The sequence below is a fragment of the Mustelus asterias genome, chromosome 16 (genome assembly GCF_964213995.1).
Source record: "Mustelus asterias chromosome 16, sMusAst1.hap1.1, whole genome shotgun sequence".
NCBI classification, from domain to species: Eukaryota; Metazoa; Chordata; class Chondrichthyes; order Carcharhiniformes; family Triakidae; genus Mustelus; species Mustelus asterias.
This window is the reverse complement of record NC_135816.1, coordinates 42,108,204-42,180,292: the sequence shown is the minus strand read 5'-3', so window position 1 is coordinate 42,180,292 and position 72,089 is coordinate 42,108,204. Positions and strand designations below refer to the sequence as shown.

General features: G+C 42.8%; 1 protein-coding gene across 2 annotated transcripts; it reads left to right on the top strand.

The window, feature by feature from the left end:
* The first annotated feature begins 25,794 nt into the window (after positions 1-25,794).
* On the top strand, positions 25,795-62,105 carry LOC144505129 (CXXC-type zinc finger protein 5-like). 2 transcript variants are annotated; one of them, XM_078231018.1, is made up of 4 exons: positions 25,816-26,166; positions 42,400-42,466; positions 49,459-50,420; positions 59,270-62,105. In XM_078231018.1, exons 3-4 carry the CDS (start codon positions 49,638-49,640, stop codon positions 59,312-59,314), a joined length of 828 nt encoding a protein of 275 aa, XP_078087144.1. In that variant the 5' UTR covers positions 25,816-26,166; positions 42,400-42,466; positions 49,459-49,637; the 3' UTR covers positions 59,315-62,105. The 2 variants fall into 2 exon arrangements, with proteins under 2 accessions (XP_078087145.1, XP_078087144.1); XM_078231019.1 differs by lacking the exon at positions 42,400-42,466 and having other exon boundaries at positions 25,795-26,166.
* Positions 62,106-72,089: the final 9,984 nt, after the last annotated feature.

Sequence of the window (72,089 nt, the reverse complement as noted above, 5' to 3'; positions counted from 1 at the left end):
CAGTTTCAAGTCCGCCCAGCACTTAGAATCAAAATGGTAAAATAGGGCTTAAAGAGTCATTCTTAAAGCAAAAAAGGAGGGAATGGAAACATTGTGGAGGAAGATATTTTTCCCAGCACTTGCGTAATTCGCAATTAGATTTTCAGGGAGGTAGATTGGATAGCCTCTGGGAAAAGGCACAGGGATCACAACACATGATTGTCAGTTGTCCCTTCCTTCCGATAGACACAGCACATTAATTTTGTGCTGTCCACTGTTTTGAATGATTTCAATGTTCTACAAACATTGACCACATAGTTTGTTGCCTGGATTCATCAGCAGGAGGCCAATATTGTGAGTGTCTAGCCCCACTTAAAACTAGCCTGCACATCTTAAAGAGAAGATGCACTAGTTGGAGCTGGAGCTGCTGCTGGCTGTCATGCAGGAAGTTAATCTGACCTGGGAAACATTGGAGGCCTACAGTGAGCCAGGAGGCTCTCCACACTGCTCAAAATTAAGCAGAAGATAATCAAGGTTGTCAATGACAGGAATCAAACCCTAAGGAGCTGGATGCAGTGCCGCAAGAAACTCAATGATCTCAGTGAACACATGCCATATACTTACCAACTGCAGCTGCCATAATACCGAAATTACATCCTATCTGACTATGACAAAGGTAAACTTTCCCTCCTTCTCCTTCTCAATCCATCTGCAAACTTTTACACAGTTGATCAAATGTTTCTTCAACACATCTCTACTGTTACCCAGCTGGATGGGGCTGATCTCACCTGGTAATTCGATTTGATTTGATTTATTATTGTCACATACATTAACATACAGTGAAAAATATTGTCTCTTGCGCGCTATACAGACAAAGCGTACCGTTCATAGAGAAGGAAATGAGAGAGTGCAGAATGTAGTGTTACAGTCATAGCTTAGGTGTTGAGAAAGATCAATTTAATGCAAGGTAAGTCCATTCAAAAGTCTGACAGCAGCAGGGAAGGAGCTGTTCGTGAATCGGTTGGTACTCAGACTTTTGTATCTTTTTCCCGACGGAAGATGGTGGAAGAGAGCATGTCCTGGGTGCATGGGGTCCTTAATTATGATGGCTGCTTTGCTGAGGCAGCGTAATTCATTCTTATTTATCTAATCAGAGGCAGAGAACCATTTACAATGGCTTCTCTTCTGTTCCCACAATGTTACTTCTGGTGATTCCCAAGGATTTATCCATGGCCACCTCCTATTTCTCATCTCCATGCTGCCCCTCAATGATATCATCCGAAAGCACAGCATTAGTTTTAATATGTACACTGATGACAAGCAGCTCTACCTCACCACCACCTCTCTTGATTAGTCCTCTGTTGTTAAAATGTCAGGCTGCTTATCTGACATCCAGTTCTGGATGAGCAGAAACTTCCTCCAATTAAATACTGGGAAGAATGAAGCCATCATTTTCAGTCCATGCTCCAAAATCCATTCCCTCCCGATTCCTTCCCCATCCGGCAACGGTCTTAGATTAAACCCATCTGTTTGCAACTTTGCTCTATCACATTTGACCCCATGATAACCTTCTGACCTCATACAAGCGCATAATTTCTGTGTATTTTCACCCCTGCAACATTGCTTGACTTCACCCTATCTCAGCTCATCTGCTGTCAAAACTCTCCTTCATGCCTTCTTTACCTCTGGACTTAATTATTCCAATGCGCTCACAGCTGATATTCCACATGCTATCCTCTGTAAAGCTGAGGTCATCCAGTGCTGCAAGAAATGTGCAAAGTGGAATCACTTTACAAAATGCTGCAGATCAAAATCACAGCTGCTCTCCTTTGAGAAGAGCCACACTGCAGCCGATCAGTCCTCCAAGGTTAAGAGCATCAGCAAAGTGAATAAACTGGAGCTCAGCCAGAGCAACCAAACCACTGAACCTCAAACAATATTCTATTGTGAGAAAAGGGTGAGATCTTCACCACCCTGAACCTGATTTGCAACAATGCAAAACTGAAGATAGAGACAGGCATTGGAGCAAAGTGCAATGTATTGCCCAGACGAATGCTACAGGAACTAAACCCATGTGCATCATCGGACTCCAATACTCAGGTGGACCTTATGGCCTATGACGAACAAACCACCCACACTGAAGATGTGGTCACTCTCCATTGTTCATTGTGCACAACCAAGGCAGGTGTGCCTTGTTTGCGAGCAGATATCCACTCCATCTGATGAAGGAGCAGCGCTCCGAAAGCTAATGGCATTTGCTACCAAATAAACCTGTTGGACTTTAACTTGGTGTTGTTAAAACTCTTACTGCACTCTCCATTGCACAGGGGGCAGTTTAAGTTTCATGTAGTCCACCAGAATGTAAGGCCTTCAGAACAGCATCACACTGGAGCTCATGCAACACAGTCCAGAGGTACATTCTTGAAAAACACCAGGCCCCAGAAATGATACAGTATAACGGCCTCTTCAACTGCGACGTCTTTGGTAAGCTACCAGTAATATACCACATGAGACTAGATGACTCGGTACCACCAACAGTTTGTGCTCCGGGTGGCATGGTGGCACAGTGGTTAGCACTACTGCCTCACAGCACCAGGGACCCAGGTTCAATTCCAGCCTCGGGTGGTTGTCTGTGTGAAGTTTGCGCATTCTCCGCGTGTCTGCATGGGTTTCCTCCAGGTGCTCCGGTTTCCTCCCACACGCCAAAGATGTGCGGGTTGGGTTGATTGGCTATGCCAAAGTGGCCCCTAATGTCAGGGAACTAAGGTTAGGGTGATAGGGCCTGGGTGGAATTGTGATCGGTGCAGACTCAATGGGCCAAATGGCCTCCTTCTGCTCTGTGGGAATTCTATGATTCTAAGAGAATCAGTAGCCATAAAACAGAAAGTAGTCAATGAGCTGCATTGGATGACGACATTGGGTATCAAAACTCCCATAGATGAGGCAACATTATGAGATTCAGCAATGGTGGCTGCAGTAAAGAAAGATGGCATGGTCGGGATATGCATTGACCCAGTTCACTTAAACAAGGCACTGCTCAGACCTCATCACCCTATGAAGACATTGGAACAGGTGATAGCAGACATGCTTAATGCCAAGGTTTCAGCATCCTGGAAGCAAATTGCAAGTTCTGGCAGATTCAGCTGGATGAAGAATCTTCGAAACTTACAACATTTATGTTGCCAGTAGGCAGATATCATTTTCCTTGTCTACCCTATGGAATCTCCACTGGCAGTGAGGTCTTCCGACGGTGCATGGAGCAACTCTTTGCTGGCCAACCCTGTGAAATCATTATCAATGACATCCTGGTCTGGGGTCATACTGAGCAGAAACATGATGCACATTCTTCGTCTTGTCTTCGACAGAATCAGGACCATACAGCTAACCCTGCTTATTGCAGATTCAGGGTCAACCAGGTTCCCTATGTGGGTCACTTACTTACAGCTGATGGCGTGAGGCCAGATCCAGATAAGACATCGGCTGTACCACAGATGGCCATCCTTGTGGACAAACAAGCTTTTTAATGTTTCCTTGGTATGACAAATTATCTTTCTATGTTCATCCCTTGCTACAGTTCAGTCACTGAACCTCTTCGTCAGCACCTCCATGTTGAATGGTGTTGGCAGAAGCACCACACAGCAGTTTTCAATTAACTCAAACAGACACATTTTAGCTCCACTTTGACTTTTGAGAACCCATATTCATATCAGAACAGACTTGGTGCAGTCTAATAGCCTTTGCCTCAAGGGCCCTTCCTAAAACTGAGACTCGTTACGCTCTGATAGAAAAGGAGCTCCTTGCTCTAGTTTTCACCTGTCAGAAATTTCATGACTTCATACATGGTTGTCCCGCAACTGTTGAAACTGATCATCAGCCACCCATAACTATCCTAACAAAAGGCTCTCCACCTTACATCTGCATGACTGCAGTGCATGATGCTAAGGCTACAATGCTACAACCTATAAACTGGTAGGGAGCTGTACTTGGCTGATGCCCTTTCTAGGACTTTCCTATCCACTACCAGACAAATTGTGAGGAAAGCATAGACATCATGACAATGGAGGTGCTGTCCTTTCATACAATCCAGAAACTCAAAGATGCCTTACATGCGAACATCACATGAAGCCAACTGCACAACATCTTCATGAGGGGCTGGCCAGAGTCTTCAAGGGAACTTCCCCACAAGCTCTGAACATTCTTCACCATCAGAAATGAACTATCCACAAAGGATGGACTGATACTACGTGGCTGGCGATTCATCATTTTGACTTCTCTTCAGAGGCACTATACACAGGAATTTCACCAGGGGCACTCTGGTTTGGAAGCAGCCAGATACAGGGCCAAGGAATCACCGTACTGGCCCTCCATGTACACGGACATGAAAAGGGAATTCTCCAGATGTGCACCATGCAATGCACTCAAGCCACATGAAGGAAAAGAATTGCTGCACCTATATGAGGTCCAGGATCGCTCAGTCATTCACAGTGGCTCACATTTTCAAATGGAATGATAAGAACAATATTTGGTCTTAGTTGACTCATATTCCAGGTAATTTGAACTCAACTACCAGCCGAACATGACGATTAATACAGACATCATCAAGATCAAGAGACGTTTTGCGACACTTGGCATCTCTCAGAGCCTCACAACAGACAACACTTGCCAATTCATCTCCACACAATTTAAAACTTTGCACACACGGGACTTTGAACATATAACAAGCAGGCCCTGTACCCACAGTCCAATGGCCTGGCGGAATGGGCGGTACGATCAGCTAAGCACCTTTTAGAGAAATGTGCCCAGGGATCACGCAGATTACTATGCTGCACTCTTCAGCCTACACAACAAGCCCTCGACCCATAGGCATACTGAGGAGTGCTGTACGTTGTCCATACTGAGGACACCAGCCCAAGAGCATCTAGAGTACAGCCAACTGGCACAGTCACGTGCACAGGGCGTATGGCTAAACCAAACACAAGGTTCCACGATTACATAATGAACTAGTCTACAGCTGGCCTTTGTCTTTCTTTTTTACACACAAAATAGGGAGGGGGAGGAGACGGGATGGGCTATGCACTAGCTGCTACAGATTAATTTGTGTTCCACACTCTGTAAATAGTTAATGTATTGTTAGCCTATTCAATCTGTATGCTATAAAATGGTTTTGCACACAGTTACTGTTTCCACACACTTTTACATCGCAATACCACCGGGTTGTCTCAACTTAAAGGGGGAAGATGCAGACTGGGTGGTCACATGATGATGTGGTTACTTAAGAGGTCACATGATGCAAGCATGTGAGTTCTCCCAGAGTGCGGGCAGCATACAAGGATGTAAGAGCTGCTCAGTCTAGTGAATCAATTATTGTTTGTTATAAGTCCTTGGTCTCCAGTCTTTGGGAACTGAACACGCCTACAATATACATGCCTCACATGTCTGCGTTGGTCGTGCGCTGAAGTCACCAACCATGTCATCAGCCCTTTGTCACCCAGTAGCTACGCTTTGATTTGTCACCTTGGCTCATATAAAGCTGGTATTATGAACTGACACTGTGGTACAGTGTTTAGCACTGCTGCCTCACAGTGCCTGGAAACTGGATTCAATTCCGGTCTTGGGTGACAGTCTGTGTGGAGTTTGCACATTCTCCTGTGTTTGCATGGGGTTCCTCCTGGTGCTCCAGTTTCCTCACACAACCAAAGATGTGTGGGTTAGGTTGATTGTGCACGGCAAATTGCCCCTTAGTGTCAGGGGGATTAGCAGGGTAAATACGTGGGGTTACAGGGATAGGGCCTGAGTGGGTTTGTTGTCGGTGCAGACTCGATGGGCCGAATGGCCTTCTTCTGCGCTGTAGGGATCCTATGATTCTATGACACAGAGTAAAGGCATCTGTAAAGGTGTCTGTGGCTAGGGTACCAGGCATTAACCTTCATGATTCTCTGTATTTGATCATAGGCCAGGATGCTGAGGATCAGAAATCTCTCTCTGTTCTGGTACATGACAGGGTTGTCATGTGTCTACCACAAAGTGATGCACTTGCAGTCATCGGTACCTTGCACCATGGGGAAGCCTGCAATCCTAGCAAAGTCAGTTATTCACTCTGCCTGCTTTTGACTGACAACAGAGAATGCAATGCAGTTAGCTTTCATTGAATAAAGAACCTCAGTGACTTCCTTTATATAAGTGTGGACATCAAATATGGGGGGGAATAGTGCAAATATATTTCAGCTCCAGCCTGGGAGGATCTAGATGCACAAAGGTACATCACCATGATCACCTTTGCAAGGGTTGCCATACATCCAAGTTGCAAATGTGGTTGCTGCAGGTAGCAAATTTCAGTGAGGGTGTCCTTCCTGAAGGGGACACATCTCACACATTATTCCTCACTGGAAATAAGGTAGGAGAATTGCTCCCTCAACACCATTGCCAAATATGGCCTCCTGCTTAGAGCTCTTCTCCCTCTCCTCTATCTCCCTCTTTCAGCAATTTGAGCTCTCTTCCTCCCTCTCCCTCTTTGGTGCCAGAGTGTGGTGACTTCTTGTGAGCTGTTCCCAGCATACTCTCTAATTCTATATTTTACTCTTATTCTATGCTTTCAAAACTGTACTCTTTAACACTTTCAAATTCTCTAACAATGCCCTGCTGCCGTCAGACTTTTGAATGAACCTACCACATATTAAGCTGATCTTTCTCTATACCCTCGCTATGACTGTAACACTATATTCTGCACTCTCTCTATCTCTCTACATCTCCATCCCACACCAGGATGGCCTGAGAGCTCTTCGCTTCTTTCTTGAAAAGAGGCCTGAACAATTCCCATCCACCACCACTCTCCTCTGCCTGGCTGAACTCATTCTATCTCTCAACAATTTCTCCTTTAACTCATCCCACTTTCTCCAAATCAAAGGAGTAGCAATGGATACCTGCATGGGTCCTAGCTATGCTTCTTATGGGGTATGTGGAACATTCCTTGTTCCAGGCCAACCTGGGTCCCCTCCCACAACTCTTTTACCGGTACATCGATGATTATTTTAGTGCTGCTTCATGCTCTTGTCCAGACTCAAAAAATTCATCAACTTCACTTCCAGTTTCCACCCCTCCATCGCCTTCACCTGTTCCATTTCAGACACTTTCCTTCCCTTCTTTGACTTTTCTGTCTCCATTTCCGGCAATAGACTATCTACCAATACCCATTACAAGCCCACTGACTCCCACAGCTATCTGGACTGCAGCTCTTCGCACCCTACATCCTGTAAGGACTCCATCTCTTTCTCTCAGCTCCTTCACCTCCATCACATTTGTTCCGATGATGCTACTTTCCAAAGTGCTGATTCTAATATGTGCTCCTTTTTCCTCAACTGTAGATTCCCATCTCCCTCACCCTTCTCCTCCCTCCCAAAACAAGGATAGAGTCCCCCTTGTTCTCACATTTCACCCCACCAGCCTCCGCATGCAAAGCATAATCCTCCCCCATTTTTGCCAACTCCAGCGTGATGCCACCACAAAACACTTCTTCCCTTCACTCCCTCTGTCAGCATTCCGCAGAGACCGTTCCCACCGGGATAACCTTGTCCACTCCTCCACTATACCCAACACCTCTCCCGTTACTCAATCCCATGCAATCGCAGAAGGTGTAACACATGCCCCTTTACTATGCTCACCATCCAAGGTCCAAAACATTCATTCCGGGTTAAGCAGCGTTTCACTTGCACCTCTTTCAATTTGATCTATTGCATTCGTTGCTCCCAATGTGGTCTCCTCTATATCGGAGAGACCAAGCGTAGACTGGGTGATCGCTTTGCTGAGCACCTTCGGTCTGTGCGCAATCAGGACCCTGACCTTCCTGTTGCTTGCCGTTTTAACACACAATCCTGCTCCCATGCCCACACGTCTGTCCTTGGCCTGCTGCAATGTTCCAGTGAAGCTTAACGCAAACTGGAGGAACAGCATCTCATCTTCCAGCTAGGCACTTTACAGCCTTCCGGTCTCAACGTCGAATTCAACAACTTCAGATGATTAGCTCTACCTCACCTCGACCCCTTTGTTTTCATTTTATTTAATTTTTTACGTCTCTCTACCTTTTATTTCTTTATTGCCTTTCTTCATTTTGCTTTCCCCTCCCCCCATCCTTTCACCCTACTTTATCCCCGCTTTCCTTACCTTTTTTCCCCCTTTGCTTCCCCTTTCTCCCTTTTTCTAAATTTTACCTCTCTCCCACCCATTCCCGCCCTCCCCTTACATCTTCATCTGTCATATCTTACCCTCCGATTTCAGCTTTTCTGCCGTTTGGCCATTGACACCCTTTATTCTCTTTATGGACTGCCATTAGCAACCTTTTCCCCTGGCTATGACTCATCTTTCATTCCCTCATCCTGCAGTATAAATATCTCCCACTTACTATGCATTTTAGCTTAGACAAAGGGTCATCTGGACTGGAAACATCAGCTCTTTTAAGATTTTCCAGCATTTTCCCTTTTGGTTTCAGATTCCAGCATCCGCAGTAATTGGCTTTTATACTATATTCTGCACCCTCTCCTTTCCTTCTCCCTGATGTAGAATCATAGAATCATAGAAACCCTACAGTGCAGAAAGAGGCCATTCGGCCCATCTAGTCTGCACCGACCACAATCCCACCCTGGCCCTACCCTCATATCCCTAGATATTTACCCGCTAATCCCTCTAACCTACACATCACAGGACTCTAAGGGGCAATTTTTAGCATGGCCAATCAACCTAACCCGCACATCTTTGGACTGTGGGAAGAAACTGCGGGAGCACCCGGAGGAAACCCACGCAGACACGAGGAGAATGTGCAAACTCCACACAGACAGTGACCCAAGCCGGGAATCGAACCCAGGTCCCTGGAGCTGTGAAGCAGCAGTGCTAACCACTGTGCTACCGTACTCTATGAACGGTATGTTTTGTCTGTATAGCGCACAAGAAACAAGACTTTTCACTGTATCCCAATACATGTGACAATAATAAGTCAACTCAAATCTGCTTTGCATGGGATCTGTGCATTTGCCAAGGGGAATGTTAACCAATGCATCTATGCCTAGAAGCAACTGGTTTGCCCATTAGCTTTGAAGTCAGCCAACATTCTTTCAGCATCTACCATACCACTTCTGTGATTTGAAATAATGATAGAAAGCAGTAAACACTGTGAGACCATAGCAACAGCCGGAAGAAATCGACCAGCAGCTCACTGGTAAATAGTTGATGATAAATGTTCTCCCTTAACTGTGTGTATGTGCACAGCCATGCAGCAATCGGCAACACGCTGCGCACAGCAAATAGGCCGTGTGCAAAGTTCCCTTTAAGATGCGTAATCATGCAACAACTTTCAAGGAACAGCCTGACGCAATAAACAGGTCGCACACAACAAAGAAAGGTTAAAGAGGACGGGGCTGATGATCCCTTTGAATAACACTAGTGGAGTTCTTTTCTGTAACTGTAGATGTGTTCAGCTGTGTGAGATTAAATGAGGGTGTTAGCTGGAGCATTGAGCTTCAAAATGGCACCACTGGTGTCAAATCAGCGTTTCATTGATCTGGCTATTCTCTATGCTTCTGGCAGACATTTACTGTGCACACACTAACACCTGCACTAATACAGTTCTGCTGTAGTTCATTCCAAAGAATGCGTGTGCCACAGACAGCATTTTGGAATTCCAAGGGCAGTTATAGCACCTGAAAAATGGGTGCTAAGGAGTCAAATTTCTCACCCTCACACATTTTGAGATTATGTGGATCAAGTGGCTTATTAGTCACTTCAGATGCAAGATAAGATAATTATTGCAGGGTATTCCTAATTGACTGCTACTTTTGCTTTGACACTAAGGAAATCACATTTATCACAGTCAGTTAAATACTCCCATTCAAGGTTTACTGTTTCATTAAAATGGCCAATGCACCTGATTTTAAGTTAATTTTGTTGAATAGAAGAACGTAAGTCCTCATGCCACTGTTCATCTGTCCATGTTCATTTTATTCATTTTTAAGTTTTTCAAACGTTAGTCCTTAGCTGGCCGAAGTGGTATTTCAGATCCCTGACGATTAACTTTTTATTATCATAATCGCTCAGAGCAAAATATTCAACAACCCATCACTATGGCACAGCTGATTTCATTCCAACCATCCAGACCAGAGTATTTTCAGCCATGGTGTTGGTGGTAATGCTCTCGGCTGAGTGAGCTGGTTGTGAGCTCAAGTTGTGATTGGCGCCTGATTGTACTACTGAGGGACTGCTGCACTGTTGGAGTTGCCGCCTATCGGGTGAAATATTAAACTGAGGCCCCATTTGCCCTCTAGAGTGGCTGTAAAAGATATTTTGAAGAAGAGCAGGGGAGCTATCTCTCGTCTTTTGGCCAATAATTTTCTCTCAATCAACATCACAAAACAGATTATCTGGGCATTATCTTATTATTGTGGGAGCTTGCTGTGTGCTATTAGATTTCTACATTACACCAGTGACTGCACAACATAATAACTTCATTGACTGTAAAGCTCTGGGACAGCCTCAGGTCATGTGAGGTGCTATATAAACGCAAAACTTTTTCCTTTATGTTAGATTGCTGCCAGCAGCTTCTTTAATCCATTCTTGGCTCCGCCTCCTCGTTATTTACATCTTAACCATTTATAACATCACCTCGAACTATATCATGAAACTTAATGATGTTCCCTTTCCAACTTGATCATCAGTCTCGATGCTATTGTTATTTCTCCAATTACTTATCCACGCTGATTCCAGATGAGCCAGTGCAGTAAAAATCAAAATGATTCTCTTCAATTCTCCGAAACAGATATATCACTCCAGTCTCAAATTCATCAGCTTGCCCAGCTGTCATGACAGGCAGAGCCAAAAGGTGCAGAACCCTGGTGTACTGTTGCACCCCAAGGGAATGCTGCATCATCTTTCCTCCTCATTTCAATCACACACTTGCCTATTGCTGCTACCCTCACAACAGACATGACTAGAATCCTGTATCTGCCTCGTAGCTCCTGCAAAGAATGTCACTCCTTTGCTGATTGCTTTCAGATTCCACAGTGGAAAACTTCCGTGCACGTTACCATCTCCCTCACTGACTCACAATTTTCCATCCCTCCCTCTCACATCTGTAAATCTCTGAAAAGAACCGTACGCTTCCTCATTTAAAATTCTTTCTGCAGGACAAGATGGGACACAGCTGACAGAAGGCCAGAACCGGGGTAGGGCCAGCCTTCATTAATGTCCTCACCCAGATAGAAGAGAAGTCGTGCTGATCCTATCTGTTGGCATCAGAAGGAGCAGCTGGCAGTCGCTTCCAACAGCTGTCTGCCTATTACTCTTTAACAATTCTGTTTCCTCAAGCAATCACACGTAGACAGGCAGCATGGCAACCTGGTGGAGTGATTTCACCCCATTATTACCTGATGGATACAATGCAATTTGGCTCCTGGCCTCTCAAACAACATTTGAAAAAAATTCAACGTATGACTGGTACCTTTTCTTTAGAAAAGGAAGTTTTAAAGAGATGTAACAGTGGTAGGCAACATCCACTTCTACCTGACCAATATCTCGGTGTGGGGTTGTGGGGCAGGGGAACTTTTTTACTCAAACTAAAATGTTCTCACACTAAAGGCCAACATACCACTTGCCTTCCTAATTGCTTTTTACACCTGCATGTTAGCTTTCAATGCCTTATAAACAAGGACACCCAGGTCCCTTTGGACATCAGCAGTTCTGAATCTCACACCATTTAAGAAATACTCTGATTTTTTTGTTTTTCCTACCACAGTGGTTAACTTCACATTTTCAACATTATAGTCCATCTGCCACCATGTTCTTCCCTACTCCCTCTGAAATCTCTTTCCATCCTCCTCACAATTCACATTCCCACCTAGTTTTGTGTCATCCCCATATCCAAGTCATTGATATATATTGTGAATAGATGGGGCCTGAGTATTGATCCTTGTGGTACCCCACTAGTTACAGCCTGCCAACCAGAGAATGACCTGTTTATTCCTGCTGTCTGTTTTCTATCCGTTAACTAATTCTCAATCCATGTCAGTATATTACCTCCAATCCTAGTGCACTAATTTTGCTTCCTATCTTCTGTGTGGGTCCTAATTGAAAACCTTCTGAAAATCCAAATGCAGCACATCAACTGGTTTTGCTTTATGCATTCTGCTAGTTATGTCCTCAAAAAAATCCCAACAGGTTTCTCAAACATGATTTCCCTTTCATAAATGCATATTGATTCTGTCCGATCCTATCATTATTTTCCAAGTGTCCCCAGTTATCACACCCTTTATAATAGATTCTAGTATTTTCCCAATATTGATATCAGGTTAACAGGACTGTAGTTTCCCATTTCCTCTCTCCCTCCTTTTTTCAGTGGCAGGGTTACATTTTCTATCTTCCAATCTATAGGAACCTTTCCAAACTCTATAGAATTTTGGAAGATGACCACCGATGCCTCCAATATTTCTGCCGCAACCTCTTTCAACACTCTGGGATGTAGGTCATCAGGTCAAAGGGGATTTATCTACTTTCAGTCCCATTCATTTCTCCAGTGCTACTTCTTACGAATAGTAATTTCTTTCAGTTCCTTATTCTGCTTGTCCCTTGGTTCTCTTATTTCTGAGAGGTTTTCTGTATCTTCCTCCAGGAAACAGATACAAAATGCTTAGTTTCTCTGCCATTTAATGTCTAGGAGTGCCTCGTATCGGATTAGCAGATGTTTTCTCCAGTTAAATATTAGAGGACTAAAGCCTCTGCTACAAAACTGAGTTTTGCTAGTGTTGTTGGAACAGCTTTAATCTAACTCGGCAAGGGTATGGGAACTAAGAAGAAATATTAGAAAGGAATACCAGGATGCACAAAGTACTGGGAGGGATAGAAAGGACTAGTGCACAGAATTGTAAGTTAATAAGTGAAACCAGAGTAAGGGAGAAAGTAATTACATCTAAATCAGTGTCACTGTGCATGTATATGAATGCACAATTGTAGTAAATAGATTGGGGAGTTACAGGCGCAGATTGTATTTTGGAAATATGATGCTGTGGTGATAACAGAAACCTGGCTCAAAGATGGGCAAAACTGAGTGTTAAATATTCCTGGTTACAAAGTGTTCAGAAAAGATAGAAAAAGAAAGGGGAAGAGGTGCGGTATTGGTTAGGGAAAGCACTGCAGTACTGGAGAAAGAGGATGGCCCACAGGATTCAAAGACAGAATCAATTTGGCTAGAGCTGAGGAACAGAAAGAAAGGATGCAATTACATTGCTTGGTGTAGTCTATAGACTGCCAACTAGTGGGAAGGATGTAGAAAAACAAATCTGCAGGGAAATGACAGAGTGATGCAAACATTATAGAGTAGTTTTAATAAGGGGCTTTAATTTCCGGAATGTAGACTGGTCAGCGATAGTACAAAGGGCAGAGAGGTGCAAAAGTTCCTAGATTGGACTCAGGAAATTTTTTTACAAGAGTATTTGTCCAGTCTAACGAGAAGGATGTATTGTTGGACCTGGTTCTTGGAAATGAGGTGGGCCAAGTAGACCAAGTGCCAGTGGGGGTAATTTAGGAGATAGTGATCATTGTATCATAAGATTTAGGATAATTGAAAAGGACAGCAGGCAATCCAGAGTAAAAAACTTAACTAGGGGAGAACTGACTTCAATGGGGCACGAATGGAGCTGGGCCAGTTAGATTAGAGCTAAAGATTGGAGGGAAAAACTGTAGTTGAACACTGGCTACCTTCAAAACAGAAATGGTTTGGACACAGTCAAGCCTTAAAATGGAAAGAGAGGACTATGAATCCAGAGCTCCATGGATGAAAAAGGAGATAGAAATTAAGATAAGGAAGAAAAAGTTTGTTTATGACAAGTGTCAGGTAGAAAATACAGTTGAGAAACAAGCTGAATTCAAAAGGTTCAGAGGGGAGTTCATAGAGTCATAGACGTTTACAGCATGGAAACGGGCTTGTTCCAGACACCCACCACTCTCTGTGTGAAATAATAACCCCTCTGGACCTTTTTGTATCTCTCCCCTCTCACATTAAACCTATGCCCTCTCGTTTTAGACTCTGCTACCTTTGGGGAAAGATGTTGACTACCTAACTGATCTATGTCCCTCATTATTTTATAGACATCGATATGATCATCCCTAAGTCTCTTGCACTCCTGACAAAAAAGTCTCAGTCTATCAAGCCTCTCCATCCCAGAGTGCTTTACAGTCAACCACTGTAAAGTCAGGGGCAATTTTTCCACACAGAGGGTGGGGAGTGTCTGGAACAAGCTGCCAGAGGTAGTAGTGGAGGCAGGTACAATTTTGTCTTTTAAAAAGCATTTAGATAGTTACATGGATAAGATGGGTATAGGGGGTATGGGCCAAATGCAGGCAATTGGGACTAGCTTTGGGGTTTTAAACAAAAAGGGCAGTATGGATAAGTTGGGCCGAAGGGCCTGTTTCCATGCTGTAAACTTTTATGACTCTATGACCAGATTTTATGCATCCAAGGATATTGAAGAAAGTGAGAATGGAAATTGCGGGGGCGCTGGCTGTAATATTCCAGTCTTCTCTAGACTCAGGGAAGGTGTCAGGGGACAGGAGAAATGCAAATGTTACGTCCATGTTTAAAAAAGACTGTATGCATAGTCCAGCAATTACAGATCAGTGCATTTAACATCAGTGATGGGAAAGCTTCAAGAAACAATTATTTGTAATTTGATTTTGGATCAATTTCTAAAGGGAAAATCATGTTTAACTAACTTTCTGGAGATTTTTGAGCAGGTCACAGAAAGGGTCAATGCGGCTGTTGATATTGTGTACATGGATCTTCAGAAGGCATTCGATGTAATGATACACAGCAGACTTGTGAGAGAAGTTATAGCTCATAGAATAAAAGGGACAGTAGCAATATGGATACAAACTTGTGTGAATAATAGGAAGCAGAGAATAATGGTCTGTGGATATTTTTTGGGCTGGTGTGGAGTCCCCCATGGGTCAGTATTGGAGCCCTTGCTTTTCTTGATATATATTAATGATCTAGATCTTGGTGTACAGGGGATAATTTCAAAGCTTGTAGATGACACAAATCTAGGAAGTATTGTAAACTGTGAAGAAGACAGTGTAGAACTTCAAAAGGACATGGACAAGTTGGCGGAGTGGGCAGACAGGTAGTAGATGAAGATCAATGCAATGAAATGTGAGCTGATTTGATAGGAAGAACATGGACATACAATATAAAAGAAGGGCTAAAATTCTTAAAGGGCTACAGGACAGAGGGACATGGATGTGTATGTGCATAGATCCTTGACGGTGTCAGGAAGAGGTGGTGAGAGTAGTTAATAAAGCATATAGTATGCTGGGCTTTACAAGACATGAATTAGACCTCAGCTGGAATAGAACAATGAACAAAGAAAATTACAGCACAGGAACAGGCCCTTCGGCCCTCCAAGCCTGTACCGACCATGCTGCCTGACTGAACTAAAACCCCCTACCCTTCCCAGGACCATATCCCTCTATTCCCATCTTATTCATGTATTTGTCAAGACATGACAAAGTCTTAAAAGTCACTATCGCATCTGCTTCCATTACCTCCCGTGGCACCCAGGCACCCACCATCCTCTGTGTAAAAAACTTGCTTCGTACATCTCCTTTAAACTTTGCCTCTCGCACCTTAAACCTATGTCCCCTAGGCATTCACTCTTCTGCCCTGGGAAAAAGCTTCTGACTATCCACTCTGTCCATGCCCCTCATAATCTTGTGTATTGTTAAACAGTTCTGGGTGCCACACTATAGGAAGAATTTGAATGTTTTGCAGAGAGCGCAGAAGAAGTTTACAAGAATGGTTCCAGAGATGAGAAACTTCAGTTATAGCAATAGATTGGAAAGGTTAGGACTGTTCTCCTCGGGGAGAAGGCTAAGAGGAGATTTGATAGAGATGTTCAAAATCATGAGGGGGCTGGACACAGTAGATAGGGAGAAACTGTTCCGGCTCGTAAAAGGATCAAGAATGAGAGGACATAGATTTAAAGTGATTTGCAGAAGAAGCAAATGTGATGTGAGGAAAAATAAATCACAATGAATGGTTCGGGTCTGGAAAGCACTGCCTGGAAGTGTGGTGGAGGCAGGTTCAATTGATGAATTCAAAAGGGCATTACATGATTACTTGAATAGAAACAATGAGTAGGGAATTGGGCAAAAGGCAGAGGAATGGCCATGATGCTCTTTTGCCCAGCTGGTGTAGACATAATGGACCAAATGGCCTCCTTCTGCACTGTAACAATTCTGTGATTCCACCCCTCTTCCCAGCAACTGTCTGAGGCTGAACCAATTATGTTCACAAACTCAGCATTTTATTCAAGCCTGGGCTGAACTTCTGACCACATATTCTAACTTCCAAGATTTCTAACTTCTACCTGTCTGACTTAGCTTTTCTGCTGCTGAAATCTTCTCCTATGTCTTTATTACCTCTAAACTCAACTATTCAAATGCTCTGATGAAGTGTCATCCAGACTTGAAACGATAGCTCTGTTCTCTCTCCACAGATGCTGTCAGACCCACTGAGATCTTACATCTTTTTTTCTCAGATTCTAGCATTCGCAGTAATTTGCTTTATTCAATTTCTCTTACGACCAGCCTCTCAACTTGCAGCTCCCATAAATTTGCGAAACTCTACTGCATTTATCTAAGTAACAGCAAATCCTGTTCATCCATGAACATTGTAGTCAGTGACCAAATTAGCATTCAGCTGAGCAATGCCTTAAATATAAAATTCTCATCCTCAAGCTTGAGACCATTCAGGGCAAAGCATCTGCTGGAGTTTAGAAGAGTAAGAGGTGTCTTGACGGAAACACGTAAGATCCTGAGGGGTCTTGACAGCATGGATGTGGAAAGAACATTTCCTCTTGTGGGAGAATCAAGAACGAGAGGTCACGTTTAAAAATTTAAAACAGAAATGAGACAAAATTATTTCTCTCAGAGGGTCGAGAGTCTTTGGAACCCTCTTCCTGAAAAGGCGGTGGAAACAAAGTCTGAACATTTTTAAGGCAGAGGTGGATAGATTCTCGGTAAGCAAGAGGGTGATGGGGTATCAGGATTAGGTGGGATGCAGATTTGAGATTGCAATCAGATCACAATGATCTTATTATATGGTGGAGCAAGTTCAAGGGGCCAAATGATCTACTGCTCCTTGTCCATATGTTTCATATGTCCAGAGTTTTACCAAAGTAACCATTCATTACATATCTCGACAATGAATACCAGCAACCAATCTGATCAGAGATACTTTTGCATCAAAGCATGATTCTATTCTCATCTAACGTTCGCACATATACATTTCCTTATCACTTCCTATCATGATCTGATTTTTCCCTTCTTAATCCAGGTTCACTCAGGTCAATTGTAATGCTCCAGCTATTAGCCTGACTGAGATGAGGGGATGAAAAATGAGACTTCCTATTATGTACTGCCACCCCTGACATTATCATCAGCCTTGTTAGTCATTGGGGAAACTCAATACTGATTCAACTCATTGTAAGAGAGAAGGAACCCTTGGAATAAACTGTTCAGGTGATATGCCAATTGTTCCTCAAGTCATCTTGCATTGCCAAATGGAAGTTTATCAATGAACAGAACTTACACATGTCCTAACTAATCCATGATGTGGAGATGCCAGCGTTGGACTGGGGTAAACACAGTAAAAAGGTCTCACAACACCAGGTTAAAGTCCAACAGGTTTATTTGGTAGCACAAGCCACTAGCCGTCGGAGCGCTGCTCCTTTGTCAGGTGAATGGGAGTTCTGTTCACAAACAGGGCATATAAAGACACAAACTCAATTTACAAAATAATGGTTGGAATGCAAGTCTTTACAGGTAATCAAGTCTTAAAGGTACAGACAATGTGAGTGGAGAGAGAGTTAAGCACAGGTTAAAGAGATGTGTATTGTCTCCAGCCAGGACAGTTAGTGAGATTTTGCAAGCCCAGGCAAGTCGTGGGGGTTACAGATAGTGTGACATGAACCTAAGATCCCGGTTGAGGCCGTCCTCATGTGTGCAGAACTTGGCTATCAGTTTCTGCTCCTTGACTCTGCGTTGTCGTGTGTTGTGGAGGCCGCCTTGGAGAACGCTTACCCGAAGATCAGAGACTGAATGCCCGTGACCGCTGAAGTGTTCCCCAACAGGAAAAGAACACTTTTGCCTGGTGATTGTCGAGTGGTGTTCATTCATCCGTTGTCGTAACGTCTGCATGGTCCCCCCAATGTACCATGCCTCGGGATATCCTTTCCTGCAGGGTATCAGGAAAGGATGCTGCAGGAAAGGATGTCCCGAGGCATGGTACATTGCGGGGACCATGCAGACGCTACGACAACGGATGAATGAACACCGCTCGACTATCACCAGGCAAGAGTGTTCTTTTCCTGTTGGGGAGCACTTCAGTAGTCACGGGCATCCGGCCTCTGATCTTTGGGTAAGCGTTCTCCAAGGCGGCCTTCACGACACATGACAATGCAGAGTGGCTGAGCAGAGACTGATAGCCAAGTTCCGCACACATGAGGATGGCCTCAACCGGGATCTTGGGTTCATGTCACACTATCTGTAACCCCCACGACTTGCCTGGGCTTGCAAAATCTCACTAACTGTCCTGGCTGGAGACAATACACATCTCTTTAACCTGTGCTTAATCCTCTCTCCACTCACATTGTCTGTACCTTTAAGACTTGATTACCTGTAAAGACTCGCATTCCAACCATTATTTTGTAAATTGAGTTTGTGTCTATATATGCCCTGTTTGTGAACAGAACTCCCATTCACCTGATGAAGGAGCAGCGCTCCGAAAGCAAGTGGCTTGTGCTACCAAATAAACCTGTTGGACTTTAACCTGGTGTTGTGAGACTTCTTACTAACTAATCCATGCAAAGGAGAATCTGTTTGCCAGCAGTGTGAGCAAAGAGGACCAAGTTACATTGCTATCGCGCATCAGTCACTAATCAGTATGCATACATAAGCATACATGTAGAATTCTGTTTATCAGCCTCTGACTGAATCTGAAAAATCAGCGGGTGGTTCATGAAATCTGGCAAGCATTCTGCCTGAATAGCGTACCTGAAAGCCACATAAACACATTTGCATAAAAGGGAGAAAGTGTATTGCTGATCTAGGCAATACACACATAATCTTATACCAACAGATGCATCATTCTGTTTGCAGACAGCCATAACCAGTACCAGTGAATGTGCACAGTAGGTAATGTATCGAAGCCAAAAGCCCGTGTCTCCTTGTGAGGAAGATTCCTGGCAATTCAGGCACTAGGAATGGGGACAAAGAGATTGGAACCCTCCTTCAGAACTGAGGTTATTATCCTCCTTTCATTTTCATTCTTTATTTATTTATTCACTTATTAACATTCTAATATAAACTGTAATATCACAGCTTAACAGAAAGAATGTTCTGCTATATCAAGTTCTGTTTGAAAGGATGGTTTACTACAAGCATTCTGAAATACATTATCTGTTCCCCCTCGTGCTATAAAGGAGGGATGATTCAAATGGACAGCACATTGAAGTACTACATTGCACCCCTGATTGGCTTCAGTTGGGGAAGGGGAAATTGTTGATGTGTTGCAGGTGGTAAAGTACAACTGAGAGGAGAAAGGACAAGTGGAATTCTTCTGTCCAGAGATTTAGCTTAAGGGCTTCAGCAGCTGTTGACCCGAGGGTTTTTGAGGTCAGACTTGCTCACAGGTTGGTAGGTCAGATCAGCAATTCAGAGTTTTCAATAAGCTTGGGAATGACAATGGAAGATGACAGCCCCTCCTCCCTCTCCTCCTTCCCATGCCACCTTACACCCCATCTTCTGTCCCTCCTCCCTGTCCCAGTTGCTTCTCTTTCCCTGGTGACTTCATGGCAGGACCCCCTTACAGCACGACTTAACAATCATTTTGAACACTGGTCAACCTGTACTGTGACATATCCCCAGTTCATTCCAAGAATCTAAACCTTTACTTTCAGGATACCAATGGCTTGCCTCATTAATTAAAGTCATTGTCATAGAACCATTATAGCACAGGAGACCATCCAGCCCACTGAGACCCTGCCTGCTTTGTACAGGGCAACCAATCAGTCCCATTCCTCTATCTATTCCATAGCCCTGCAAGTTTATTTCCCTCTGCCAGTCATGTTCAAATGGTCATTAATGTCTTATTTGCACAAACTCTTTCTGGCTATCAAATTAAAAAGCAGCTGGGAGTACTATATATGTAATGCCATATTTCTCTGAGATTGATTGACCCCCTTCTTCCAACCACCCCCTCCCCCACCCCCCACCCCTCATTTGCGATAGAGCTCTTGCCTTGCCTTGAGTTTCAGGAAGCCTGAAGAATTAATGGATGCTATGTTAAACTTCAAACTGAGTTGAAATATCACTGTCATTAAATGGTTATGTTATCAGGCAACCCACCTCTTCTAAGGCAATCATATGCAAGCAACCCAATAGCTCAAGTTAAACATGCAGGTTGGCTGATTCGATCTGGTTTCCCAATGTACTCTCAATTTTATCAAATTTAACCATCCATAAAGGATCTGTACCTGAATGAAGCAATTGTGTGGTGCTGCAGCTTAGAAGATTTTGCAGAGATTTTCCACTGCTGCTTTAAAGGATATAATGGCCTAAAGGTTTGGTACGGTTGTTATCTTCTCAGCTGCTGATGGTCATCCCTGTCCTGGAATTGGTTTACAGAATGGACTGCAGTGTTATGTATGGTTCAGTATCAGTTTTAAGCAAGCATTGTCTTGTCATAGAGTCATTCAGCACAAAAAACGACCCTTTGACCCACCATGTCTATCTCCTCCACCACCCTCTCAGGCAACACGTTCCATATTTCCACCACCCTCTGGGTCATAGAATCATAGAATTTCTACAGTGCATAAGAGGCCATTTGGCTCATTGAGTATGCACGAACTCTCTGACAGAGTATCTTACCTGGGCCCTCTGCCACCACCCCCCCCCCACCCCCCGCACCCACCGCCCCCCCCTATCCCTGTAACCCTAAACCAGTGGTTCCCAAAGGGTGTGGTGTGCCACACTGGTGCGGCGAGAGAGGATGGCAAGTGTGGCAGGAAGATTCAAGGACAATCAAAGAAACATTTAAACATAGATAGATATTTTTCCAAAGTGAGAGCAAGAGCATCAAGTGATGCTGAGGACGATGTCCCATGATCATATTATAAAGTAGTTGTGTTCTATGTTATGAATCAAGCACTGCTAGTTGTTTTTTTTTGTTTTTGAATGTATTTCTTATCAATAAAAAATTCGGTGTGGCGCAAGCAAATTTTTATTCCGAAAGTGCGGCCCAGTGAAAAAAGTTTGGGAACCACTGCCCTAAACATTTACCATGGCTAATCGCTAATCCAACTAACCTACTCATCTTGGGACACTAAGGGCAACTTTGCATGACCAATCCATCTAACCTGCATACGTTTGGACTGTGGGAGAAAATTGGAGCACCCGTAAGAAAAGAGCCCATACAGACTTATGGGGAATGTGCAAACTCCATACAGTCACCCAAGATTGGTTCCAGGAGTTGTGAGCTAGCAGTGCTAACCACTGTGCCACCATGCCACCCCTAAAAATGTTTTCCTCCGATCCCCTCTAAACCACTTACTCTTCACCTTAAATCTATGCCCTCTGGTCCTGCAATGGGGAATAGATTCTTACAATCTACCCTATCTATGCCTCTCATAATTTTGTATACCTCTATCAGATCCCCCCTCAGTCTCCACTGCTTCAGGGTAAACAAACCCAGCCTATCCAGTCTCTCTTCATAACTGAAACTTTCCATCACAGGCAATATCCTGGTGAATTTCTTCTGCACCATCTTCAGTGCCACATCCTTCCAATTGTGTTGCATCAAGAACTGCACACAATACTCCATCTCTGGCCTAACCTATGTTTTATTAAATTGTACCAAGACCTCTCTGCTCCTGCATTCCATGCCCCAGCTCATGAAAGCAAGCATTTTGTATGCCTTCTTCACCACCCTATCTACTTGTGCTGTCACCTTCAGAGATCTGTGGACTCATATTCAAGGTCCCTTTGTTCCTCAATATTCCTTGTGTATATCATTCATTGTGTATATCCTACCCTTATTAGACCTCTGGAAATGCATCACCTCACACTTATGTGGATTAAGTTCTGCCATTGCTCAGCCCAATTTACCAGCTGATCAATATCAGTCTGTAGCCTAAGACTATCCTCTTCATTATCAACAACACCACCAATTTTCATGTCATCTGCAAACTTATTAATTTTACCTTCTACATTCAGATCCACGTCATTATTGTATATAACAAACATTAAGGGTCCCAGCACCGATTCCTGTGGTGCAACACTGGTCATAGGCTTCCAATCACAAAAGCAGCCCTCCACCATCATCCTTTGCCTCCTATTAACAAGCCAATTTTGGATCCAATTTGACAACTTGGATCCTATGGGCTCTAACGTTTTGGACCAGCCTTCCATGTGGGACCTTGTCAAAGCCCTTACTGAAGTCCATGTAAATCACATCAGCTATGCTACCTTCATCAATCTATTTTGTTACCTTTTCAAAAAACTCAATTAAATTAGTTAGACAGGATCACCCACCAACAAGTAACTCTGATCAATCCCTGCCTTTCTAAATGTTAATTAATCCTGTCCCCTCAGAATTCCTTCTAATAATTTCTCTTCCACTGACATTAGACTAACTGGCCCATAATTACCTGGTTTATCTCTGCTGCCTTTCTCGAATAAAGGTACCACATTAACTATCCTCCAGTCATCTGGCACTTCATCTGCTAGTGCTACCAGTGCTGCCAAATAAACCTTTTGGACTTTAACCTGATGTTGTGAGATTTCTTACTGTACTTCATCTGTGGCCAGCATAAAGAACCTGTACATATAATGAGCAGTTAATTTTGTTGAGGCCTGAAGAATAGGTATATTGTGCTGGTTTACAGCACCTCAAAGCACTTCAAATACTCAGCGATCTACTCCCTTGCCTCCCATAGCAGCCTGAGATGCATCTCATCAGGCCCAGGGGATTTATGCACCTTTATGCTCACTAAAGCATCTAATACCTCCTCCTTATTAATCTTAACATGCTGTTGAACTTCACCATCCCAAATGAAATCTCTAGCTACAACGTCTTTCTCCTCAGGGAATACAGATTTTTAAAAATATTCATTTAAGACCTCACCCATGCCCTCTGGCTCCATGCACAGATTGCCCCTAATGGACCCCACTCTGCCTGGTCATCCTCTTGCTCATAACATACTTATAAAATACTTTGGAGTTTTCCTTAATCTTATCTGTCATTTGTCATTGCAAATATCTTCGAACATACACGGGTATAATTCTTTAGCCCAGTACACATGTGAGTTCTTTCCAAGAATCTGAATCTTTACTTCAGGATGTCAATTGTCTGCTCCGTCAAGACACTGGGGGGCATAAAGGTGAGTCTGAAGTGAAAACACACCTGTCTGACATGTCACATCTACCCATCCGTCCAGCTTTTCCTCTGACGTCTGCAAATATGGGAGGATTCCCAGAAGGGTACCCATTTTGAATAGCATACAATGACATACCCCATGGAAAATGGGCAGAACTGGCAGATGGTATTCCACTAGAGGAAACTGTAAGCTTGTTTATGTGGTGGAAATAGCTGAGCAGCAAAAAAGCAGGAAAGTAATATCAAGTACAAAACAAATCTACTTCTAGAACAAAGACTCAACATAAAGGAATGGTCTTTTCTTGCAGTGGTCTTTGCTTGCTGAGTATTTGAAGTGCTTTCAGGTGCTGTGAACCAGCACAATATACCTATTCTTCAGGCCTCAACAAAATTAACTGCTCATTATGTGTACAGGTTCTTTGTGCTGGAAGCATTTTCCAGTGCATTGTATCTCATACAAAGAACAAAGAAAAGTACAGCAGAGGAACAGGCCCTTCGGCCCTCCAAGCCTGTGCCGATCATGATGCCCTAACTAACCAAATAGAAAACCTTCTGCCCTTACTCAATCCATATCCCTCTAATCCCCCCATTCATGTACCCATCCAGATGCCTCTTAAATGTGCCTGTTTCCACCACCTCCTCTGGGCAGCACATTCCAGGCATCCACCACTCTCTTCCCCAACACATCTCCCTTAAACTTTCCCCCTCTCACCTTGAACCTGTTTCCCGCTCTCACCTTGAACCTGTACGACACATGGCAAACTTTAGGACCCCATCATTCAGAGTGTGCAGCACTAAACAGTGCCACCGGCACTGAACATCAGCTCCATATTTATTCCAATTGCAGCATTAGTAAGTTGCTGCTTTAAAAACTCTTAATTTGTAATACAATGGCTTGAATATTTGGCTATTTGTCTGTCTGTAACCTAGGACCACGGAATCACTGAATCCCTACAGTGCAGAAAGAGGCCATTTAGCCCATTCAGTCTGCACCGACTCTCCGCCCTATCCTCATAACTCTGCCTGTGGCTAATCCACCTAACCTACACATCTTGGCGCACTAAGGGGCAATTTAGCACGGCCAGTGCCTCTAACCTGCACATCTTTGGACTACGGGAGGAGACTGGAGCATCTGAAGGAAACCCATGCAGACATGTGGAGGACGTGCAAACTCCACACAGTCATCCAAGGCCGGAATCAAACTCCCTGTGCCACTTGCTCCCTAATATATATTCCTCAGATTCTCAAGTGAGAAAAGTTAAAGGTTATTTATTAGTAGGCTTGCATTCACACTGCAATTAAGCTACTGTGAAAATCCCCGAGTCGCCACACTCTGACACCTGTTTGGGTACACTAAAGGAGAATTTAGCATGGCCAATCTACCTAACTGCACATCTTTGGACTGTGGAAGGAAACTGGAACACCCGGAGGAAACCCACACAGACATGGGGAGAACGTGCAAAGTCCACAGACAATGACCCAAGCCAGTAATTGAACCCAGGTTCCTGATACTGTGAGGCAGCAGTGCTAACCACTGTGCCACCATGCCACCCACTTACAATTAGCCCCCTCCTCATCTCTACCAAGTATTCAATTTTTCAAATGGCTACAAAGGGAATTCAAAGAACCACCACAATTTTTCTTCTCTCAACTCAAAATCCTGGGAACAAACCCATGGAGCATGGATAGCAATCTTAACTCAATGATAAAAGCCCTCTTGCAGATCAAACCATCCAATAGTAATATTCAAGAAGCCTCATTCTGCCTGGTTAGATATTACATTTGACTGCCGCCTTGGAACAATCATTATCCAGAAAACAGTGGCTATCAAGAACGTCATGGGAAAATCATTGCTGACCCTGCCGAACTCCCCAACAAAATATGACAATAGTTTTTATTAACAAGAAAGTAATGTAAAGATGTTGAGGAAAGTGTTATTTTTTTCAAGTGAAATGGAAATGAGTAAAAGTTTAGTTAATGGCTATGAGTTTTCATATTGACAAGAATGTCCAGGCACTGCTGAATCAATTTTTCCCACATTTGTTAACAGGGCGAGACTGAAATATGCACTTAATTCACCTCTTTACACGTGATTGGAAATCTGAATTGGGCTGCTCATTCAGATTTTGTCACCAAGGCCAACAACTCCCCCTCCCACCCACCCCCAAACCCAGTATAACTGGGGTGGTGCTGGAGGTTTTATTTCAAAATGCACCGTGTGCACATTGTGTGAAACCGGAGGTCGGCTGGGAAAATATGGAGACTGCCTGAAGTGAGAATGTAGAGCGGGTCTGTGTGTGGAGGCGGGGAGGGAGGGAGGAGCGGGGGGGGGGGGGGGGGGGGGCGGTGGTGGAGAGAAGGGTTTCGACAGTCCGACTGTGAAACGAAAGATTAAGGCAGTCAGTGCGTGCGGTGGTAGTGGCTGTGTGTTGATGTGTTGTTTGCTCGTTGCAGAAGCTCAGCCCGATCGATGCTCATTGATTGTCCCTGACGACCTGCTCCACTTTCCAACCAATGTCAGCGTGTCTCCGGCTAGCCAGGATGGGGGAAAAATGAAATTAAGGAAAATCTCTGCCGCCCTGGCGGTGTCGTTTCCACACACTTCACTTGGCAGCCAGCCAAATCCGAGGAGAAGCACATCGAAAAGATGGAGTGGTAATCTGTGTTAGGGATCAGAAGCGTTCCAAATGCTCCCCGGAACACGAGCGCCCACGCATTTGAAGGTGTTTCACCTATTACTGCCCTTGCTGTTTCAGTGCAGATGTTGCGAATGTTTGTTAGTGGGTTTGGATTAAAATTAAAAACGAAAGCGATTTGCAACATTCCTGGCCAAACTTCTGTCCGCGATTACTAAACATTCACACATTCCTGCAGAGGGAATTTCGCGTTTGAAGGCGCGGGTGGAAGGAAAAGTGGGGGAACAAAAGTGATTGCAGTTGATTGCATTTTTGTTTTGGTCGGGAAGGTTTGAGTCTTCGGTTCAGGGAAGATCCACTTCGCTTTTTGCGGCGCGCTCCAAAAATCTATGAAATGTATTTGCATGTACTTCCAGAGCGATCTGGGATGTAGAGGAAGGCTTGCAGGAATCGGAAGGTTGTAGCCCCCCCCCCCCCCCCCTCACTTTGTGTTATTGAGTGAGTTTTTGCAACACTGTTACCTTGTGGCAGAGTTCTGCACGGGATTGTTACCGCTGCTTTTTTTTTGGTTGAAGTGTGAATTGTGATCTGTGTCTCTGGGCTTGTTTGATCTTCAGCGCTGCAGCTGTTAGACACTGGCTGGACTGGCACATCCCTCCCTCTGTTGGATCTGCCTTTGGTAGGTGCTGTTGGGGGGGGTGGTGTTTGAGGGGGGGGTGGGTGTAGAAAGGGCCTGTGTGTTTGCAAATATGCAGATGTTATCACTGCTGAAATCTTAGTGTGCTGTGGCGGTTCAGAGGCAAAAATCAAAATTGGCATTTTTTTTGATTTGGATGGCCGGTGGTTAAGGAAAGTAGTTGGTTTTGAGCGGATGGTGAATGTTACCCTGGTTGCTGTTAACATACGGGTTTCAGCTCATTGGTGGAAATTAAGGGGAAAAAAGAAATGAAACAAAAGTATTTGGTGTGAAACAGTGCAGGCAAATAGTCCATGCTCCAAGCCTTTGCAACTTGTGTAGTTTGTAATTGGCAAAGGCGTGTTTACAGACAACATGTAAACATCTGCTTTTTTTCACTTGAGTCTCTTTCTTCATTTTTCTCCCTTACAGTTTATCGAGGGCAAATGTTTGCCAGTTCCATCTACTTCTGCTAAACCAGTTTTTCTATCTTTCAAAGGATGTACCTTGTATTTATTAATCGAGAAGTTGCGTGTTGTTATTATCAATGGAAAGAGAAACACGCTGGTGTGTGATCGTTTTGGGTTTTTTTTTCTCAGCCGCAACCACCCTTGCTTTTCTGAAACTAATATGTGTTCGTTGTTGGAATGCTGTTGTAGTTCAGTTCAACAGGATAAACAAATTAGCCGGTAGTTTGCTAAACCGGAATAGGGCGCTGGATCAAAGCAGCGTTTTCCCGAGTGCTCGTACAAAAAACGCTAATACCACCTTTTAATGGACAGCCTTTTGTGTGGATCAAGAAGTACTCCAAAGGTATAGCGGACGATTATGTGAAGTTAAATTGTAAGAAAGACTTAGAAATAGAAATGGAATGGATATTTATGCTACACCGCCGCGTATTTTTTTGTTTAAAATGTTATACCTCATTCCTGAGATAAAAATAGGCAGAATTTCTGACTGGCCCCAGTGGCCCTGGGTTCCTGAATCATATCACTATGCAATGGAGCAGTTGATAGGTGGGGACAGTTGGCAAATGCTGATATTTGCCAGGCAATGAGGTGGATATCGGAGCAGTTGTTCGGTGGGGACAGTGGGTAAAAGGTTCTGCCAGATTATGAATTGGTAACAAAATATAGTTGTGGAATTAATTTATATTATTTTAGTTTATAAAACAAAAACTGCAAAAGTCAAAATTGAGATCCTGTGTGATTATGGTAATAGAACATATTTTGATGTGTTACCTGGTTTTAAAAGGTTACCTGTGATCTAGTTGGGACATTGGATGCAACTAATTTAAGCAGTTCATACTTATGATGGAAATGTGCCAAAACATTATTGTTAGTTATTACATGGTTAACATCAAATAAAGGAACATTTTTTAAAGTACTGAATTTTGACAACCTTTAATGGGTGAAAAGTTGCTATGTCATATAGTGCACTGAGCAAACAGACTAGAAAGGTATGATTGGAATGTTGGTCTCCTTGGTTGTTATCAACTAGCCTGGGAGTAGGAGTACTATTATCCTCTGCTCTTTGGCTGGAAGGAGATTAAAAACAGAGTTCCCATACTTCATCAATATAAAGATATGACTTACAAAGGACATGTATGTGAATGTCAGGTGAGGGAGAACGGGACCAGACTTGGTTATGTTATCCTTTTCCCTTCGCAGTGGTGGGGTGGCCTATCAACAGTTGAAGAATGTCTATTTGAGTGTGGTTTCAGAGGGCAGCAGGAGCCCATGTGCTCCTACCTCAACAGGAGGACTCATTGGCAGAACCACTGCCTTCGGGATGGAAGAAAATTGGAGACAAATTGTAATGAATCTCGTTGTGTTCCAATAAAGGAGATTGCAATTCAGATTCTTACTTGTTTGTGAATGTATTTACTTTGGCTCATTGGTTTGGCTTGTAAAGGAAAGGAGCATAAGGTAAAGATCGGTAACACGGGGAGACAACCTTTACTCTGGCAAGGCCTGCTTTGGTGGATCAGCTATATGATATACGCATCATCAAACTGTCTTGTTGATTTGAACGGAAAAAAGAATTAGAAAGGACTTATAACGGGAAGTCTGATCCATCACTGCCAATTTCACTGCCACTACCATCACTGAAAATGATTCCCATTGTCTTTAGGCAACCATACTTTCAAGTAATGGCAAAAAAAACTGAAACACACATTTTTGCCATGATGAGTGAATATGTTATGTTCCTTTCAACAATAGCAAAACTTAAAAACAAATATTCTATGCATCCACATTTAATCTTTGGAAACCCAAGTTACACTAGCTGTTGTAGCCCTATGCTTGTTGAATGCTTACATGATAGTATGACCTGTGGAACCTGCTTTAGAAATGTAACGTTTTAAGAAACAGCAATGTTCCAAGTAATGGCTAGTTGGAATGAGTAAACCTGTCTTATCATTAGCTTTCTGGGTTGAAGGTGTTAGGACCAGTCAATTGGAAAAAATATTGTGATGTAATCGTGACTTTTTATATTGGCAAATGGATGGTCAATGTGTATAATTGATTCATCTATTAAAATTACATTCTGTTCATAAATGTAATTAATTAGCCAAACTATGGATTTGCTGCATTTTGCAGTAGTCTCTTAATTTTACATTGATTTTACACCCTGTCTGTACTTATACTCTTTGGTTGCCGTGATTGCACAGAGATCTCTTCCAGTGGCTGTGATTCAGCTTGTACTGACCTCCACTACTGATTAGCTCTGTCTGCAGCAGAGAGAATGAAAGGAGAGCTCTTACCTCTCATGTTTTTTGCAGGACTCAGGGCTTATGAGTCTAGTGCTTCAGTGCTAATGCTGGATGAGGTTTCTTCCTATTTCTAAAGATCTCCAGGCTTTATGTGACAAGAGGTACTTTATTACCACTTAACATTCGTGTCTCTACTTTTGTGGGTCCGTTTCAGATTGGTATTTTTAGGGAAATAAGGAATCAGAAAAGCTGTTTGGGCAGAGATATCAAGTAGGTTACATTGTTGTGGGCAAATATTTGCATTGTGAAGCATATTTGAGAAATACATGATCAGGAACCTGAATGAAAGAACATCTTCACTGGAATAGATGATATAGTATACTTTTCTGACAGTTCTTCTGTATTGCTGGATGTAATAGCTCCTCCCTGACTGTGGAATGAAACCCAATACAGTGTCAAAAGAAGCAGCTCAGATTGGCTTTTTTTTTTCTCCTTGACCTTATTTGAACTGGTATTCATTCATCAATCACAGAAGACCACCATTTTTCACTCCGAAATGTACATAGAGCTTGAAATTCATTTTGATATTTCTTTTGTTAAAGCACCTCTTTTATTCTAAATTGAGAAAATTATTAACTGGTCATGATGCTCAAATTCGTGTTTTTTGTAAAATCAAAGAAAATTCTTATTGGTGCAAAATATTTTAAAATCATTGACTCTTGATTTCATTAAAACCTATCTATAAATTATGATATCTGTCCTAAAGTGTTTGAAGGTGGGGAGACAGTTTTTCCATTTAATTAACCCAGGAGCTATCAACCCTGTGGCAATGATCCTATATTTCCTCATTTATGGCAAATAAATGTTGCCCACTTTTAAAAATTCTTTCCCATTGACAGCCATTTACTTGTCAACATTTTTTGCATTTAAATTAGTATTTTTCAACAATGTTGAGAAATGTATCAATATCCCAAGCACTACAGATAAAGTTTTGCTCTTAAAACTGACTGTTTTTGTGTTGTTCATGGAACTTGGCTAAGATACTGATATAAAGCAGGAAGAAGTTGGAAATCCTAGGCTGTTATTTGAAAGCTTAGACTTGCGTAATATTGATTTGAGAGGTTTGTGATTGCAATGTAAATATAGTCTTTCTGCAGGTATTAGTTTGTTTTATAGTCAAACTGGTGTATGTGTCAGATGTTTTTAGTAATTAGTACCTGTTAATTGATATGTAATTTAAAATGTCATGAATATAAAAGGTATTATTACAGAAACAAACATGTTGCAATAGCAAAACATGACCCGAAGGGTAATTGGGCATTGCAACATTGCGACACTTTTAAATTGGTAAAAATAAATATAAGTGCAATCTGCAAGCAAGGAAGCATTATTGATAAATATATAAATCAATTGTTCTTTTAACATGAAGAAGTACATGTGGATATGTAACTCAAAGCTACAGTTTTGCTTAACCAAGCCAGTGGCGTTTGAGATATTGATGCTGAAGCTGTTCTCCATAGGTTTAAAATACAAAACATACTATATTATTGCTATTTGTCATCACAGGCGACATGGTGGCACAGTAGTTAATACTGCTGCTTCACAGCGCCAGGGACCCGGGTTGAATTCCGGCCTCGGGTGTGGAGTTTGCACATTCTGCCCGAGACTGCGTGGGCTTCCTCCAGGTGCTCCGGTTTCTTCCCACAGTCCAAAGATGGGCTGGTTATGAGAATTAACTATGGTTAATGTGTGGGGTTATGGGGATCGGGTGGGGGAAAGGGTAGACTCGAAGGGCCAAATGGCCTCTTCTGCACTGTAGGGATTCTGTGATTCTATGACCTCTGCAGTCATTATCAGTTAACACAGAAAACGCTGGAATACTCAGCAGGTGTGGCAACATTTGTGGAGAGAGAAAGGGAATTAACATTTCAGCTCAAGGATCTTTCTTCAGAGTTTGGTTCTTCAGGTTCTAAAGGCAGGTCCTTAACCTGAAACGTGAACTATGTTCATCCCTCCACAGACCTGCTGAGTATTCCAGCATTTTCAGTTTTCATTTCAGATTTCCAGTGTTCACAGTAACTTCCTTATGTTATAAGTTTACACAGGTCTATTTTAGTTCTAGATTTTATGCATTGAACATGCAAACTAAAGTTTGCTTATTGCTTCAGCTGAATCTCTTCAAGCAATAGAATATTGGGAAGAAGTAGGAGAAAGCTGCATCCAAGCAAAGGGCGGTGCTGGTTAAATAGTTTTCTTCAGTCGCAGTGATTTCTGTCCTTGAGTCAAGACGTGAGAGACTAACTCAAGAAATTTGTTCATCAGTTTTTTTTCCAGAACGGCCCTGTGGGCCATTGACTATTGTATCTCTATATCATGTCTCATAAGATCACTTTTTTAATGTGTTTAATGTTTTGTCTCGAGTCCAAAAAGAATAAAGTTATGTACGTGATTCTATGGTTGCCAAAGGTCTTCTGCAAAATACACTTAGTTTTGAGCTGTTTGTTCTAATTGAAATAATTAAATATTACACAATAATCCTGTTCCAAATGTTTATTGAAATGTAATTACATGTCATGGTAATTAATTATGATATCTGTTCATTCAATATTAAATTATTGTTTGAAATGGTATTTGAAATGGGCAGCGGACAAATTTTCCCCTCTCCAATGACCTCTGCCAGGTCCGACAAGTGTGTGTCCAATGCCTGATCTAAGAGTTTTTTTTTCAATTCGTAAGCCTAGATTGTAGTTGTTGACAGGGAATATTTTATTGTGGAGCTATCACACCCATCCTGAATCTGCTCCCAACCAATGCTCAGATTCACACATTCAATAAGAGAGAGACAAGCTCGCAACTAAGAGCAGGAAACAAAAGCTGAACATTTGATTTGATTTATTATTGTCACATGTATTAGTACACAGCGAAAAGTATTGTTTCTTGTGCGCCATACAGACAAAGCATACCGTTCACAGAGAAGGAAAGGAGAGAGTGCAGAATGTATGTGACAGTCATAGCTAGGGTGTAGAGAAAGATCAACTTAATACAAGATAGATCTATTCAAAAGTCTGATGGCAGCAGGGAAGAAGCTGTTCTTGAGTCGGTTGGTATGTGACCTCAGACTTTTGTATCTTTTTCCCGACAGAAGAAAGTGGAAGAGGGTATGTCCGGGGTGCGTCGGGTCCTTAATTATGCTGGCTGCTTTGCTGAGGCAGCAGGAAGTGTAGACAGAATCAATGGATGGGATGCTGGTTTGCGTGATGGATTGGGCTACATTCATGACCTTTTATGGTTTCTTGTGGTCTTGGGCAGAGCAGGAGCCATACCAAACTGTGATACAACCAGAAAGAATGCTTTCTATGGTGCATCTGTAAACGTTGGTGAGAGTCATAGCTGACATGCCAAATTTCCTTAGTCTTCTGAAAAGTAGAGGCGTTGGTGGGCTTTCTTAACTATAGCGTCGGCATGAGGGGACCAGGACAGGTTGTTGGTGATCTGGAAACCTAAAAACTTGGTCACCTAAAAACTTGAAGCTTTCGACCATTTGTACTTCGTCCCCGATGATGTAGACAGGGGCACGTTCTCCACTACGCTTCCTGAAGTCGATGACAATCTCCTTTGTTTCGTTGACATTGAGAACATGCTGGAGAAACTCAGCAGGTCTGAAAGGAGCATCAACATTTCAAGTCTGGATGACCCTGTGCCTGGGCTGGTGCCAGTCCTGACAAAAATATATCCATAGAGCTATCTTAGATGGAGTTCCAGGATGTTGACCCAGTGACAGTGAAGGAACGGCAATAGAGTTCCAAGTCAGGATGGCATTTGGTTTGGAGTGAGACTTGCTGGTGGTGGTGTTACCATGCATCTGCTGCCATTGTCCATCAGGTGTAGAGGTTACGGGTTTGTAAGATACTGTCAAAGGGACATTGGTGCGTTGCTGCAGTGCATCTTGTAGCTGGTGCACATTGCTACTATGTGTTGATGTTGCAGGGAATGATGTCAGAGGTGGTGGATGGGATACCAGTCCAGTAGGCTGCTTTGTCCTCGGTGGTGTTGAGCTTGAATGTGGTTGGAGCTACACTCACTGCCCCTAACCAAACTGTTCCAGTACAGCCACAGCACTCATTCTCTATGCAGCAATGTGGAAAACTGCCCAGGTATGTCCTGTTCAACGTCAATCATCTCAGCTCCAGGACTTCACTGCAGGAGTTCCTGAGGGTAGTGTCCTTGGCTCAACCATCTTCAGCTGCTTCATCAATGACCTTCCACCCATCATAAGGTCAGAAGTGGGAATGTTCACTGGTGATTGCACAATGTTCAGCACTGTTTGGGACTCCTCAGATACTGAAGCAGTCTGTTCTTATATGCAGTAAGACTTGGGTAGCCATGCAGGGCTTAAAAGTGGCAAGTAACCTAATACTAGGAGAGTATTCTATCTCACTCCTGACTTGTGCGTTGTAAATGGTGGACAGATTCTGGGATTCAGGAGTTGAGTTGCTCGTTGGAGACTTCCACCTCTGGCCTGCTATCGTAGCCAAAGTGTTTATATGGCTGGTCCAGTTCAGTTTCTCGTTGATAGTGGGGGATTGAGTGATGGAAGTGATATAGAATGTCCGGGGGAGATGGCTGGATTCTCTCTTGGAGATAATCATTGCCTGGCACTTGTGTGGCATAAATGTTACTTGCCACTTTTCAGCCCTGCATGTTACCCAAGTGTTGCTGCATATAGGAACAGATTGCTTCAGTATCTGAGGAGTCCTGAACAGTGCTGAATATTGTGCAATCATCAGCAAACATTCCCACTTCTGACCTTATGATAGATGGAAGGTCATTGATGAAGCAGCTGAAGATAGTTGGGCCAAGGACACTACCCTGAGGAACTCCTGCAGTGATGTCCTGGAGCTGAGATGATTGATGTTGAACAGGACATACCTGGGCAGTTTTCCACATTGCTGCATAGAGAATAAGTGCTGAGGCTCTCCTGGAACAGTTTGGTTAGGGGCACAGCTAGTTCTGTTGCTGGAATGTTGTTGAATCCTGTTGCCTTTGCAGTATCCAGACATTCCTTGCTATCACTTGGAGCGAATTGGATTGTCTGTTAATGCTGGGGATTTCCAGAGGAGGCCAAAATGGATCAGCCAGTCAGCATTTCTAGCAAAAGGTTCTGGCAAATGCTTCAGTCTTATCTTTTGCACTGATGTACTGAGCCTGATCATTGAGGTTGGGGATATTTTTGGAGCCTCCTCCTGCAGTTAGTTGTTTAATTGTCCACCACCATTCATGACTGGATGTGGTAGGACCTCAGTGCCTCGATCCGATCTGTTGGGATCACTTAGCTCTGTCTATCGCATGTTCATTTCAGCTGTTTGACACAGAAGTAGTCCTGCGTTGTAGCTTCACCAGGTTGAGACCTCAATTTTAGGTATGTATGGTGCTGGTCCTGATGCCCATCTGAACTTTTCATTGAAGCAGAGTTGATCCCCAGCTTGCTGGTAACAATAGAGTGGAGGATATGCCGGACCATGAGGGTATAGATTGAGGTTGAGTGAAATTCTGCTGCTACCGATGGCGCACAGTGTCTCATGGTTGCCTAGTTTTGAATTGCTAGATCTGTTCAAAATCAATTCCATTTAGCATGGTTGTAGTGCCACTAAACCCATTGGATGGTTTCCTCAATGTCAAGGCAGGACTTCATCTCCACAAGAACTGTGCTGTGGTGACTCCTTCCAATACCGTCATGGACAGATACATCTGTGACAGGTAAATTGGTGAGAATAAGATCAAATAGGTTTTATCTCTTGTTGGTTCCCTCATTATATGCCGCATACCCACAGTCTAGTAGCTATGTCTTTAGGACATGGCCAGATCAGTCAGTAGTTTTTTTTTCATTCACTTATTGGATGTGGGCATCATTGGCTAGACCAGCATTTATTGCCCATCCCTAGTTGCCCTTGAGAAAGTGATGATGAGCTACCGTCTTGAAGTGCTGCATTCCATGTGTGCAAGTACACCCTCATGCTGTTAAGGAAGGGGTTCCATGATTTTGACCCTTCGCCAATGAAGGAATGGTGATATATTTCCAAGATGTGGAGATGCCGGCGTTGGACTGGGGTAAACACAGTAAGACGTTTAACAACACCAGGTTAAAGTCCAACAGGTTTATTTGGTAGCAAAAGCCACACAAGCTTTCGAAGCTCTTAGCCCCTTCTTCAGGTGAGTGGGAATTCTGTTCACAAACAGAGCTTATAAAGACACAGACTCAAATTACATGAATAATGGTTGGAATGTGAATACTTACAACTAATCAAGTCTTTAAGAAACGAAACAATGTGAGTGGAGAGAGCATCAAGACAGGCTAAAAAGATGTGTATTGTCTCCAGACAAGACAGCCAGTGAAACTCTGCAGGTCCACGCAACTGTGGGAGTTACAAATAGTGTGACATGAACCCAATATCCCGGTTGAGGCCGTCCTCATGTGTGCGGAACTTGGCTATCAGTTTCTGCACAGCGACTCTGCGCTGTCGTGTGTCGCGAAGGCCGCCTTGGAGAACGCTTACCCGAATATCAGAGGCCGAATGCCCGTGACCGCTGAAGTGCTCCCCAACAGGAAGAGAACAGTCTTACCTGGTGATTGTCGAGCGGTGTTCATTCATCCGTTGTCGCAGCGTCTGCATAGTTTCCCCAATGTACCATGCCTCGGGACATCCTTTCTTGCAGCGTATCAGGTAGACAACGTTGGCCGAATTGCAAGAGTATGCACCGTGTACCTGGTGGATGGTGTTCTCACGTGAGATGATGGCATCTGTGTCGATGGTCCGGCACATCTTGCAGAGGTTGCTGTGGCAGGGTTGTGTGGTGTCATGGTCACTGTTCTCCTGAAGGCTGGGTAGTTTGCTGCGGACAATGGTCTGTTTGAGGTTGTGCGGTTGTTTGAAGGCAAGAAGTGGGGGTGTGGGGATGGCCTTGGCGAGATGCTCGTCTTCATCAATGACATGTTGAAGGCTCCGGAGGAGATGCCGTAGCTTCTCCGCTCCGGGGAAGTACTGGACAACGAAGGGTACTCTGTCCACTGTGTCCCGTGTTTGTCTTCTGAGGAGGTTGGTGCGGTTTTTCGCTGTGGCGCGTTGGAACTGTTGATCAATGAGTCTAGCGCCATATCCTGTTCTTATGAGGGCATCTTTCAGCGTCTGGAGGTGTCTGTTGCAATCCTCCTCATCCGAGCAGATCCTGTGTATACGGAGGGCTTGTCCGTAGGGGATGGCTTCTTTAACGTGTTTAGGGTGGAAGTTGGAGAAGTGGAGCATCGTGAGGTTATCCGTGGGCTTGCGGTACAGTGAGGTGCTGAGGTGACCGTCCTTAATGGAGATGCGTGTGTCCAAGAATGCAACCGATTCCGGAGAGTAGTCTATGGTGAGCCTGATGGTGGGATGGAACTTGTTGATGTCATCATAGAGTTGTTTCAGTGATTGTTCACCATGAGTCCAAAGGAAGAAAATGTCATCGATGTATCTAGTGTATAGCATCGGTTGAAGGTCCCGTGCGGTGAAGAAGTCTTATTCGAACCTGTGCATGAAGATGTTGGCATATTGAGGTGCGAATTTGGTCCCCATGGCTGTTCCGTGTGTCTGGATGAAGAACTGGTTGTTGAAGGTGAAGATATTGTGGTCCAGGATGAAGCGGATGAGATGTAAAATTGCATCTGGAAACTGGCAGTTGTTGGCGCTGAGCACTGAGGCCGTTGCAGCAATGCCATCGTCATGGGGGATGCTGGTGTAGAGTGCCGAGACCTCCTCAGAAGACAAACACGGGACACAGTGGACAGAGTACCCTTCGTTGTCCAGTACTTCCCCGGAGCGGAGAAGCTACGGCATCTCCTCCGGAGCCTTCAACATGTCATTGATGAAGACGAACATCTCGCCAAGGCCATCCCCACACCCCCACTTCTTGCCTTCAAACAACCGCACAACCTCAAACAGACCATTGTCCGCAGCAAACTACCCAGCCTTCAGGAGAACAGTGACCAAGACACCACACAACCCTGCCACAGCAACCTCTGCAAGACGTGCCGGATCATCGACACAGATGCCATCATCTCACGTGAGAACACCATCCACCAGGTACACGGTACATACTCTTGCAATTCGGCCAACGTTGTCTACCTGATACGCTGCAAGAAAGGATGTCCCGAGGCATGGTACATTGGGGAAACTATGCAGACGCTGCGACAACGGATGAATGAACACCGCTCGACGATCACCAGGCAAGACTGTTCTCTTCCTGTTGGGGAGCACTTCAGCGGTCACGGGCATTCGGCCTCTGAGATTCGGGTAAGCGTTCTCCAAGGCGGCCTTCGCGACACACGACAGTGCAGAGTCGCTGTGCAGAAACTGATAGCCAAGTTCCGCACACACGAGGACGGCCTCAACCGGGATATTGGGTTCATGTCACACTATTTGTAACTCCCATAGTTGCGTGGACCTGCAGAGTTTCACTGGCTGTCTTGTCTGGAGACAATACACATCTTTAGCCTGTCTTGATGCTCTCTCCACTCACATTGTTTCGTTTCTTAAAGACTTGATTAGTTGTAAGTGTTCACATTCCAACCATTATTCATGTAAATTGAGTCTGTGTCTTTATAAGCTCTGTTTGTGAACAGAATTCCCACTCACCTGAAGAAGGGGCTAAGAGCTCCGAAAGCTTGTGTGGCTTTTGCTACCAAATAAACCTGTTGGACTTTAACCTGGTGTTGTTAAACGTCTTACGATATATTTCCAAGTCAGGATGGGGAGTGACTTGGAGGGCAACCTGCAGGTAGTGGTGTTTCCAGGTATCTGCTATTCTTGTCATGGTTGTGGGTTTGGAAGGTGCCACTTCAGGAACCTTGGTGAGTTCCCGCAGTGCATTTTATAGATGGTATTCATGCTGTCACTGGTAATCGGTAATGGAGGGATTGAATGTTTGTGGAAGGGGTAGCAATCAAATGGGCTGCTTTGACCTGGATGGTGTTAAGCTTTTTGAGTGTTGTTGGAGCAGTACTCACCCAGGGAAGTGGAAAGTATTCAATTACACTCCTGACATCTGCCTTGTAGATGGTGGACAGGTTTTGGGGAGTCAGGAGGTGAGTTATTCGACACAGCCTTCTTGGTCTTTGACCTGCTCTGGTAGCCAGAGTAATTATATGGCTGGTCTGGCTCAGTTTCTGATCAATGGTCACTCCCAGGAATTTGATAGTGGGATAATGCCGTTGAATGTCAAGGGACAACGGTTAGATCGTCTCTTGTTGAGGTTGGCTATTGTCTGGCACTTATGTGGCACAAATGTTACTTGCCACTTGTCAGCCCAAGCCTAGATATTGTCCAGGTCTTGCTGCATTTGGACATGGACTGCCTCAGTATCTGAGAAGACACAGATTATACTGGACATTGTGCAGCCATCAGTAAACATCCCCACATCTGATCTTATGATGGAAGGAATGTCATTGATGAAACAGCTAAGATGTTGGGCCTCGGACACTACACTGAGGAACTCCTGCAGTGATGTCCTGGAGCTGAGATAATTGATGTCCAATCATCTTCCTTTGGCTGACTCCAACCAGTGAAGGATTTTCCCACTGATTCCCATTGACTCCATTTTTGCTAGGGCTCCTTGATGCCACACTCGGGCAAATGCTGCCTTGATGTCAAGAGCTGTCACTCTCACCTCACCTCTGGCGTTTGAACCAAGGTTGTAATGAGGTCAGGAGTGTGACCCTGGAGGAACACAAACTGAGCATTAGTGAGCAGGTTATTTCTGAGTAAGTGCGCTTGATAATGCTGTTGATGACTCCTTCTATCACTTTTTACTGATGATCGAGAGTAAACTGATGGGGTGGTAATTGGCGACATTGAATTTGTCCTGTTTCTTGTGTATAGGACACACTTGGGCAATTTTCCACATTGCCGGGTAGGTGCCAGTGCAGTGGCTATACTGGAACAGCTTGTCTATGGGTGCGGCAAGTTCTGGAACCCCAGTCTTTAGTAGTATTGCTGGAATATTGTCAGGGCCCATAACCTTTGCAGAATCCAGTACCTTCACCTGTTTCTTGATATCCCATAGAGTGAATCGAATTGGCTGAAGTTTTAATATCTGTGCTGATGGGGACCTCCCGAGGAGGCCGAGATGGATCATCCACTTGGCACTTCTGGCTGAAGATTGTTGCGAATGCTTCAGCCTTATCTTTTGCACTGATGTTCTGGGCTCCTCCATCATTGAGGATGGGATATTTGTGGAGCCTCCTCCTCCAGTGAATTGTTTAATTGTCTACTATCATTCACGGCTGGATGTGGCAAGACTGCAGAGCTTAGATCTGATCCGTTGGCTGTGCAATCGCTCAGCTCTGTCCATTCCTTGCTGCTTATGCTGTTTGGCATGCAAGTAGTCCTGTGTTGTAGTTTCAACAGATTGACATCTGATTTTAAAAAATATGCCTGGTGTTGCTCCTGGCGTGCCCCCCTGCACTCTACACTGAACCCAGGGTTGGCTCGGTGGTATTGGTAGAGTGGGAGATTTACCAAGCCATGAGATTATGGATTGTGATTGAGTCCAACTCTGCTGCTGCTGATGACCCACAACGCCTCATGAATGTCCAGTTCTGAGATGCTAGATCTGTTTGAAGTCTATCCCATTTAGCATGGTGGTAGTGCCACACAACATGATGGAGGGTATCCACAATCTAAGGTTTGGACATTTGCTCCACAAGTACTGTGCAGTTGTCACTCATACCAATGCTGTCATGGACAGATGCATCTGCAGGCAGGTTGGTGAGGATGAAGTTGAGTATGTATTTATCTCTTGTTGATTTCCTCACCACCTGTCCCAGTCTAGCAGCTATGTCCCTTATGACCTGGCCCGCTCAATTCGTGCTGGTATTAGCGAGCCACTCCTGGTGATGGATATTGAAGTTCCCCCACCCAGAGTGCATTCTGCGCCCTTGCCACTTTTAGTGCTTCCTCCAAGTGGTGTTCAACGTGGAGGAGTACTGATTCACCAGCTGAGGGGGGAACGGTACGTGGTAGTCAGCAGGAAGTTACTTGCCTATGTTTGACCCGATGCAATTAGACTTCATGGGATGCAGAGTCAATGTTCAGGACTCCCAGGGCAACTCCCACTTGACTGTATACCACTCTACTGCCACCTCTACTAGGTCTGTCCTGACGGTGGAACATTGCAGGGTCGACAGGTGACCCAGATGGGTTTTTACGGCAATCAACAATGGGTTCATGGTCATCATTAGACGTTTAATTCTAAATTTTTAAAAATTCCATCATCTGCCATGATGGGATTTGAACCTGGTTTCCCAGGTCTCTGGATTACTAATCAAGCAACAATACCACTGTGCAACCGCTTCCCCGGTGGTGGTGACCTGCGACTTCATGGGTTCCAGTGTTAGTTATAGGGAGGAAGATGTATGAGTAGAATTATCACAGCTCTAGGATTCAGGCTGGTGCTTGCTCTCCTTCCGTGGAGAACAATTAAAAAGAAGTTTGAGTACTTGTCCACATTAGCAAAAAAAAAAGCCACCATGATATGACATGGCAAGTTCAGGAACACAGTAGAGAAATAAATATTCAAAGTAAATATTCAAAGTAAAAAGAAAATAAATGTTGTTATTGGCACAACTTAATTGTCAAGTGGAACAGCTTAAGTGTATGGTAGACATTAACCTGTACAACTGAAGAGAAATAAAAACTTCCCAAAATGAGACTAATCGCAATCTGAATCAAAGCTTTGGCTTGATCTGTGCAATAAAATCTCAAGTGAATTGGATTGCAAATGATGCTTTATACATGAAAAATAGGAATTGTAAAACAATGAGAAAATCTCCTTTTTTAGCAACAATCTATAGTAATTGTAAAACATATGGGGCAGAATTTTCCTTCTGGGGTTGGGAAATGGACATATGGACTGTTTCTGGGTTTCAGTCCAGCCCCGAGGGGAAACAGTCACAACCCACGACTTTCATAGAGGCAGACTGTTAATTGGCTAGAGGATAGATTAGGTCTCCAATTAGCAGCTGCAGGAAATGCAAGTGGCTCTTAAAGAATGCAGGCCTGATTTAACAACTCCTACCACATCAGCTATTATTGTGGCTGCCGTATTTGCTGGAGTAAAGACGGGGGACGTCTGGAACCTATGTCAGGGCCACCTCTCATTTTGTGGGTGGAGATCTGTGAGTATTCCTCAAAGAGAGGAAGGAGGTCCTCTTTCCTTAGCATGGTAGAAGGAGGCCAGCTCTCCCAGACCAAGTTAACCTGAATGGAAATTGCTGCAACAAGTAGATTGAGTCTGATCGATAGGAACTGGGCCTGGTACAGGAAGAGGTTCAGTGACATTCATTTTGGCAAGGTGACTATAATGCTGAACCCTCAGGACAGGCTTTGGGGTATTCACCCTCCAGCATCACCCCAACCAATGAGCCTTAGGCCTAATATAGCACCTGAATGTGTACCCAGGGTAGTTAATAATTTTTCAGTAAAGCTCAGTGCTGCTGAGGACCTGCCAGCACCGGCACATGCAGTTGCTCATGTATATGAGCTGTTGGCATTGGTCCTGGAGTCCAGAAATGTCTTATCTCTTTTTTTGTCCTTGGAAAAGAAACAGGCACATACTGCCATGAGAGCCTAGGTGGGAGGAGGGATTCCCCTACCTGTACAATGGAACTGGGAGCCATGGAGTTCGCTAGGGTTGCTGATGAAGAGCAAGTTGGGGAAGGCGAGAAGGACATCCCTGGTGGAGATGGTGAATACAAACTGTGATACTTGTATTAAGAGGATGCTTGCACTATAGTCCATCTGACAGCATGTTCAAGACTCAGCTGTATTGGGAAGTCTCTGCTCTGCAGAGGCTTCTGCTCCTCCAGGCTAGCTCTCATGATCTCTTCTTGTGTTTCCCATAGGTGCTAACATTGAGGTGATATGACAAACTCCTTCACCACCACCCGAAAAACTGATGGCAGAGTGGAGGTCAGACCAAGCACCAGCACATCTTACAAACGCACCCTGCACCAGCGCAAATACAGTACCTTCAGTGGGTCCTCGTGAGTGATTAGATAGGATGGCACGGGGTGATGAGTGAGTATGTCATGGATGAGCAGGAGGAGGTAAGAGAGACAGCTGTGGGCATTTCTCCCTCAAGGAGAGAGTACATCAACTGGGTGCAAATTCAGAGCCTCAGAAGTCACAGAAAGGGAGGCTCTGCTTAAATCAGCAGCAACAGATGTGGCTCCACATGTTGGAATTCCGTGAGGCATGGGATGAAAGTGGAGGCGTTCATTCCGCAGATACGAGCCTCCATAACTCGGGAGCTTGAGTACATGAACCCTTCCATTGAGCGAGTGACCAATCTCATGGAGAGCAATATGCAGCAGCACTTGGAATGAAGGCAGGAACTGCGCACTGACATTCACAGGATGTATACCACTCTGAGCCCATGATCAGTCAGTAGTGCTGGTGATGTAGAGATGTTTGGAGGGAATGCCAGTTGTGCCTGAGCTGGTGGTCCTTTCCAGCCATCCAGAGTACCAGCCAAGGGCTGAGATTGTCATGAGGGAGAATGAAGGTGCCACACTTGTTGGGCACCATTATCATCATCAATCTTCTTGGATCCTCTTACCGAGGGAGCATCCTCGCAGCAGGGCCCATGCCTGATGGAGGCTGCCTCTCCAATGATGCCAGTGGAGCAGCCTCTGGAGGTGTTCCCCCACCTGAGTACCTTCACAATGAGGTCAACTGCCACATGTGCTGAGACAAGTGAGCTGCTGCTACCACCTGATGCAGTGGCACATGGAGAGTACCACATAGAAGGAGGGTACCATGTTGCCTCACAATGCGCTGCTTGTCTTTTTGAGCACCTGCCTTCTCAAAAGGGAAGTCAGTGACCTGTAAGATGATGTGGTGTGCAGCTGTTTGAGAGACAAGGTCTGCAACTGTTTGTTGGAAGGAGCCAGCGGTGAAGAAGTTCAAGGGCAGCAACTTTGATGGCTACAGACAAGGCATGAAGAGCATTGCTGTGAGATGTGCAGTCTTGTGCAAATCTGTGACCATCTGCCTGTTGAGTTATAGAGTCAGAGGTTTACAGCACGGAAACAGGCCCTTTGGTCCAACTTGTCCATGCCGCCTTTTTTTTTTAAACCCCTAAGCTAGTCCCAATTGCCCGCATGTGGCCCATGTCCCTCTATACCCAGGCAAGTGCAGCACTGGTGTTCAGTCATCTCCAAGTAACTCTGTCTTTGGTGGAAAATTCTATGCTGCCGTATTGTCTCCATTGCCTTATTGCCCTTTGTCCCCTTCATCTACTCGCCTGATGCCCAGGGCTTTGCTTCTCTGTGGAAGATGTTGCTTATCATTGCCATGGACCCAAAATCAGAAAGTCACAGTCCTGTTGACTCTCACCCCTCTGCCCCTTCCTTCCGCTCAGCTGGTCTACCAATTAAGGTTGGAAGCTACTTTATGCCCCCATGATGGCAGCATGACGACTGCCCTTGCACTGCCCAAGCACTTACTGATCACTTTCCCTGCAACCCGTGCTGTGCTAATGGCTGAGGTCAGCTTTGCACCGTTCCAGCTTGCATGGGGTCACTTGATTCCCTGTGTTGTCCAAGACTGGTTCCCCCACTGTGAATCTGCGACCATTCACTTAGTCTGCCCCAGACCCAATGTGCAGCCCATGCACCTGCACCAAAACCTGAATATGACCCTGAATGATCTCTATAATGATCTTAATTACTGTTATTGTCGTTTCGGGGCCACTGCTCCCTCCCCCTGCCCTGGTGAAACCAGGGCATTTGTCATCGGCAGTCTTTCTAACCCATGCCTGTCTCAGACCTTGTCAGGATCTAAAATCCTGGCATGGTTTTTAATGGCTTGATGTTGGGCTTTCAATGCTTTTCATTTGAACATAAAGCACTGTTTTGCAGATGTTTATATTCAGAAACTGCAACCATCAAGATCATTTTAGCCAATATTTTTAAAATAATTATGCAGTACCTTCTTAAACAACTGTTGAACGTCTGAAATTCTTTATGCGAGTTCTATACTCTGTATATCCACAGCCTCACTTTATTTATTCTTGACGTGAACTGGACCTATTTAAAAACACCCGGGATAACCATCAGAAATTTATGTGGCTACCAAGGCAATAATCAAATCTTCACCAAGAGGTTTTCATCTGTTGGAAGACGAGTACAGCAACATTTTAATTTAAACCTTGCACAGATTGTGAGACAGCGTCAGTCACACTATCACCAATCTATACATTTTCAGAAGAATTTGCCGGATGAGGAATTTAAGTAACTTGAAGGAAAGCTTTCCACAGGGAAGATTACAAACTAGGAAGGATTTTACTGACAATTTCTCCGAAGTTAAGAATTTGCTCTATTCCATGGAAGAGAACAAGGTTCCCACTGACATTTATTATTTTGAGTCACATTCACTCACAATCTGCTCATTGTTCAAACAAAACAGTCCACATTTCAAGTTAAAAAGAATGATTTTTCTAATTCAGATTCTGAAATACCATCCTAAAATTTTTAAGATTGAAATACTTACTGAACAACATTTGCAGTATTCCTGGTCCTTATATAGTCTAAAGAATAATAACCATCAGGCAACCTCTCAATATGAATGCACGATGGTCGCTTTTAAGAAACACTTTAGTCTACTGATATAATTCTGTACTTTTTCAATAGGGCATTGCAGAATCTTAGAAACCCTACAGCACAGAAAGAGGCCATTCGGCCCATCGCGTCTGCACCGACCACAATCCCACCCATGCTCTACCCCCATATCCCTAGATATTTACCCACTAATCCCTCTAACCTACGCATCCCAGGACACTAAGGGCAATTTTTTAGCATGGCCAATCAACCTAACCCGCACATCTTTGGACTGTGGGAGGAAACCGGAGCACCCGGAGGAAACCCACGCAGACACGAGGAGAATGTGCAAACTCCACACAGACAGTGACCCAAGCCGGGAATCGAACCCAGGTTCCTGGAGCTGTGAAGCAGCAGTGCTAACCATTGTGCTACCGTGCCGCCCCTCCTCCTCCCAGCTTAGAAAACACTTTAATCATTTTGTTAACCTGTCCTGATTATCAAGTTGCCTTCTGGATAAATGGCACAGTGGCACAGTGATTAGGACTGCTGCCTTACAGCGCTAGGGATCCGGGTTCAATTCTGGCCTGGGGTGACTGTGTGGAGTTTTCACGTTCTCGCCTTATCTGTGTGGGTTTCCCCCAAGTGCTTTGATTTGCTCCCACACTCCAAAAATGTACGGGTTAGGTTGATTGGCCATGCTAAATTGCCCCTCAGTATCGGGGGTCTTGCAGGGTAAATACGTGGGGCTACGGGGATAGTTCTGGGTGGGATTTTTGTTGGCGCAGGCCTGATGGCTAAATGGCCTTTTCTGCGTTGTAGTGATTCTATGAAAATTCTACCACAGCGTATTTGTATTGAAATGACAACATCTTTTCCAAGTGTATTAATTTTTGAGTAGCTCTTGTATTGAAACAGGACGATATGTTATTTAGTGCAGATCAAAGGAATTCTTAGTCACATCATTTTGTGTATGATTGTCCATGCTCATGTCTGTAGCAGTAACATTTATGTAGTGTCTTTATCAGAAACAACATCCCAAGATGCTTCACAGATGAACGTCTGGTGAACTGGAGAGGGAGATTTTGGGGGAAATGACTGGACATTTAGTTTAAGAAATGGGTTTTAAGGGAGGCCCTAAATGAGGAAATAGTAGTGGAGAGGTTCTGGAGGGGAATTTGAAATCAAAGGTGGAGGCATGACTGCATTTGGTGGGATGAAGGGACTGAAGGATGCTCAAGTACAAGAGATGGTGATATCAAGTATTTTTTATTTTGTTTCGAGCCAGTTATCTTCTCTCTGAAAGCCATTAACTTTGGTTGGAGTGTGGTTCTATGGATGCTGGTCACTCCTTGCTACTTTGCCTAAGTGACTATTCTACAGGTGTGAACATCATCAGTAGTTATAGATTGAGGTCATGTTGGAAAGTGACTGTTGAACCTATTTTGACCTTCCCCCAACACTGACAGACACCCACACTTGCCAACAAATGCCTTCTAGTGGATGATTTTCCCCTCGCCAGCTCAGGGGCTACTGACAACAAATTTAACATTTTCTACCACAAATGATTAAATTACTCCTTTATTACTTCAAGTAATAAAGCTACTCCTAAATTAATAATGTTTAATTTGAGGACAGTCCTGCAAGACTGAATTGTGTATCATCATTTTTTCTGGGCTATAACCAGGTAGTAGAGATGAAAAATTGGAGTTTATAATCCCAATGTTTCAACTGTAAAGTCACCTATGAATGGAGTCCAGAATATTTAAGTATCAGAATGTTGAAGCCATCAGGCCTGCGCCAACAAAAATCCCACCCAGAACTATCCCCGTGAGGGAAATTAGTTTTGAAGGGGGAAGTCTTGCGAAAATGTTCTTTACCATGGCTTTAGCATCAAAGGCATGTCTACATTGAGCATACATGAGTTGACCAAACTTGAATAGAACATTCTCTAGTTCATTAACTGGGTGGAAAAAAGTTTCTGATAGTTTACTGTTGAGCAGACATTACATTTTAAAACTTGTGAATCTTTGGATGAGTTATGTAAATCTTCTGCTTAGCTACTTCATTAAAAATTCATCCTAAAGCTTTGCTATTACTTTTAGGGCTGCATTTTATGTGCCCCTGCCTGGTGTGCTTCGGAAGGGGGAGCAGGGACATGTAAAATAAGTCAGGTGCCCATCCTACCACCTTCCCGCTCAGCCCCATATTCAGTCAAGGGGAAACTGCCCATGCCATGAAATGGTTCTCATGGGAGGGGTGATTTCCTTAACAACTTTTTCAAAGGAAATGGAGGGGTATTATCTTTGGGGTGAGGCCCTTTGCCTATCAGGGGCAATCATTCCTAAGACAGTTCCCATCCCATTTCTTCCTACCCACCTGTTGGATAAAACACACCATACCATCCCCTTCCATTCTCCTTCCTAAAGTGCCCAAATCCTCCCCAAGCCAAGATCTCGGACTTTCCTGACTCCATGTTCCATGGGTCACCTTTTTCCTGGTTGCAATCCCAGCAGGGCCCACTAAAGGGCTCTTGGCACTGCCAGGACGGCTGGAGCTGTTGGCCAAATCTGATTGATAGGCAGCTCCCTAGGGCCTGCCCACAGCGCATTAAGGGTATGAATTGGCTCCATGCTGGCTTTCCTTCAGTTGGGGGGGGGGGGTGCACGATCTGTCTGCCCCCTTGTAATATGCTGCCCTTAGTTGCTGAGGCAATTATTTTACCCAGACTCCTCTGGTTTCAGTACATTGATTCAGGTATAACCACAGCAAAATATTCTCTCAAGAAATTTATAAAGACTCTCCTAACTCAGATAACAAGTAATCCAAATTAAGTGGATGTAATTCACATTTTATGAATCAAGTCACATGATGCTGAAGCTGAAGTAAATCTTATGAGATAATCCTTTGTTGATCTAGAGAAAGTAGTTCTCTGGATGCTAAACAAAGGGAATTAAATTGAATTCAGCGGGGCTGCAGCATGGGCTGCGATGGATCAGGTGCTCATTATAACCTGTGCCCCATTTTGCGTTCCATAATAAGTCAAATCGGACTAGCTGTATAGTGGGAAGGTGACCCATTACCACAAAGGGTGTACCTCCTGCCCAAGTTTATTATTTCCACTCCCAAAGTTTATTATTTTTTTTGCGTTTAGGTTTGGTGACTTCCTCGTCCACAAAATCCAAGATTTTTGTGGGAATGGGCTAACGGGTGAAATTGAGTCAGAAATTAATCGTGGAGCTCTCAAAGAAAAGTAGCTGATGATGTAGTGAGATTTCCTCCAGTTCTGACTGTGGCTACTGGGCCGTACAAAAGTGCACCCAGAAGCCAGGAAACTTACTCCCAGGTGCCATTGAACCAGCTGCTGGATATTCGAAAAGAACTTCCCAAAGATAGTTTCCATACTCTTCTAATGCTGTGCAGTGGAGCAAAATCAGATTGCTCCCTGTCACTCACATAGCTGAAATTTAATGGAGGTGATGGCCTAGTGGTATTATCACTAGATTAATAATCCAGAAACTTAGGTAATGTTCTGGGGACCTGGGTTTGAATCCTGCCATGGCAGATGGTGGAAATTGAATTCAATAAAAATATCTGGAATTAAGAATCTACTGATGACCATGAAACCGTTGTCGATTGTCGGAAAAACCAATCTGGTCACTAATGTCCTTTAGGGAAGGAAATCAGCCGCCCTTACCTGGTCTGGCCTACATATGACTCCAGAACCACAGCAATGTGATTGACTCTCAACTGCCCTCGGGTGATTAGGGAAAAGGCAATAAATGCTGGCCAGCCAGCGGCGCACACGTTCCATGAATGAATTTAAAACAAAAAGAGAACTCGTGAGTAAGGAATTAAAATCCATATATTGGTGATCTGAGATACTGTATAAATATGCAATCTGCATTTTAAGCAAAACAAGTAGTTAGAGACAACAGTTCATTAGTTCCTCAGCATGAGATAATGTATACAGGTAAATGTTACAGTAAGTAGCTGCTCTGAAGTAACAATCGTGAGATAACTAATTTCTGTATCTTACATTTTGAATTGAGAATTCAGTTCATACTACAGTTATCGTTACATTTCTAAACTAATTTCGTATACAATTTGTTGCCAAGTTAGGAAAACGTAAATACATAAACGTGTCGTTATTTCTGAAATACATTGACATATAGGATATTTAAAAAGTCATGAACAGCACCAATGAATGTTATCATTACAAAACTGTGAAATGTTTAGAAAATTACTTTCATAGTGTAGTGTTTTATTACACCAATAGCATTACAGGCTAGTAAAGTAATTTTTAAGATTTTCTTAAAAATAAGGCCAGGGATAACTATTTCTTATTTCCTTTATTTAAAGAGCTTCCTGGTCCCTGGGGTAACTGCAGACGGTGCCAAACAGAAGGTACACAGAGGTTTTCCCATCAGCCATTGAGTTGGTCAAGATTTGCAAGAGTTTTCAAGTTCAAATTGATAACAGAGAGCTGCTTTACATAGATTCTTCCTAATTTTAATTTTCAAAACACTTCAGAATCTTTAATGATGTCTCATGCCAGCAAACTTATTGAGCAACAAATCACTCAGACCACAGGTCCATTGGAAAAAAATAATGCGAAGGATGATGAGCTAACTGCTGACTTAGAAAAAAGGAGCAGAAGTGGTATAATAAATGAGCCAATAAGCAAAGTCCTAAAGAAACCTCGTTCGTCAACACGCTTTTCTACATTTGGCAGTTCCAGCTCAATGAATGGGCAATTGCAGAATGGAAGTATTTTAGTATATGGTAAAGAATCAACAGGTGTTCAAAACAGTATTACCTCAAAGCATAAAAGAGTCTCTCATATGCTAGACAAATCTCTGGAAAGCTCATCAGAAGTACAGAATGAAGTACACATTGCTTCTTCAGATCTTCAAAAGCAGGTGGAACCTGAGCATATTTTCCTTTCGAGTGAGCGAGAAGCTGGCATTTCTGACATGGAGGTGGTATCCGCTGCTGAAGCAATAAGCAGTCCTGTTGATTTACCCTTCATGGGTGGCATTCCATTGAATCCAGGTGTTTTTATTATGACTCCTGCTGGGATATTCATGGCAGATAGTGCACTTCAGATGGCCGGTCTGGTAGAATATCCGTTGCAGAATGACCTTGCTTCAGCCATTCATTCTGGAAAAAAGAAGAGAAAGAGATGTGGCATGTGTGAGCCCTGCAGAAGAAGATTAAATTGTGAGGAATGCAGTAGCTGTAGAAATCGCAAAACTGGCCACCAAATTTGCAAACTGCGAAAATGTGAGGAACTTAAAAAAAAACCAACAGCAGCATTGGAGGTAAGAGCAGCTCTATAAAGGTTTTTGTTCAAATAATTTTTTCTTCAAAAGTGAGAAAATTAGGGTAAAATGATTCAAAATGCATCTATGTATGCGGAGAAATAATTTCAATGTTGTGAAATGCTGCTTTTTAATGGATATGCTTGAATGATTTATGCAGTCCTCAGCATATTGGGGTTGTGGTTAATATCTTCCATATATCTCTGACAATTACATAATTGTAATTATACAGCATATATCTTTTAGGAGCGCAGATTCTGCTTAGGTGAAAACGTCATTAATTCATGTATTTGTGCAGAAGGCAAGATGTTCTGCTTCCGGAATTTATTTTCAGCTTCTGGGTGGCATGGTGGCAAAGTGATTAGCACTGCTACCTCACTGTGCCAGGGACCCAGGTTTGATTCTGGTCTTGGGGGACTGTCTGGGTGCAGTTTGCACGTTCTCCCTGTGTCTGCATCAGTTTCCTCTGGGTGCTCCAGTTTCCTTCCACAGTTCAAAGATGTGTAGGCTAGGTGGATTACCATGGTAAGTACACGGGAGTATAGGGTGGACAATAAGGCCTGGGTAAGGTGCTCTTTCGGAGAGTCGGTACAGACTCGATGGGCCTCCTTCTGCACTGTAGGGGTTCTATGGTTCCATAGTTCTGTAAAACCACATTTTCTTGAGATCTGCATCTGTGAAAAATGCTGGTCCTTTTAAGAGCACACCAGAACCAATTTAGTAGGTGATGATCATTGAAGCTTGTATTTAAGAACTGGGGTTTTTTTTCTCAGTGTTTCTGGACTGTGGGAGGATTCTAATGGGTTGAATGGAAAGCAGTGTGTGCACACTGAACTACAATGTCACAATAGAACAGTTGTGAATCATCAGGATGTTTTCTGTTGCCTTACTCCATAAATGGATATTCACCGGTTTGACAGTCTGAACCATTAACTACTAACTCTTGATCCACAGTCATATAAGATATATATATATTTAAAATTCTGAATGCTGTAAACAACTATTTTTGAAAAGATAAGCACAAATAATATCATTTTCCTTCAGCACCAATATTGGTTCCTTGCTGCTACATTGTCTATTAAGCAAAATAGAGAGAACAATGTCTTCTTTTGATGAAAGGACTATATTTTAAAGGTTTAATTATTTGAAATTTTATATCTAAAGACTAATTTGCCATGTGGCAAGTGTTCTATTAATAGTAATGGAAAAATGTATTCCCAAGAATAGAAGAGACATGCAGTATGTTGCAGGAATTGCACCTGTTACTGAGAAAATTATAATATACACACGTGATTTTTAAAATGTGAACAGTTATCAAACCCTAACTTCCAGTCTTGAATGTCTCTTTTTGTCATTGAAGTTTCTGTTTCACTTTCCAGCTGTATATTTTGATATTTGTTTCATATCTTCTGCTGACATGTTCCCATCGGGATTCAAATCGCAAGGAAATAATTTGAACTCTGGACAAAGGTGTATATCAAATGATATTTGTTCTTTATACATTGGTCAGGATTGAAGTCAATGGGGTTGAAAATTGGGAGATGTTTGTGGGGTGGGCAGTCAAATAGCACCTTTTTGCACTATTGCTCAAAGTCATTTGGTTCACTAACATCCTTTTTAGGAAAGGAATTCTATTATCCTTACCTGGTCTAGCCTACATGTGAGTTCAGATCACAGAACTGTGGTAGACTCTTGACTGCCCCCTGAAATGCCATAACAAGCCAGTTGGCTGTACCAAATTTCTACCAAAAAAGCATAATAAAAACAAAACCGGCTAGATCGTTCGGCTTTGACCTGCGCATCTGATTTGGATACAACAAAGTAACAGTCAACCCGATGAAGTCCTCCTCACTAACATGAGGACTTGTACCAAAATATTGGGAGAGCTGTCCCATAGACAGACAAAAGCAAAGTACTGAGTTGCTGGAAGTTGGGAAAAAAACAGAAAATACTTTTAAAAACTCGTATCAAGCAGCATCCATGGAGTAGTTAATGTTTCAGGTCAATGACCTTTTGTGATGAAAAGTCATAGAAATAAAACATGAACTGTTTTTCTCTCTCCTCCGCTGCCTGAATTGCTGTGTGACAGCCTGGCAAAGTCATGCTCTCACTATATTCTTTCTCCTCCATGACCACCTCTGGGTTTGTCCTCTCTCATCAGCAGGACAGAATTGCCAGAGTTGAGGGCACAGTGGTGTACCATAGTGAGGGTGTTGCTCTGGGAGTCTGCAGCTTTAGCTCTACACTTTATGAAGTTTCATGGCAACTGGTCAAACATGGGAAAGGAAACTTGCTAATTACCACTTACTATCGTCCTTCAGCTGATGAATTAATGTTCCACTATGTTACAAACCACTCGGAAGAAGCACTGATGGCAGGAAGGGCACAATGTACAGGATGGTGGGTGGCCTCAGTATTCATCATCAAGAGTGGCTTGGTACCATCACTACTGACCAAACTGTTTGGGTTCTGAAGGGGAAACTGGGCCTGCGGTAGTTGGTGAGAGAACCAAAACCAGAGACAAAAAGCCTACTTGACCTCATCTTCACTGAACTACCCGTGGTAGATGAATCAGTCCACAACAGTATTCATATGAGACCAAATCCTATTTTCACACCGAAGACACCTGCATCATGTTGTTTGACACTAGCACTGTGCTAAATAGAATAGATACAGAACAGATGCAGTGGCCATGAGGCAAATGCATTTCATTGCAATCTGTAACTACATTGCCCAACATATCCTTCACTCCGCCATTACCATCAAGCTAGGAGATCAACTCTTGATCAATGAGGAGTGTAGAATTGCATGCCTGAGGAAGCAGCCAACATTCCTAAAGGTGAAGTGCCAATCTGGTGAAGCTACAAGGGAGGATTACATACGTGCTAAACAGCTGAAGCAGCGTGACGTAAACAAAAGTAAATAATCTCACAGCCATTGGATCAGATCAAAGCTCTGCAATCCTGCCACAGTTCTGGAGCAGTGAATAATTAAACAACAAACAGGAGGAGGCTCTGTGAACATTTAGTGATGGTGGAGCCCATCATGTGAGTGCAAAAAAAGGGTTTGTAATTATCTTTAGCCATAATTGCCAAGTGGATGGTCCAACAATGGCTTTTTCTCATCAAAATCAGTTTTCAACCAATTCAATTCACTCGACGTGAAAGCAAGAAAAAGGTGTGTGGACTGGATACATCAACGGCTATGGGCTTTGACAATATCCTGTTTGTAGCACTCAAGATATGAATTTGAGAATGAACCACGCCTCTAGCCAAGGTGTTCCTGTACAACTACAACACTGGTATCTACCAAAGTAGAAAATTACCCAGCTATGTCTTATCCACAAAAAGCAGGACCAATTCCCACCTCATCAGCTGACTCTTAATTATCAACAAAGTGATGGAAGGGGTTGTTGACAATAAGGTCACACTTGCTTATCAATAACCTGTTAATTGATGCTCAGTTTGGACTCCACCAGGGCCAGTTGGCTCCAGATCTCATGACAGCCTTAGTCCAAAAGTGGACAAAAGAGCTGAATCCCAGAGGTGATGCAAGAGTGACTGCCCTTGACATCACGGCAGCATCTGGTCAAGTGTGGCATCAAGGAGTCCTAGTAATATTAAAATTAATAAAAATCAGGGAAAATCACTCCACTGCCTGGAATCATCGCTAACGCAAAGGAAGATGGTTGAGGTTGCTGGAGGCCAATCAACTCAATCCAAGGACATTGCTCAGGGTGGTGTCCTGGGCACAATCATCTTTAGCTTCTGCATCAACGGCCTTCCATCTGTTATTATATCAGAGGTGCTCACTGGTGACAGCAGTGTTTAGCTCTATTAAGCACTTGAATAATGAAGCAGTTCATGCTGGCATGCAGTAAGACCTGGGTAATGTTCAGCTTTGACTCCTCAGTGGCCAGCAACATTTGTGCCACACAAATATTACCATCTTCAAGAGAGAGTCAAGTCACCTCTCCTTTTACATTCAGTGGCACTGCCATTATAGAATTCCCCGCCATCAATATTGCAGGCATTGCCATTGACCTAAAATGTAACTGGACCTGCCACATAAGTACAGTGGTTACAAGAACAGGTCAAAGGCTGGGAATTCTGCAGTGAGTTACTCACCGCCTGATTCCCCAAAGCCTTCCCCAGAGGCATAAGTCAGGAGTGTGATGGAAGACTCTCCACTTGCATGGATGAATGGAGTTCCAACAACACAAGAGGTTCAATGTCATCTAGGGTAAAGCAGTTTAGTTGATCAGCACCCAATTCCCCACTTTAACCACTCCTTCCCTCCACTGCATTGCAGCAACTTGCCATGGCTTCTTCTGCAACACCTCCCAAACCCATGACCTCTGATACCTAGAAAGGTAAGGACAGCAGATGCAAGGGAACCATCTCCAAGTTAGACTCCAACCTGACTTAGAAATACATCCTTGTTCATTCACCATTGCTGAATCAAAATTCTGGAATTCCCTACACAACACAGACTGCAGTGGTTTAAAAAGATGGCCAACCACCAGCTTGTCAAAGGCAATTGGGGATGGACAATAAATGCTGGTCTTGCCAGTGATTCCCAGATTCTATGAATAAAAAAATCTCATTGCCCCCAAGAAAGTGATAATGTGTAGTGGCAAATGTAGAGGCCAGGTGCATGACCCTGGAATAAATAGGATGTGTTGTGCATTTGCCAACCCTTTATTTTGTAGATGATATTGCAAAGTTTTACTAGACTAGCTTCTGGAGTAAGGTAATTTTACAAAGAAATTAAAAAAGATGATACACCGGTTTACGTTTGTGCTTGTGTGGTCATGGTGGCAGAACATATTGATGTGATAGCATGCAACACTGCAGTATTAGAACGAGGATTCCTGATGGTTCTCCCACAAAGTGATCTCTGTCTGGCCACCTGTAGAGCTATCAAATGTAGCAGAATTGCCAGAAAGGGAAAACGGCAAGAGAAAATCGAACTGCCACAGTAGTGAAGATGCAGAAGTTCATTTGATATTGTATTCTGACAAATTGGATAGTACAAAACAAATCTGTATATATTTTAATGTTTACTCATATGAACAGAAATGTTGGTTCATAACACTGTTTTTGCACTGTACATCAAGTCCTAAATAATTTAAAGAGAATTTGAGGAAAATAGTTTATAAAATACACTAATGTTTTTATTGACTGCAATTAAACAATTCTATTTCGGAGTAGAGTCACTGGCCACAATCAGTAATCCGGGTGCAAATTGCACCCAAACTTGTACTGGTTTTGAGAAGTTTCTTTTTCTTCCAGTTTCCACTCAAACCTTTTTGCATATCACCAAATGCAAAATCTACACAAGTGGGAAGTATTTAGAATTTTTTTCAAAAATTGCTTTAAAAACACTTTTTGAGTGGCAACTTGGTAAGTTGTTTAATACATATGTGGTCTTCACAAATAATCATGATCATTTTTGTCCAGTCGCAACTTATGAGCAAAACTCTTTTGAATAAGCGAGAACGGTTTTCAAAAAAACTAGACAGAATCATTTACTAGCGTGTACAATGGGCAGTTTCCCAGTTAAAGTTATATATTCAAACTCTTGCCATCTTAATTTTAAGAGCCTCGTCAAAGGATCGTAAACAGATGCATTTAGTAGGAATTAACAATCTCAATTAATTCAACATGGAGGCAAGGCCAGTTTTGTGGACAGGGACGGCCTCTGGCGCAATGTTTTTTTAAAACCAGCATAAAGGGCTGATTTACACCAAACATAATTTATGCGTGATGTTCTATAATCTTCAGAACTTTTTTGGTCAACTGGGTGAATTGCACTGAACAATGCCACAAGAAACTCCAGATCCCAATCACTTGTCGGTGGAGGTTTAGGGGGAGCCATGAAATTACACAATTGTCATGTTCATTCAGATTTTTGAGACCAAAATAAAAAAAATAAGCTGTTTAAATGCAGTGGTTTTATTGGACTTTATTATAAATTTAAACAAAAATAGTTTGAAAGTTGTATTTATTAATTTTCCTGACACTGCTGTACTTGATTGAAGGAAAGTGTTGACCAGTTTATATAGACTATGGCTGTGGCAAATCATATAATGTTTATTTTGTGTGGAGCAAAGTAGAAAAGAAGGTTAATTATTGTCATGAAACCTTGTGTCATTGAAGCCAGACTACTTGACATGTTAACGAATGGTGTAACTGTTGTTGCAAAGCATGTCATTGAAAATAAAGCAATTGTCATGAGGTGCAACTGGATTTTATCAATTACTTGCAAATCTTTCATGATACTGCTCTATACTAGAATAAGGATATTCTTGATATCCAATAGTGGTCTAAAATAAAAATCGCATCATGCATTTTTAGAAAAGAGGTGATTTTCACAAAAAAAGGCTTTACCTTCTATTAACTATAAATGAGGCAGAGTTCTGGCCTTGATAAGTCTCATTTCTAATTTTCTTTTTTTGAGTAGTTTTGTTTTTGTTAGTGGCCCAACAAATACTCGAGACAGAGGATGGAATTTTATCACCTGTCGAGGGAGGGAGCAGAACATGCGGCAAGCCTTTCAGAAGTTCATTGACTTCGGCGGGACTGGAAAATCCCATCGGCGGGAGTGGGGGGGGTGGGGGGGGGGTGTGAGAGGCGTAAAATTCTGCCCAAAGAAATTGCTAAACAATTCTTGGTCTGTGCTGAGTCACCTTCAGCTGATCTTAGTGAGTGTATTACAGTTCACTCCCAAAACCCTTGGATTAGAGACAGGAAATCAAAGCATTGCGGAGGATATTAAGTAAGGTGTGGATCAGCTTTAGGACTCCTCATGATTGAATAGTCCACCAGCGTTCACTGTTAAAGCTCATGCACAAAACCTAGCTACTTAGACAAGGTGCTGAGGACAAAGAAAAATCTGTACCTGTGGCACCCTTGGGAGCCATCTCTTTCAAGATGGAGAGAGAGTAGAAATTGGCAAAGAAACTTCATTTTTAAGCAGACTCGAGCATTGCTTGTCTACAGGCATCTTTAGCAACCTGAAATTTATGTGAAACGCTGAATACTGATGTTAAGTTAACTCTAAAATGAAATTATATTATTCTATTAAGGATACTGTCATGAGAAAGAATATTTTTTAAGATGTGACAGAATCCATGCCTCAACAGTGTTATTATATTGTTTATTGCATCTTTACTTTAGAAATACAGGCAGCAATAAATAGACATCAGATACATTAGAGCTTTCCTTTGTGGCTAACTTTGTAATGTTTAATAATATCTTCACAGTAAACTCTAGGAATTAGGGGTGAAAATGGCGATGCCAACCCTTTTTAATAGATGGACAATGTTTTCCATGCAGGCTTTAGCAGGGTCAACTGATTCCATTTACAGTAAAGAGGCTGTAGCCTGAATGAATTAGGGAATATTTTTAAAGCACATTGGATATAGATCACTACCTATTCAGCTTTTAAATTGACACTTATTCAGTAGTTTGAGGACACAGCATGTGAGAAAATGAGTATAATGTTCCAAACAAAACTCAAGTACAGCCTGATATTAGAGTTTGTTCCATTCTTTTGCTTATCGATAATCTGGACTCAGATCTCTGAATCAATTCATCGTCAACAAAGAGGGAGAAATAGGCCAATCTATTTCAACACACTGTTTACAGATGACTATTGATATCCATTACTCTGCTGCTGTCTAAAGAGTAAACTCACTATTAAGGCAATGGAAGGCCAGACCGCCAAAGTCCTGGCTGTGTCCTTGACCAAAGTGATATCAGTATTGCACAGCAATCTGCAACACCGTTCTTCAACGTGCTTTTCAACAAACATTACTGATTGGGACCAATTTAGCTTTGGAATTTAGTGCCCATCATAGATAAATGTCTTCACCTGTGTGGCATTTTTCCCTCATGGAAGGATCACCTTGACAGGTTATCTCTTGGTTAAACACAATTATGTCGTTGCATAGCCACTACTGAAATGTGCGGAACACCTCATTAAAAGAAAATAAGTGGATTACTTGGACATTTTTCTGCTTTCATATTCAAATAAAGATCTGCTACACATTTGTTCTATGTTCCTGAGTGAATTAAGGTTGAGCAACATTAGAATGGATTAGAAATATATTTGATGGTTGGACAATTTTTCTCAATTCTTCAGGAGTGCCATAGGTAAATCGCATCTTGAACACACAGACTACACATTACAAGGATTATTATTGGTGAAATCAAATACAATTCAATGTATATTTGTGCAAGCCTGATTTTTTTTGGAAAAACTGTTGTAGCTGCACTGTGTGGTACTGTGCTTAGGTAGCCATTTTATGGGGAGTGGCGGGGGGGAGTAGTGGGAATGGTGATGGCGAGTTTAACTGTAATTTCTCCACAAACTGCAGACACCCACTGACTAAGCTCTCGCATGAAGAATCACCTCTTTGACAAGGTGCAGAGTTCTCATAAATCAGATGCACACCTCTCCCAGATATAGGACACAGCTTCTGATTGTGAATATTTGTGAGGAAGATTGGAAGCATTTTCTTGGTGGTTACAAAATTTCATTTTTATCAGAAATTGCAATAGCGGATTTGCTACTGAAAAAATACTCTTTGCTGCTCATGCTGGAGTAAGTGTATCCAACGTACTAATTTGTTTTTTTTTATGTTGTTGTAAAATCTGGGTGGTTACCCAAAAATAGTTTGGTCGCAGTCTAGTTTTGTTAAGACATCCTGTCTCCAAGATATTGAACATAGCATTGCAAAGTGAAGTCCTGTTAAGAATATTGCATGCAGCCTGTTAACGGTTACTACTGTTTATTTCTTATATTAAGTAATTGTTTCTCTTTTACTTTTTTTCTGTTTTCAGAAGGTGATTCTTCCTTCAGGAGCAGCATTTCGATGGTTCCAATAGATGTGAGCACGCAATTCCCAGAGTTGTGTCATTAAGTGCAATGTGTCTGCTTGCTTGTATTGTCTCAGGCAAACATTGTCGGCTGAAGTAAATGGACGCACCCTGTGTTTTCTTAGAACCAAAACTCTCTTTCTGCAACTTTCATTCCAATTTTTATGGAGGTGAATTTTATGTTGTAAGAATGAATATCTTTAGTCATTGTACAATGTGTCAGTGCTATTACAACAAATCTGTAAAATGCAGTACCAAGACAAAATGGGCACAGTATGGACAATCAGATTTTATTTGTTTGATGTTAATGTCTGTTGCGTATATTGGAAAGTGCTAGGAGTGTTTAGAAAGTTAATTTTACAGATATCTTTTAAGACTAGTTGACTGAACACACTGTTCTAGACATAGCACAATGGTTAAATTACATGCCTTTTCCAATCTACCTTTATTCTATACTTTATTGCATATTTCCCCAGCTGTTATTGAGTTGATCGTTGTATCATGGCACCTCTTGACATTGTAGTCTTGGACACTTAAGTAGACACTAGAATATAATTTTCATAATTTTGTTTATAAACATTTTTTTGTAAATTGCTGAAATAACATCACTTCTGTGGTGGTCATTAAGCCACTGGTTTTCCTGTCAAATCACCAGCTTCACACCTATTGCATGGTGCATTTTGTAATGATTTGGCTGTTTTTTGGCTGTTTTGTGTAGAAAATTAGTGTTTGTTTTTTTGTGTGTCAAATTTCAATTTGCAGTTCATAACTTTGCATGTGGCACTTGGCATCCTTTATGATGAGCAGACTGATTTCTAGAAATGCCATCTCGGGACGTTAAGCTTTTCACGATCTAGCAAACTTTATGTTGCTTTCTGGTATGAAGATACACTTAACACAATTGTTTTAATTGCCTGCAAGAGAAAATCAGTGCCCCAGTGATATCTAGGCATGGTGGATGACTAGAATCCCATTTTGTGAAATCTTTCAAACCTTGTGGCTGTTGAATCACAAAAGCATGCCTTTTTAGGGACACAGCATATTGCGGAAATGCGTTGAAGGTGACCAAGGAATTAAGGTTCTATACTTGCGGGGAAGGAATCTTTTTTTCAGCAATCAAATGCAATTTATCTGGCAGGAAAAGTATTTTGTTGAGTGATTAACAAAGCAGAGAATGGTATTTATATTTATACAGCTTTTGTGGAAAGGAGAAAGAACTGCAGTACTTTGAAACAAATGATGCACACGTTGGCTGTAATAATATTAACCGCTTAATAACACCTCACCAAATTGAGCACTGAACTTCTAATTCTCTCCACACATGTGTAGAATAAAGACACATACACAAAATAATTTAAAATAAAATATATGGTTTTACCTATATTTGCTCTGTGCAAGTATAGCACTCATGTGACCTGATTTAAGCTTCATGATTTAAACTGCCCAGTTTAAGTGTAAATCCAGAGACAGGATACAACCTGACCCTAGAATAAGGTGGAGTGAAATCCTGTGGATTGGGCAGTCTCACACTTGACACCGTGTGGAGTGTAAATTCACGCCTGCCTGGGTGCTTTATACACTTACTTAACCTCAATAAAAGAGGTTTAGAGAAAGTTCCCTCCTTCCTTTCTTGACATTCAAATTACTAGTTCTTGTGGGAGAACTCTGGACATGTGTCTATTCAGAAATGCACGGATGTCTTATATAGGACAGTTGAAGTTCCAGCCAGGTAGAAGCCAAGAAATGTAAACAGGAATTGTGAACAAGTGTGCATGATGTAAACACACCCTTTAATGCATGCATTTGTGCTACTTAAAATGAAAGAGCCAAAATGTCTTCTTGAAAAAGCACTGGTCCCAGTAAACATCTTCTATCTGAAACACTAGTCGGGGGGAGTTGGTGAAAATCCATTTGGAAAGTAATACAAAATGGGCAATAGTACATGGATTGGAAATTAAAATAAGCCAGAGTGTAAAACAGGCTGCAGATTTGCCATCGTCCATTTTGATCACCCTCCCAAGAAGGATTGCACCCCCAGGGAGTCCACATGGATGACATCAGTCACCTTTGTTTGGTATGTTTAAAGTAAAAACAGATCTCTGTCTGACAGGCATTACAAATGACTGCTAAGCTGCACTGGTGAAAATTAGTTCTGACAAGAGCCGAGGTCTAGAAACAATTAACCTGTGATGATTCCAGTACTGTTGCTGTGCCACGTCTTGAGTTTGCTTTTGTTATACTTTTATATAATATCGGGACACCAAAATATGGTGAAATGTCTTTGTTTCCCGGAAACAAAAATGTTTTAGAGTCCTCATAAATAAGCAAGACAAAAAAAAAAGAATGGCTGTTATAATGCATAGATTCTAAAGAATGTACATGTTTTTCAGTGATTTGTATGAGTCAATACTGGTTCAGGGTGAATCATATGACACTGTGCAAGAATCTGTAGCTATATAGACAGGATTCAAGCTACTTTGAAATAATCACTGTTTAGGGCCTTTGGCTGTTTTGTCTCAGCTTAAGCACTGATTTCTTTTTTCTGTTTAATTCTAAAAATGCCTTCCAGATATTGTGAGATAACAATGCAAATGATTTGCAGAGAAACACACAAAATATCCGGTTATGGTTTTTTTTCTAGTTATGTAATTCATTTCAGTGTTGTAAACTGGTCTTAAGATTTGTTTGGTATGTTTAAAGCAAAAACAGCAGAAGAAAATGGAACAAATTATATGCATCAGCAATATGGTGTCTCGTCTGTAGCGATTCTGTATACAAATAAAATAAGTACTGTAAAATTTTTAAGTTTCTCATTTTTGACCATTTTAGCTTTTATATTGTTTTAAATTCAGCACTTAAAGTATATGAATGGAATATTAAGAGTGGTAACGAGCTAAATACTGGCAACAAAAAAACAAATAACCATTGAGTTCAGTATGTGCTACGTCCATGAAGATGGCTGCTATTTTCTGTCTGGCAGTGATCTTGTTATGGTTGTTACAACTCTGGGGATCAACTAGTCACTGAGATGTTTGTTCCTACAGTTATGTTCTTCTGAGGCACGAAATATTGTTTGCAGTTCTGTAAATGTCCTATGTTATGATTGTTTCCAATTAAATATCCATTTATAAATTTGAAATAAGGGCTTCTAATACAAAAGGGTCAAGTCAATGTTCAGTGCCATTACTGTTTGTCATTTTCAAAACAAAATATAACTTTATTCTCTGGCGATTAAAGATGAATAACAACATAATTGCCACCCTTGAACAGGAGTCACACAGCAAGTAATCTTTAAGTAATTAATCATAATAAAACCAATATACACAATGCTTTTCTGACTTCTTTCAAACTGCAATTCATTGGGGGTAGTTTTAACTTTAGATTGTCACCCATCATTTCTGTGTGCTCAGTGACTTGCATTGGCTTGTGGTGTGGCCACACGCTGACTTTAAAATGTTCATCTTTGCTTTTCAAATTCTTTCATGTCTTTATCCTCTGTATCTCTGAAACACCTACAACCTTCCACTATCTCTGCACTCCTCCAATTCCAGCCTCTTGTATGCCTCCAGTTTCAATTGCTTTGCCATTGGCAGCTGTTTCTTCAGCTGTCTGAGTCCTAAACTCGAGAATTCTTTCCCTAAACTTCTCCACCTGTAATTTTCCTTTCTTTAAAATGTTCTTCACAATGTTAAGGGTGATATATGAAGAAAAGTTGTTGTTTACTACAAAAATGGCTGCACATCCAAAATACTCAATTAACTGAAATGCTTTGAGATGTCCTGAAGTTGCAAAAGGCACTATATAAGTGTACATTATTTATTTTGCGAGTTAACAATGTTTTATTTGTTTTCACTGTGGTTAGTTTCCTCAAATATTTTGAATTTGTGAATGAATTGGATAGAATTTAATGCAGCTAGTCAGCTAAGCCAGTACATGAAGATAATCAATGGCATCAAAGTAAGTTTTAATGGAGCATTATCTCCTCGATTTTCTTAGAATTAATAATTTTATTGTACGTATGAACCTTTATGAAAATCACATTCAAAATATAGGCGCAGAGTTGGCTGATTCTGGCGCGAATTGTAGCCACAATTTCACCTCTTATCACTGAATGCAAAATATGCCATGAACCAGGTTAATTGGGCAGTGTTTTCAAACATGATTTTACTTGAAAAATGTTTCTTTATAAAGTGGTAACTTGGTGAACTTTGTTGAAACAGATGAAAATAGGTTTGTCATAAATAATCACTTTTACAACAACAGCTTATTTATATAGCACCTTTAATATGATACAACATCAAAATATGCTTCACAGGCACATGATAAAATAAAATATGACACCAAGCCATATAAGGAGATATTGGTTCAGATGGTGGTGGATGCTGGTAAACAGGATTTCCAAGTTTCGAATTAGTATTGTGGAGCCTCGGGTCAGGGATCGTGGTAGTAGTGCGGAGTGGTTTCGGGAAGTGTGGGTGTTGAGGAACATGGGGATTGCATCAAAGCAGAGGACTGTACTGAGGAATTGAGTGAGTAGAGAACAGCAGTGATGGGGGATAGGATTGGGAACAGCTGTCAGATCTGGCAGGAACACTCCTCGATTCCATATTCGGATAATTATCATCTTGGTCACTAGTTTTCCTGAGTAGAAATGGCATTAATGTGAATGCCTTGGCAAACAAATCTTACAGATCGGTGACGCAAACAGGTGTGACGACCTTTGATCGGGTAAGGAAAATTTTCAATTTCTTTCAAATGTCTGTGGAAGCTGTAATTGTTCTAAAAGTATTTGAAACTGACTTTTAGAAGAGTTTGCATCAATTGTAAAGGCATTAAATGTAATTTTCTCAAATAAAAAATTCTAAGTCACAGAATTCTGGAAACCGGAGAGTTTCGCTCAACGGGTGATTGGAAGAACTCACACATGTTCTTACAGACTCTCAGACCATAGTCTTCAAGGGGGTGATCCTCCCAAAAAAATGCGAAGTGACAAATTAGCATAAAAACTGGAGTAAATCACGCTTTTTTTTCAGCGGGAGTTTCAAAATGGATCTCCCACACTCTGTACACTGCTGAATGCACCAGCATAATCACTCCAAAAACTGCTCTATGTCCGGTAGGCAGTGCCAAGGTGGCAATGCCCAGGGTCATAGAAAGTTCATAGAAACCCTACAGTGCAGAAACAGGCCATTCAGCCCATCAAGTCTGCACCGACCACAATCCCACCCAGGCCCTACTCCCATATTCCTACACATATTACCCGCTAATCCCTCCAACCTATACATCTCAGGACACTAAGGGGCAATTTTTTAGCATGGCCAATCAACCTAACCTGCATATCTTTGGACTGTGGGAGGAAACCCACGCAGACACGAGGAGAATGTGCAAACTCCACACAGTGATCCAAGCCGGGAATCGAACCCAGGCCCCTGGAGCTGTGAAGCAGCAATGCTAACCACTGTGCTACCATGCCGCCCTCCCCCCCCCCACCCCCCAGTGCCCAACTCTGTGGGGGGGGCCTCAATCGCCCCCCATTCACTCCAGTGGGGTCGAGCCGCCAGCTCCCCGTAAGTGGGGAGCTATACTAAACCTTGCTGCAGTGAAATACTCCGAGTGGGCCCAGAGATTTCAGTCCCGGGCCCGCTAATTGCATTTAAAACATATTCAAATGAGGGTCTGTATATATTATGCAGCTCCACACCATTTTCCGGCGTGGAGCTGGCGGCACCGCAAATCCGGCTGCCGGAGACGCGCGGAGGCTGTGGCGTCCAGTGGGAAGCCCGCAAAACAACCTCCGTTTGAGCTGCAGGCTGGGAGAATCCCCCCTGCCCCCCCCCTGCCCCCCCACCCATCTCTGGAGAGTGACATCCAAATTTTGAAGGTGTTCTTCTTCATCTCTTCCTGACTAGGATGTCATCCAGGTAGCACTGGACCCTGCTCATAATTTGATCTATGCAGAAGCAGGAGTGATTCCAATCTTCATTACCCGAACAAGCCTTTAATTGTCACAATGTCAGACATTCCTGTGACTTCTTGTCCACATTCATCGGCAAGTATGCTTGACCTGGGTCAATTTTACTGAGATTTTAGCCTCTTGTCACTCCCGCAAACAGGCCTTCAATATGAGTTAATGGGTACTGTTCAACACAAAATCTTTTGAAGTCTCTGCAACTCCTTCCAGATCCATCTTTCTTGATGGCTGGAACAAAGATGTGGCCCATTCATTGATGCTGACAGGTTCCAGAAATTCAGTCTACATTACTTGCTCCAAGTCCGCTTCCGCCTTCTGCCTAATAGCATATGGTAGAGACCTTGCCTTCAAGCATTTCGCTTGGCTTCCATCTTTTATGTTCAGTTTGACTGAACTGTCCTTTCCCCCTTGCTGATGCATCACAGTGTCTGCAGTTCAGCCTCTAGCTCATAAACTCTGAGCCAAAGCTACTAGAACTTCAAACCCTTACTGCAGACGTGTTTGTCCTGGATCAAACACATCCAGGTGCTCCCACATGCTGCAGCTGTGACACACCACCTGTCCTGCCATCCTTAATGTGTTCTAATTAACCATTTAATTATTTTATTCAATTATACATTATACCTTTGCTTTTACATATTTTATTAACCTTCCCACCAATTGCTAGACTACTGTGAACTTTAGGAATAGACTAAACCACCATCACTCACCAGGTACTCGTTAATTAATAGCTTCCTGTCCTGTAGCAGAGTAAGACCACTTCCTGAAGGCTGAAAAAGTTTAAAAGAACAAAAGCAAAGAATAAAAACAGTAATGCTGGAAAATCTCAGCAGATCTGACAACATCTTGTGGAGGGAGAATAGAGCCACCGTTATGAGTCTGGATGATCCTTCATCAGAGCTGAGCACCTCTTTCCCTTCCTTCTCTTAGTTACCCAACTCCCAGCACTCTATTCTAAGTTGCACTTCTTGCAGTAACCATTACCTAAAGCGCCTTTATGCACCAAATTTCCAAATATACTCATTTGGTCTCTGCCTCACTCAGCATGAGTGGGTAAACTTCAGCCTGAACTCTGCCCTCACTGACCGTGCACGTCTTGGTAATTTTGTGACTTGGTTATTTTGATTTATGCTTGCCCCATAGGGATCAGAACATGAGTATTAGGTTCCTGACATGCATATGCTAGAGTCTAATGCCTATTGCATAGGTGAAGGATCAACAGGTAAAGGACTTACTGTGTATGATGGGTAGTGTACTTCCAGCTGGAAATGTGCACATGGTTCCTGGCTTCAACACTGGGGCCTAATGGCCCAACTAGGGCCTAAAAATCATGCACTGCCTGGAGCAATCTCTAACCTCTATGTCTGAGCCACACAGACCAAAAAAGATTCCAGGTTGCATCCCTGGTTTGTGCTGAGGTAACTGACCACAGACAGGACAGCAGTATGGGTACAACAGTTAGCTATATCAAGCAAGAGTTCCTGCTCCTCCGTTGCTAAGCAACAACTATTAGAAGTGTACTCATGTGTATCCATGCCCTCCACAATCTTCACAAGCTATGGGATTTGCTGTCAAGGTTCACAACATGAATAGTGGTCATTTGGTTCTAGTGTTATTCTCTACTTCAGAGAAGGGCATTCAGAAGGGGCAAAGAATTAAGAAAATTAGAGGAAACAAGAAGTAAAATTGGTTTTTTAAAAAATTAGCTTGGCCTAACCAGTCAAATTCGTTCCACCTGTCAATTTTGTAATCTCAGTTCATTCTTAATCCAGGTTATTGTCTCTGTAATGGACAGGCAGTATTGGGAAAATAATAAATAATACTGATATTTTCTTTCTTTGAACAGTTGTACAGTGAGAATCTGATCCCAACTCCCACCAGAAGGCCAATAACTCATATTTGCGTATTGGCCTTAATGTAGAAGAAATATCACAGAAGTGTAATCAGAAAACATTGACACCAAATAAGAGAAAAGGACAAGAGGAGGGATTATTAAATGTTTGGTCAAAGGGGGAGGTTTGAAGGAGGATCTTAAAGAAGAAGATTGTGGAGGGGCAGAGATGCTTAGAGAGGCAAATCCAGAGGTTGTAGCTTATGATTAGCTGAAGGTCCAGCTGCCAAGCATGGGGGCCAAGGAACTTTGAACTTGGAGTGCAGTGCGGACTTATCAAAATGCAGATAGGACTCTAAAGATTAGATTCTGAGGGGAGAATACATAAAATGAGGATTGTCTAATTTAATTGAGGCTTTAATCATCATAGAAGAAAAGAAATCATCATAGAAACCCTACAGTGCAGAAAGAGGCCATTCGGCCCATCGAGTCTGCACCGACCACAATCCCACCCAGGCCCTATCCCCAGATATTTACCCGCTAATCCCTCTAACCTACGCATCCCAGGACACTAAGGGGCAATTTAGCATGGTCAATTAACCTAACCCGCACATCTTTGGAGTGTGGGAGGAAACCAGAGCACCCAGAGGAAACCCACGCAGACACGAGGAGAATGTGCAAACTCCACACAGACAGTGACCCGAGCCGGGAATCGAACCCAGGTCTCTGGAGCTGTGAAGCAGCAGTGCTAACCACTGTGCTACCGTGCCACCCCTTTAATAGCTCTGAAAGGAATAGATAGGGTAGATAGAAATCTTATCTTCTGGAAGCGTCTAGGACAGTGCTTCCCAAATTATTTTCTGTTGTGACTCCATTTTAATATCTGAAAGTTAATGTGACAGCATTCAGTATTTAATTATTGAAGTTCTGGTATTATAGAGCAACATATAATAATACATAATTTAAACATGAAAATCTGTGTTTTAAAACACTTTGTAAAAATGTTATTATTTTATGAACTCATAGAGACTTAAACCAAGTCCTATTCCCTGTATAAAAGATTCAATTAAGCCCTCTTCTCTGGAGATACATTGGCCAGAATTTTCTAGCCCCTCATGTCAATGGCCCTCTGAATACTCACCACAATTACCAGCCTCGCCATGATGGGGCCAGAAAGTTCCACCCACTGTAATCATCCTCTCTCCCCCCACTACACATGCACACAAATGGCCTTATTTCCAACCGCTTTCACCCTCTACAAGCGCACTCACTGGCTTCTCTTCCAACTCCTTCTGCTCTCCACCCCACTTAGTCATTCATCAGCTCCTCTCCACCTTCCCCCTTTTGGCTCCAGTTGCTGGGACCGAGGAGGCAGAGTTTCCAGCTGAGGGTAAGGAGTCTGCAAAACAGGCAGAGGAGCAGGAATACATCAAAGTTAGAAGTCACCACACACCTTCCCGGTTCAGCTACATGACCTCCAGGTTTTTGGTGCACTTGGGCAATGACAGTTACAAGTTTCTAGCTGTACCAAATGGGCATACAAGCATCCAGGCCCACTCCAAATCACTGTTGTAATTCAAGAAAACGATGAAGTTTGGTGGGTCCAGATTTTGTTTCATCATTGTCTCTGGCCAGTGTCATCTCCTCTGCCGCTTTTGTTGCTTGGTCGACAATCAGCTCACGATCCCATTGAGGATTGTGACTTACAGTTTGGGAAGCTCAGGTCTAGGACAAGGGGACATAGTTCAGGCCATGCAATAGAGAAGTTAGGAAACACTTCACAAAGGGTGGTATGGAACTCTTCCTCAAAACACAGTAGACAATCGCTTAATTAATAATTTTTATTGTGAATACATAAGACATGATAAATACATTTTTTGTCTGCCAAGCATAGAAAGAGATATTGAACCAATGTGGGTCATAGAGTCAGAGGTCTACAGCATGGAAACAGGCCCTTCGACCCAACTTGTCCATGCCGTCCCTTTTCTTTAACCACTAAGCTTGTCCAGATTGCCTGCGTTTGGCCCATAACCCTTTATAGCCATCTTACCCACATAACTGTCTAAATGCTTTTTAAAAGACTAAATTGTACCCGCCTCTACTACTACCTCTGGCAGTTTGTTCCAGACACCATCCTCTGTGTGAAAACATTGCCCCTCTGGACCCTTTTGTATCTCTCCCCTCTGACCTTAAACCTATGCCCTCTAGTTTTAGACTCTCCTACCTTTGGGAAAAGATATTGACTATCTATCTAGCTGACCTATGCCCTTCATTATTTTATAGACCTCTATAAGATCACCCCGAAGTCTCCTACGCTCCAGAGAAAAAAGTCCCAGTCTATCCAACCTCTCCTTATAACTCAAACCATCAAGTCCCGGTAGCATCCGAGTAAATTTTTTTTGCATTCTAGTTTAATAATATCCTTCCTACATTAGGGTGATCAGAACTGTACACAATATTCCAAGTGTGGCCTTATCAATGTCTTGTACAACTTCAACAAGACGTCCCAACTCCTGTATTCAATGTTGTGACCAATGAAACCAAGCATGCCAAATGCCTTCTTCACCACTCTGTCCACCTGTGACTTCACTTTCAAGGAGCTATGAACCTGTACCCTAGATCTCTTTGTTCTATAACTCTCCCCAACGTTGTACCATTAACTGAGTAAGTCCTGCCTTGGTTCGATCTACCAAAATGCATTACCTCGCATTAATCTAAATTAAACTCCATCTGCCGTTATCAGCCCACTGATCAAGATCCCGTTGCAATCCCAGATAACCTTCACTGTCCACTATGCCACCAATCTTGGTGCATCTGCAAACTTACTAACCATGCCTCCTAAATTCTCATCCAAATCATTAATATAAATAACAAATAACAGTGGACCCAGCACTGATCCCTGAGACACACCACTGGTCACAAGCCTTCAGTTTGAAAAACAACCCTCTACAACCACAGTCTTCTGTCATCAAACCAATTTTGTAACCATTTGGCTACCTCACCCTGGTTCCCGTGAGATTTAACTTTATGCAACAACCTACCATGCGATACCTTGTCAAAGGCCTTGCTAAAGTCCATGTAGACAACATTAAATGTATTGCCCTTGTGGGAAATTTACCACTTCGGGAGTCAGACTTGGAGGTTCAACAAAACAGTTTTATTTCGGACAAAGCTTTGGGAGAAAGCACTGGTACTCCGCAGTACTTGGCAGCTACCTTCTCAACTACACAATGGTAGTTGAGCATCTCTTATACTTTTTAGACAATAGGCAGTACGGACATTAGCCGTTAACACATCGTTACAAGTTGAGTAGATCGACAGTTAACACATCATTACAAGCAGACGGGTACGGACATTGACAGTTAACACATCATTGTACATAGAGTGGATACATTTATGCAGTTATGTCCTCTATTAATGACTGGTTTTGATATATACATTTATGTATTTATGTCCCCAGCAGTGGCTGATCTTGTTATCAAACTCATTGTTCTGGGTCTGCTTTTATCTCAAGTTTAAGGTGCCTCAAGGTCTGATCAGTTTCCTGCAGCAGTTTAGACACTGCAGATTTTAACTCTTTGTGTAATGTCTGTGCCTAAAGTCAGTGCCTCTTAATGTCCCTTCCCAGAGTCCATTTTGTGTGCCAGGTAACCATTTTGTGTCCATCACTTTGATTTCACCATAACACCCTCATCTACTTTCTTGGTTACCCCTTCAAAAAACTCAATCAAGTTTGTGAGACATGATTTTCCACTCACAAAGCCATGCTGACTGTCCCTAATCAGTCACTGTCTCTCTAAATGCCTGTAGATCCTGTCTCTCAGAATACCTTCAAACAGCTTACCCACTACAGATGTGAGGCTCACCAGCCTGTAGCTCCCAGGCTTTTCCCTGCAGCCCTTCTTAAACAAAGGCACAATATTTGCCACCCTCCAATCTTCAGGCACCTCACCTGTGGCTGTCGATGATTCAAATATCTCTGTTAAGGGACCCACAATTTCCTCCCTAGCCTCCCACAACGCCCTGGGATACACTTCATCAGATCCTGGAGATTTATCTACCTTGATGCGCTTTAAGATTTCCAGCACCTCCTACTCTGTTATATGTACACTCTTCAAGACATCACTATTTATTTCCCCAAATTCCTAACATCCATGTCTTTCTCAACAGTAAATACTGATGAGAAATATTCATTTAGGATCTCACCCATTTCTTGTGGATCTGCACATAGATAACCTTGTTGATCCTTAAGAGGCCCTACTCTCTTCCTAGTTACTCTCTTGCCCTTTATGTATTTGTAGAAGTTCTTTGGATTCTCCCTTCCCTTATCTGCCAAAGTAATCTCATGTCCCATTTTGCCCTTCTGATTTTTCTCTTAACTCTACCCCTACACCCTCTATACTCTTCAAGGGATCCATTTGATCCCAGCTGCCTATGTATGTCATGTGCTTCCTTCTTCTTCTTGACCAGGGCTTCAATATCCCGAGTCATCCAAGGTTCGCTACTTCTACCAGCCTTGCCCTCTACTCTAAGAGGAATGTGCTTACCGTGAACTCTGGTTAACACACTTTTGAAAGCCTCCCACTTACCAGCGGTCTCTTTGCCTGCCAACAGACTCCCCCAATTAACTTTTGAAAGTTCCTGTCTGATATCATGAAAATTGGCCTTGCCCCAATTTATCTTTAGGGCCAGACCGATCGTTCCCCATAGCTATCTTAAAACTAATGGAATTACGGTCACTGGCCCCAAAGTGATCCCTCACTGACACTTCTGTCATCTACCCTTCCTTATTTCCCAAGAGGAGGTCAAGTTTTGCCCCCTCTCTAGTCGGGCCATCCACATACTGAATGAGAAATTCCTCCTGAATACACTCAACAAATTTCTCCCCATCCAAGCCTCTAATACTATTGCTGTCCCAGTCAGTGTTGGGGAAGTTAAAATCCTATTACCATCCTATTTTTCTTGGAGCTATCTGTAATCTT

Excerpts from the sequence above, each read along its gene's own strand:
- LOC144505129 (XM_078231019.1), top strand. The coding sequence starts at position 49,638 with ATGATGTCTCATGCCAGCAAACTTATTGAGCAACAAATCACTCAGACC. Across the intron at positions 50,421-59,269 it reads AACCAACAGCAGCATTGGAG|AAGGTGATTCTTCCTTCAGG; the intron begins GTAAGAGCAGCT and ends TTCTGTTTTCAG.